Raw genomic sequence first — 72,089 nt, 5'->3', positions numbered from 1 at the left:
TGTGCACTTTTGGTTTTCTTTTCTTTTGTTAAGCAAATAGGTTAAAAAAAAAGAGAGAACTTCAGTGTATATAAACTATTCACACTCTAAAGTCAGTACTTTTGTGGCAATTAAAGCTGCAAGTTGCTTTGGATAAGTCTTTCTGAGCTTTCCACATCTTGCCACTGGGATTTTTGTGCATTCCTCAAGGCAAAACTGCTCCAGCTCCTTCAAGTTAGATGGTTTTCTCTGGTGAAGTGTGAAATCTTCAAGTCTGACCACAGATTCTCAATTGGATTAAGGTTGGACTTTGACTAGGCCACTCCAAAACCGTTACATGTTTCCCTTTAAACCACTCGAGTGTTGCTTTAGCAGTATGCTTTGAGTCATTGTCTTGTTGGAAGAAGAACCTCCATCCCAGTCTCAAATCTCTGAAAGACTGAAACAGGTTTTGCTCAGTAATATCCCTGTATTTCGTACCATCCATCTTCCCCCTTGACTCAGACCATTTTTCCTGTTGCCGAAAAACAACTCCACAGCATGATGCTGCCACCACCATATTTCACTGTGAGACGAGTGTACTTGGAGTGATGAGCTGTGTTGGTTTAGCGCCAGACATAGCATTTACCTTGGTGGCCAAAAAGTTCAATTTTGGTCTCATCTGACCACAGCACCTTCCTTCATACATTTGGGGAGTGTCTACCACATGTCTTTTGGCAAACGTAAAATGAGCCTTACAATTTTTGTAAGTAAAGGCTTTTTTTCTGACCTCTCTTCCATAAAGGCCACCTCTATGGAGTGTTCAGCTTATTGTGGTCGTATGGACAGATACTCCAGTCTCTGCTTGGGAACTCTACAGGGATACTTTTGGTTTTTGTACTACTTTGGTGGGAGGCACTCTCTTGGCAGGTTTGTTGTGGTACCATGTTCTTTCTATTTGATGATCATGGATTTGATGGTGCTCCGGTGGATCACCTGAGATTATTATTATTCTTTTTTTTACAACTTAACCCTAACTTGTATTTCTCAACAACTTTGTATCTTATTTGGAGATCTCCTTGGTCTTCTTAGTGTTGCTTAGTTAGTGGTGCCTCTTGCTCAATGGCTTGCAGCTTCTGTGGCCTTTAAAGGGACTCTGTCACCTGAATTTGGAGGGAACAATTTTCAGCCATAGAGGCGGGATTTTCGGGTGTTTGATTCACCCTTTCCTTACGCGCTGGCTGCAATATTGGATTGAAGTTCATTCTCTGTCCTCCATAGTACACGCCTGCGCAAGGCAAGATTGCCTTGTGCAGGCATGTACTACGGAGGACAGAGAATGAACTTCAATCCCATATTGCAGCCAGCATGCAGCCAGCGGGTAAGGAAAGGGTGAATCAAACACCCGAAAACCCCGCCTCTATGGCTGAAAATTGTTCCCTTCAAATTCAGGTGACAGAGTCCCTTTAAGAGAAAGTGTCTATTTACTGACAGACCACATGACCCTTGATTACACAAAGGTGGACTTCCTTTAACTAAGCATGTGACTTATGAAGCTAATTGCTTTCACCAAAAATTTTTATGGCCTTCATTGCAAGAGTGCTGAATACATATGCGCATGTCAATTTTTAGTTATGTGATCGCAAAAATTAAATTTATGCCTATATTTTTCTCACTTCACTAAATATGACAATTTAGACAGGGACCCAACAATGAAGGATACCTTGATGTTGGCTGTTAACACATATATTGGTCAATATGTGTGATCCTAAGTACCTTCTTTATTACTGTAATTTTTCACAGCAATAATTCAGCTTCATTTTTCTAATATTACATACATAATATATGTACATAATGTAGCGTTTCCCCATTTTCTATGGCAGTAATGCAGTTACAATTTTCTAAAGTTATCATTCTTATCAATTCAGGGTGCAACTTAACCTTTCCTTGTAGTTTTATAATTTTTTGGTTGGCACTTGTACACACTAGTTTGGGTGTGCTGGTCATTTTGTTTTCTATTTAGTGCTGATGCATCACAAACAACACTATCCAGCATCGCCAGCTCCTAAAGGATAGTATATATATATTAGTCAGATTAATCTAGAGCAGATTGTTCAGATTCGGTTTGCTGAGTAAAAATGCATCACAAACAAATCAGATTATAAAAATATTTAAACACTTTGTAATGTAATAAAAAAGGTAAAAAGACAAGGGGGATAATACTTTCGCATGCCTCTGCATATTTGTCAGCAGCAACTATGAGTATTGTTCTATTCACACCAATGGGGCAAAGTTGAAATACCACCAACACCAAGTGTAGAAAGGGGAATGTAAAACATGAAGTGGGCACAAGAGCATTACAGCCCCTTCAAATAGTTGATTGGTGGGGGGTAGGTGGTACCAGGAATCAGACCCCACCTATCTGAAATTAAGTCAACAACAGTCTGATCCAAGAGAAACCCTTTATTGTAATTCTGAAAAGTTGATCATTTCAGTTTTGTGTTCTATTTACCAGTATAAAGCCGGCGTCACACTAGGCGTAAGTAAATACGGTAAGTTTTTTACGGCCGCAATACGCAGTAATTGTCCCATATTCAATGCGAGGATGTGATTTTTACGCACAAATTTATCCGTGTGTCATCCGTATGGCTTCCGTACGGCGATTTTTTCTCGCAGGCTTGCAAAATGGACATATCATGGATCCATCGGCTCAAATATTCTTAAAAACATATATACAGTCTATATATATATATACATATATATAGACAGATATGTCAGTGAGACATTATACAATGCCTACAAGTAGTATTCAACCCCCTGCAGATTTAGCAGGTTTAATAAGATGCAAATAAGTTAGAGCCTTCAAACTTCAAACAAGAGCAGGATATATTAACAGATGCATAAATCTTACAAACCAAAAAGTTTTGTTGCTCAGTCAAATTTTTATAAATTTTAAACATAAAAGTGTGGGTCAATTATTATTCAACCCCTAGGTTTAATATTTTGTGGAATAACCTTTGTTTGCAATTACAGCTAATAATCGTCTTTTATAATACCTGATCAGGCCGGCACAGGTCTCTGGAGTTATCTTGGCCCACTCCTCCATGCAGATCTTCTCGAAGTTATCTAGGTTCTTTGGGTGTCTCATGTGGACTTTAATCTTGAGCTCCTTCTACAAGTTTTCAATTGGCTTAAGGTCAGGAGACTGACTAGGCCACTGCAACACCTTGATTTTTTGCCTCTTGAACCAGGCCTTGGTTTTCTTGGCTGTGTGCTTTGGGTCGTTGTCTTTCTGGAAGATGAAATCACGACCCATCTTAAGATCCTTGATGGAGGAGCGGAGGTTCTTGGCCAAAATCTCCAGGTAGGCCGTACTATCCATCTTCCCATGGATGCGGACCAGATGGCCAGGCCCCTTGGCTGAGAAACAGCCCCACAGCATGATGCTGCCACCACCATGCTTGACTGTAGGGATAGTATTCTTGGGGTCGTATGCAGTGCCATCCAGTCTCCAAACGTCTCTTGGTCTCATCAGACCAGAGAACCTTGAACCAGTCAGTCTCAGAGTCCTCCAAGTGATCATGAGCAAACTGTAGACGAGCCTTGACATGACGCTTTGAAAGTAAAGGTACCTTACGGTCTCGTCTGGAACGGAGACCATTGCGGTGGAGTACATTACTTATGGTATTGACTGAAACCAATGTCCCCACTGCCATGAGATCTTCCCGGAGCTCCTTCCTTGTTGTCCTTGGGTTAGCCTTGACTCTTCGGACAAGCCTGGCCTCGGCACGGGAGGAAACTTTCAAAGGCTGTCCAGGCCGTGGAAGGCTAACAGTAGTTAGTTCCATAAGCCTTCCACTTCCGGATGATGCTCCCAACAGTGGAGACAGGTAGGCCCAACTCCTTGGAAAGGGTTTTGTACCCCTTGCCAGCCTTGTGACCCTCCACGATCTTGTCTCTGATGGCCTTGGAATGCTCCTTTGTCTTTCCCATGTTGACCATGTATGAGTGCTGTTCACAAGTTTGGGGAGGGTCTTAAATGGTCAGAAAAGGCTGGAAAAAGAGATAATTAATCCAAACATGTGAAGCTCATTGTTCTTTGTCCCCCAGACGAAGCATTTCGGTGCGAAACGCGCGTCGGGTGTTGGTGGGTCCCCCAGGAGTGCCCCATTTGGTAATTATATCATTATTTTTGTACTATTTAATATTATATGTTAGTTATTACCTTATCATTTTTCTGTATGTTTTGTACATGGTCACTTGCACATTGATTTTTTTTGCATTAATATGATTTGGTTGTAATCTACATGATACCACTAATTTTTGAGGCTCATACCTGGGTTGCCCGCCTATTCCTGTGCTTTGGTGTATTCCCGCTGTATTTTATATGTATATTTTACTTTTGTTTGGTTAATAAAATTATCTTTGTTTTACTGACCTTGTGTGAAGGCAGGTTTTTGGTGTTATAGTTATATTCCTTCATGGTCTTTCTTTGGTGGATATATTTTTGGTGTTGTGCTCATTGTTCTTTGTGCCTGAACTACTTCTTAATACTTTACGGGAACCAAACAGAATTCTGGTGGGTTGAGGGGTTGAATAATAAATGACCCTCTGAAAACACTTTTCACAATTTAAAAAACAAACAAACATAGAAATAACATTCTTTTTTGCTGCAGTGCATTTCACACTTCCAGGCTGATCTACAGTCCAAATGTCACAATGCCAAGTTAATTCCAAATGTGTAAACCTGCTAAATCTGCAGGGGGTTGAATACTACTTGTAGGCACTGTATATATATATACTATATATTTAATTCAGCGCTAGATAGCAGAAAAGCCGGTAATTCAATTGCCGGCTTTTGCTATCTCCTTCACAAACCCGACAGGATATGAGACATGGTTTAAATACAGTAAACCATCTCATATCCCTTTTATTACATATTCCTCTTTAGTAATGTAAGAAGTGTCTTTGTGTCAAATTTGGGCACTCTATTAAATTAACCCCTTTACCCCCAAGGGTGGTTTGCACGTTAATGACCGGGCCAATTTTTACAATTCTGACCACTGTCCCTTTATGAGGTTATAACTCTGGAACGCTTCAATGGATCCTGGTGATTCTGACATTGTTTTCTCGTGACATATTGTACTTCATGACAATGGTAAAAATTATTTGATAGTACCTGCGTTTATTTGTGAAAAAAACGGAAATTTGGCGAAAATTATGAAAATTTCGCAATTTTCCAACTTTGAATTTTTATGCAATTAAATCACAGAGATATGTCACACAAAATACTTAATAAGTAACATTTCCCACATGTCTACTTTACATCAGCACAATTTTGGAACCAAAATTTTTTTTTGTTAGGGAGTTATAAGGGTTAAAAGTTGACCAGCAATTTCTCATTTCTACAACACCATTTTATTTTAGGGACCACATCTCATTTGAAGTCATTTTGAGGGGTCTATATGATAGAAAATACCCAAGTGTGACACCATTCTAAAAACTACACCCCTCAAGGTGCTCAAAACCATATTCAAGAAGTTTATTAACCCTTCTGGTGCTTCACAGGAATTTTTTGAATGTTTAAATAAAAATGAACATTTAACTTTTTTTCACAAAAAATGTAATTCAGCTCCAATTTGTTTTATTTTACCAAGGGTAACAGGAGAAAATGGACCCCAAACATTGTTGTACAATTTGTCCTGAGTATGCCAATACCCCACATGTGGGGGTAAACCACTGTTTGGGCGCATGGCAGAGCTCGGAAGCGAAGGAGTGCCATTTGACTTTTCAATGCAAAATTGACTGGAATTGAGATGGGACGCCATGTTTCGTTTGGAGAGCCCCTGATGTGGCTAAACATTGAAACCCCCCACAAGTGACACCATTTTGGAAAGTAGACCCCCTAAGGAACTTATCTAGAGGTGTGGTGAGCACTTTGACCCACCAAGTGCTTCACAGAAGTTTATAATGTAGAACCGTAAAAATAAAAAATCATATTTTTTCACAAAAATTATCTTTTTGCCCCCAATTTTTTATTTTCCCAAGGGTAAGAGAAGAAATTGGACCCCAAAAGTTGTTGTACAATTTGTCCTGAGTACGCGGATACCCCATATGTGGGGGTAAACCACTGTTTGGGTGGATGGGAGAGCTCGGAAGGGAAGGAGCGCCGTTTGACTTTTCAAAGCAAAATTGACAGGAATTGAGATGGGACGCCATGTTGCGTTTGAAGAGCCACTGATGTGCCTAAACATTGAAACCCCCCACAAATGACACCATTTTGGAAAGTAGACCCCCTAAGGAACTTATCTAGAGGTGTGGTGAGCACTTTGACCCACCAAGTGCTTCACAGAAGTTTATAATGCAGAGCCGTAAAAATAAAACAACATTTTTTCCCACAAAAATTATTTTTTTAGCCCCCAGTTTTGTATTTTCCTGAGGGTAACAGGAGAAATTGGACCCCAAAATTTGTTGCCCAATTTGTCCTGAGTGCGATGATACACCATATGTGGGGGGAACCACTGTTTGGGCACATGGGAGGGCTCAGAAGGGAAGGAGTGCCATTTGAATGCAGACTTAGATGGAATGGTCTGCAGGTGTCACATTGCGTTTGCAGAGCCCCTAATGTACCTAAACAGTAGAAACCCCCCACAAGTGGCTAAACAAAGAAGTAAGACAGGCAATTAACAGTAAAAAGAAAGCATTTGCACTACTAAAGCAGGATTGCACCATTGAAGCTCTAAAAAACTATAGGGAGAAAAATACTTTATCTAAAAAACTAATTAAAGCTGCCAAAAAGGAAACAGAGAAGCACATTGCTAAGGAGAGTAAAACTAATCCCAAACTGTTCTTCAACTATATCAATAGTAAAAGAATAAAAACTGAAAATGTAGGCCCCTTAAAAAATAGTGAGGAAAGAATGGTTGTAGATGACGAGGAAAAAGCTAACATATTAAACACCTTCTTCTCCACGGTATTCACGGTGGAAAATGAAATGCTAGGTGAAATCCCAAGAAACAATGAAAACGCTATATTAAGGGTCACCAATCTAACCCAAGAAGAGGTGCGAAACCGGCTAAATAAGATTAAAATAGATAAATCTCCGGGTCCGGATGGCATACACCCACGAGTACTAAGAGAACTAAGTAATGTAATAGATAAACCATTATTTATTTTTAGTGACTCTATAGCGACAGGGTCTGTTCCGCAGGACTGGCGCATAGCAAATGTGGTGCCAATATTCAAAAAGGGCTCTAAAAGTGAACCTGGAAATTATAGGCCAGTAAGTCTAACCTCTATTGTTGGTAAAATATTTGAAGGGTTTCTGAGGGATGTTATTCTGGATTATCTCAATGAGAATAACTGTTTAACTCCATATCAGCATGGGTTTATGAGAAATCGCTCCTGTCAAACCAATCTAATCAGGTTTTATGAAGAGGTAAGCTATAGACTGGACCACGGTGAGTCATTGGACGTGGTATATCTCGATTTTTCCAAAGCGTTTGATACCGTGCCGCACAAGAGGTTGGTACACAAAATGAGAATGCTTGGTCTGGGGGAAAATGTGTGTAAATGGGTTAGTAACTGGCTTAGTGATAGAAAGCAGAGGGTGGTTATAAATGGTATAGTCTCTAACTGGGTCGCTGTGACCAGTGGGGTACCGCAGGGGTCAGTATTGGGACCTGTTCTCTTCAACATATTCATTAATGATCTGGTAGAAGGTTTACACAGTAAAATATCGATATTTGCAGATGATACAAAACTATGTAAAGCAGTTAATACAAGAGAAGATAGTATTCTGCTACAGATGGATCTGGATAAGTTGGAAACTTGGGCTGAAAGGTGGCAGATGAGGTTTAACAATGATAAATGTAAGGTTATACACATGGGAAGAGGGAATCAATATCACCATTACACACTGAACGGGAAACCACTGGGTAAATCTGACAGGGAGAAGGACTTGGGGATCCTAGTTAATGATAAACTTACCTGGAGCAGCCAGTGCCAGGCAGCAGCTGCCAAGGCAAACAGGATCATGGGGTGCATTAAAAGAGGTCTGGATACACATGATGAGAGCATTATACTGCCTCTGTACAAATCCCTAGTTAGACCGCACATGGAGTACTGTGTCCAGTTTTGGGCACCGGTGCTCAGGAAGGATATAATGGAACTAGAGAGAGTACAAAGGAGGGCAACAAAATTAATAAAGGGGATGGGAGAACTACAATACCCAGATAGATTAGCGAAATTAGGATTATTTAGTCTAGAAAAAAGACGACTGAGGGGCGATCTAATAACCATGTATAAGTATATAAGGGGACAATACAAATATCTCGCTGAGGATCTGTTTATACCAAGGAAGGTGACGGGCACAAGGGGGCATTCTTTGCGTCTGGAGGAGAGAAGGTTTTTCCACCAACATAGAAGAGGATTCTTTACTGTTAGGGCAGTGAGAATCTGGAATTGCTTGCCTGAGGAGGTGGTGATGGCGAACTCAGTCGAGGGGTTCAAGAGAGGCCTGGATGTCTTCCTGGAGCAGAACAATATTGTATCATACAATTATTAGGTTCTGTAGAAGGACGTAGATCTGGTTATTTATTATGATGGAATATAGGCTGAACTGGATGGACAAATGTCTTTTTTCGGCCTTACTAACTATGTTACTATGTTACTAAGTGACACCATTTTGGAAAGTAGACCCCCTTAGGAACTTATCTAGATGTGTGCTGAGCGCTTTGACCCACCAAGGGCTTCACAGAAGTTTATAATGGAGAGCCATAAAAATAAAACAAAAATTTTTTCCCACAAAAATTATTTTTTAGCCCCCAGTTTTGTATTTTTCCGAGGGTAAAAGGAGAAATTCGACCCCACAATTTGTTGTCCAATTTGTCCTGAGTGCGCTGATACCCCATATGTGGGGGGGAACCACTGTTTGGGCGCATGGGAGGGCTCGGAAGGGAAGGAGCTCCATTTGGAATGAGGACTTAGATGGAATGGTCTGCAGGTGTCACATTGCATTTGCAGAGCCCCTAATGTACCTAAACAGTAGAAACCTCCCACAAGTGACACCATTTTGGAAACTAGACCCCCTAAGGAACTCATCTAGATGTGTTGTGATAGCTTTAAACCCCCAAGTGTTTCACTACAGTTTGTAACGCAGAGCCGTGAAAATTAAAAAAAAAAATCTTTCCCCCCAAAATTATTTTTTAGCCCCCAGTTTTGTATTTTCCCGAGGGTAAGAGGAGAAATTCGACCCCAAAAGTTGTTGTCCAATTTGTCCTGAGTACGCTGATACCCCGTATGTTGGGGGAAACCAACGTTTGAGCGCATGGCAGAGCTCGGAAGGGAAGGAGCGCCATTTGGAATGCAGACTTAGATGGAATGGTCTGCAGACGTCACATTGCGTTTGCAGAACCCCTAATGTACCTAAACAGTAGAAACCCCCCACAAGTGACCCCATATTGGAAACTAGACCCCCCAGGGAACTAATCTAGATGTGTTGTGAGAACTTTGAACCCCCAAGTGTTTCACTACAGTTTATAACGCAGAGCCGTGAAAATAAAAAATCTTTTTTTTCCCACAAAAAATATGTTTTAGCCCCGAGTTTTGTATTTTCCCAAGGGTAGCAGGAGAAATTGGACCCCAAAAGTTGTTGTCCTATTTGTCCTGAGTACGCTGATACCCCATATGTTGGGGTAAACCCCTGTTTGGGCACACGGGAGAGCTCGGAAGGGAAGAAGCACTGTTTTACTTTTTCAACGCAGAATTGGCTGGAATTGAGATCGGACGCCATGTCGCGTTTGGAGAGCCCCTGATGTGCCTAAACAGTGGAAACCCCCCAATTATAACTGAAACCCTAATCCAAACACATCCCTAACCCTAATCCCAACAGTAACCCTAACCACACCTCTAACCCTGACACACCCCTAACCCTAATCCCAACCCTATTCCCAACCGTAAATGTAATCTAAACCCTAACTGTAACTTTAGCCCCAACCCAAACTGTAGCCCTAGCCCTAACCCTAGCCCTAACCCTAGCCCTAACCCTAGCCCTAACCCTAGCCCTAACCCTAGCCCTAACCCTAGCCCTAACTCTAACCCTAGCCCTAATGGGAAAATGGAAATAAATACATTTTTTTAATTTTTCCCTAACTAAGGGGGTGATGAAGGGGGGTTTGATTTACTTTTATAGCGGGTTTTTTAGCGGATTTTTATGATTGGCAGCCGTCACACACTGAAAGACGCTTTTTATTGCAAAAAATATTTTTTGCGTTACCACATTTTGAGAGCTATAATTTTTCTATATTCTGGTCCACAGAGTCATGTGAGGTCTTGGTTTTTGCGGGACGAGTTGATGTTTTTATTGGTAACATTTTCGGGCACGTGACATTTTTTGATCGCTTTTTATTCCGATTTTTGTGAGGCAGAATGACCAAAAACCAGCTATTCATGAATTTCTTTTGGGGGAGGCGTTTATACCGTTCCGCGTTTGGTAAAATTGATGAAGCAGTTTTATTCTTCGGGTCAGTACGATTACAGCGACACCTCATTTATATCATTTTTTTATGTTTTGGCGCTTTTATACGATAAAAACTATTTTATAGAAAAAATAATTATTTTTGCATCGCTTTATTCTCAGGACTATAACTTTTTTATTTTTTTGCTGATGATGCTGTATGGCGGCTCGTTTTTTGCGGGACAAGATGACGTTTTCAGCGGTACCATGGTTAGTTATATCTGTCTTTTTGATCGCGTGTTATTCCACTTTTTGTTCGGCGGTATGATTATCAAGCGTTGTTTTTTGCCTCGTTTTTTTTTTTTTTTTTCTTACGGTGTTTACTGAAGGGGTTAACTAGTGGGCCAGTTTTATAGGTCGGGCCGTTACGGACGCGGCGATACTAAATATGTGTACTTTTATTGTTTTTTTTTTTTTTATTTAGCTAAAGAAATGTATTTATGGGAATAATATTTTCATTTTTTTTTTCATTATTTTGGAATATTTTTTTTAATTTTTTTTTAGACATTTGAAATTTTTTTTTTTTACTTTTTTACTTTGTCCCAGGGGGGGACATCACAGATCAGTGATCTGACAGTTTGCACAGCACTCTGTCAGATCACTGATCTGATAGGAGTGCAGGCTGCTTCACAGTGCCTGCTCTGAGCAGGCTCTGTGAAGCCACCTCCCTCCCTGCAGGACCCGGATCCGCGGCCATCTTGGATCCGGGGCTGGAGGGAGCAGGGAGGGAGGTGAGACCCTCGCAGCAACGCGATCACATCGCGTTGCTGCGGGGGGCTCAGGGAAGCCCGCAGGGAGCCCCCTCCCTGCGCGGTGCTTCCCTGTACCGCCGGCACATCGCGATCATCTTTGATCGCGGTGTGCCGGGGGTTAATGTGCCAGGGGCGGTCCGTGACCGCTCCTGGCACATAGTGCCGGATGTCAGCTGCGATAAACAGCTGACACCCGGCCGCGATCGGCGGCGCTCCCCCCGTGAGCACTGCCGATCGCATATGACGTACTATTGCGTCCTTGGGAAGTAAAGCCCACCCCACATGGACGCAATAGTACGTCTAATGGCAGAAAGGGGTTAAAGGGTTAAATCCCACAAAAAATTGGCATGGGCTCCCGCGCAATTTTCTCCACCAGACTGGGAAAGCCAGTGGCTGAGGGCAGATATTAATAGCCTAGAGAGGGACCATGTTTATTGCCCCCCCCCCCCCCCCTGGCTAAAAACGTCTGCCCCCAGTCACTCCAGAAAAGGCACATCTGTAAGATGCGCCTATTCTGGCACTTAGCCTCTCTCTTCCCACTCCCCTGTAGTGGTGGGATATGGGGTAATGAAGGGTTAATGTCACCTTGCTATTGTAAGGTGACATTAAGCCAGGTTAATAATTGAGAGGCGTCAATTATAAAACCTATCCATTATTAATCCAATAGTACAAAATGGTTAATAAAACACACACATTATTAGAAAGTATTTTAATGAAATAAAGATGCATGGTGTTTTAATATTTTATTATACTCTTAATCCACCTGAAGACCCCTGTCACCTGAAACAAAGTTAAAAAAACAAACAATATTCCATACCTTCCGTCGTTACAGTCTTGTCCCACACTGTAAATCCATCTGAAGGGGTTAAATCGTTTTACACCCAGGAGCTCTGCTAATGCAGCCGCCCCTGCCTGTAAAACCCCGGGGAATGAATGGAATGCAGGGGAATGTACTGTAGTTACCTCGAATCGCGGTGATGCGCCCTCTGCTGGATGAACTCATATGAACTCGAGCCTGGGAACTTTTCAGAATATTTTCCCACGCTTCATTACCCCATCTTCATGAAGGACCCGTAGAAGCGCTACTCACAGAGCGAAACGGCCATCGTCGATCCCTGCACACTCCCGTTATTATCGCACACCCCCGAGCCATGAAGATGTCTTCTCACATGCTTGAATAACGGACTATCTAACTCCAGGATCGGTGAGTGCTGCCGCATTTGTTCTATGATCTGCATGCCATTCAACTCTATGTTTCATGCGAGAACCTCTGATCAGCTGTCGGGCAATCAGCTGTCGGGCAATCAGCTGTTGAAGTACACATCCAGTTCTCCCTGGTTACTTGGGCTGTGCTGCTCAGCATTTTTCTATTTTTGTTCCACATATATATGTGTCTCACTGACATATATATATCTTTACTATGTGTACACATTTATTCTACCTATTCTATTCTGTGTGATTTTACTGTACACCGCGCTGAATTGCCGGCTTTTCTAAAGAACACCGCTGCGTATTTCTCGCAAGTCACACGCATGGTCCGTGTGTAATCCGTAATTTTCTCGCCCCCATAGACTTTCATTGGTGGATTTTTTGCGCAATACGCTGACAAACGCAGCATGCTGTGATTTTCTACGCCCGTAACATACCGTATAGTATGGATGCGTAATATACGGCAGATAGGAGCTGCCCCATAGAGAATCATTGGGCCGTGTGCAATGCGTATTTTCTGCGCTCATACGTCCGTAGAACTCGCTAGTGTGACGCCGGCCTAAACCAACAACACCCATTATTAATCACTTACCACTAAGCATTACATCCACAGAGAAAAAAATAAATTCTGTACACAAAACCCACAATTTTTCAAAATGTGACTTTTATTATGTATATAAATAAGACACCATAGCACCATACACATGAAAGAAAACAAAGTCACGGAGCAGAGGGAAACAAAAAAAAATTAAGGTATGTTTAACTGCAAACATAATGCTGCCTAAAAGGGGTTAAACGAAAATATATAATCATATATATTTCACAGCATGGAAATAAAAGGAAAAGTATGACATAACCAAGTTGCTTTGATCTGCTGCATCATTCATTTAGAAAACTTTTTTTTTTTTATAAAGAATTATTTTCGTAATAGAAATAAGAGATTTCCTGAAAAGACGGTCCTGGATATACGGGAACAGGAGGGTTCTGGAGGGCCTAATCCTTTGGCTACATTGGTATTTAGGACTTAAATGGTTACTCTGCTATTTAATTGCTTAAAACCATACCCATACTTTGTATTGCTTTTAGGTGATCACATGCCCTTTTCTCCATTTCTTCACATGGCTGCTTTCAGAGTTTAGCATGTTGTCGGTGCACACAGAGGCGTATCTGCACACTGTCTGATAAGCGAAACACGGGCTTACTTCTCCGTAATGATCACCCGAAACCCTACAATGCACTTGCCTCTGGTCATGTCCTGTTCCCACTATAATGTTTCAGGGCCAAAAACACATTACGCAAAAAAGTGAATGGAGATGTAATTCTGTGCGTTTCTGAATCCAGAAAGAACAGAAGCAAAAACATGTATATTTGAAAAGTAGCAAACAACCAAATTGCTGAGAAACACATGAAGATGGCTAAACAGATTGACAGAATAGTAAATAAATAATGAAACACTGGGGTCAGCCATCAGATCAGTTTTACATTTTTGGGTCTACGACCAAGTATTTCAATGCTAAAGTACATAGATAGGAACAGAGCCAGCCGAAAAGTAAAGTTAGCTTGAATGGCAAAAGGAAAAAAATCAAGGAAACAAAAGCAGTACAAGACAAGTAAAGGAAAGGTGCATGAAGTTACTCAACGTGTTGTATCTATTTTATAGAGAAAAATGAAGATTTCCTTTGATGGCGTCTTCAAAGATTTCCCAGAGGGAAGAAATTAAATTGGCTGCAGAGGTCAAGTGGAAGACTGTGCATAATCGCTGCAGAGACGTAAACAGAGACCGCTGGGAACATTTCAGCGGTGGAGATGGACCAGAAGGAAACTTATCAGTTCAACACTGGTTGGCTTGCTTTATTGTGAACCTGACAGCTGAATCAGATGTTGGCTGCATTACTGCACTCGTTTAGGTTTTAGTATGTTTTGTATTAAATATCTTTTTAAAAGATCCCCGGGCAGCATGCATCTTGGATGACTAGTCTAAGAGGCTGGTGCCTGGCAGCTTCGACCCTGTCCCCTAGACCAACAGGTCTCTTCCTATACACACACACATATATAGGAGGAGCACAGTGCACAGTGGCTAAATCAGTAATCTGTGGTTACCGCATAGGAGCAAAGAAAACCGTCTCCTACCTTCCAGTATCCACAGCTCTTCTTTTGATTAGTCAGCCTGGCGTCCTATGTCCGACCTGTAAGTTTAGTGTAGGGAGAAGCCACCGGTAACTGGTCATCTTAGAGGCATGCTCCCAACCATCTATGCTTTGCCTAAATTTCAGACTAAAACAATCGGCTGAAATAATTCAGCTGTTGTCGGCTTCATTTTGACTGTGGTACAGGCAGCGTGAATTAGCTGAAATATTCCCTTCAAACCATTTCCTCTTTTTTTTTTGCAAACTCTGAAAACTACAAGCTGCTAGATCATAAAAGGTGATAAATTATTCTGAGTTATTCCCACCTGTAAGATAAAGGATACATCTATGGAGGAAAGAAATGAACATGAGGATCCAACAGCCCTAAAAAATGGCTGGATAGGGTGGAAAGTGGGGGTCCGGTATACATTAGTGTGGATCTGTTACCAGATTTGGCAATAATAACTAAATATATTAAGAAGATAGCTTAGATCTAAAGGGGTTGGTTTATATACTTTGATATTTCCTGGTAGAATGGCAGTATAATCTAGAAATTAAAGTAAGGATTTTAGGATATCGGTGAGAGCTAGACTCATAAAATGCTCATTTTAATATCAGGCAGGAAACATTTAAAAAACATTACATACTTTTAATATCCATGTCAGAAAAGCTGTGTATAGCAGACTCATCAAATCTAAGGGTGCCTTCTGCGATCTTCGCCACGTTCAATGGTCCTGTGAGGACTTGTGTCTGAACCTCCTGCAAAACGTGATTCTGGCGTATGCGCAGATGGTGGCCATTGATTTTAATGATAAAGACGGAGTCACTGTGTGCTCTGTAATGCATCATTTTCAGTTTACTATGTCTTGGCGTATGACTCCAGTAGGCGTATACTCCCGAAAATGATGCATGACAGAGTACACAGTGACACTGTTTGCATCATTATACTCAATGGTCCAGTCGACGCATGCGCCAGAATCCAGTTTTGCGGGGGTTTGAGCGAAGGCCACATTGGGAACACTGAATGCGGCGAAGAATGCAGTGCAAAATCATCCAAAGACATACATTTATCAATATATAGCTTTTATTGTAAAATCTGGTGATAGATCCAGGTGTCAGCTGACACCACCATTCCCACAGACCCTTAGATGTCGGCTCAACTGAAGATAAAACAAGTTTTGCATTATGTTTCCATCGTCTATACACAGTACAGGCAGCCGGTCGGTCAGTATCCGCTCATTAGTGCCATCATTAATGATGTGATTAAACAATTCAGCTAAAACAAAGTTCCTGCCTTAGATGTATAAACAGTAAGGAATAAAGGGGAACCCAGATTGGGAGGGGGGAGATAAAGTGGTACCATTGTACCCAAATTTGCTCTGTGTCAAGTAGGAATGGGGAAAAAATAAATTAAAGAAGAGTTTATTAAAAGCTTGTAAGGTAATTATCCTGGTGAAACTGAAATAATGGACTTCAAAACCTGGACCCCAAAGTGTTAAAACTTTTAAGGGTCAATTTTTATTTTGGGAAATGATCAAAGAAAATTGTATACCTGCCTTCTGACCCCGTCCCACATCAGAAATTGCATAGGATATACTTGTGCAAGACAACAGCCTAACCCACATTTGGAATATTGACAATTCGCATTACTCAGAAAGTTTTTTTTTTCTACTGTGCGCACACACTTAGATGTCATCAAATTTGTGTTTTAGGTAGTCCTTCATAACCCTGGCAATGGGGAGCTCATCCAGTAGCTTGAGGTTCTGTAGTCCAATACAGTAGCGAATTTTAATACGGCATAAATCCTGCAAATATCGGGGCTGTCCTGCAAAAGAGGAAAGGTAGCAATAGGTTAGATGGTCAACTTGTCCTAATTAAAAAAAAAAAAGCATGTACTGCATCGCTGCAGCCAATCACTGAGCTCAGCGGTGATGACGATTTAAAAACTGCCAAAGACGGAGGAGCCCAGTGATTGGTTGCAGCGCTTACATGCTGTAGCGGTCATGTCATCTTCACCTCTGCAGTCTGTCTGAAGAGACTTTTGGTAGCAGCGGTCAATGAGTTTTCTTATTATAAAACTGGATATGCAAAAAACAAACAAAAAAGAATAAAAATATACATATATAATTTTGGAAAACCACTTTAGACAGATGGGAAAAGCCATGAATACAAGCAGCCCTGATGATAATCAACAGCATTCACTTCCTCTCAGAACAGCATGTAAAACCAAGTTACTAGTAAAGGAACAGCGCAACGATTCCAGGAAAAGAGTCAGTGTGCAGGGGTAACATACGGCATAAGGCCGACACCGGCAGCAGATCTACAAATAGTATAATACAAGCCATAAGGTGCCCTCGCGCTGCTACAGATGTTCCCTTCAGGGTCCATATACACAGAGTGAATGTAGGTCTCCCGATCAGAACTTGCAGCCTTATATATGCCTCCTGGGCTGTAAGATCGAGACAGAAGACGTCCAGGGCATTGTAGTGTATATGGCGGTCTCAACCCAGTCTTAAAGTCCTACTCCAGTTATTTCTTTTTTACTTGCTCGTTTGATAACTATCATGTGTGTAAGAGTCATGAGGTAGTAGCATATTCACTAGTCGCCGTCTTCTCCTGGTTTTATTGGTGTTCCGGTCCACTCCAGCACCACGTGATCGCACATGTATACTTCCAGATCACTGTGTGGAGTGGCGGTCACTCTGCCAATGTAAGTCTATGAGACTCCGAACTAATCAACACCCACGCGACCAATGCAAAAGGTGGTCCAAAAACAACGACATTACCTTTGCCAGGGAAAAAAATCTAATACTTTCATTGTGTCTTCAATCCATTCTGTACCCAAAACAGAAAACAAAAACCTGTGCAAACTGCAGCTTGGAACGGGTTACAAAATAATTTCTGTGGCTCAGAGTTTCACATGAACCACATTGAGAGACAATCTCTAAAAGAAAACTTAGAAAAGGGATAAATCTTCTCAACAGTCTGGCCTGCCAATAGTACAGACACAATGTAACAACAGATCATCCTGAAAGTCACAGGACATCCAAAGAACTTCACGTCTCTGCAGCCTCAAGGTCAGAGCTTGTAACTCCAATATGAGAAACACAGAGCAAAGACGGACTCGTGAGAGAGTAGAAACACTCAGAACTGCTATCCAGGAGTAATAGGATGCTTTTCTCATATTTGCAAAAAACATAACTAGATCCTCAGGACAGAAGTCTACAGAAAGGCCTCAACTAGCATCCTCATACAGGTCCCATCATATACAAGAAGACGACCAATCCTGTGCCGATGCGACTCTGAATCCCGCTGGTCTCTGTTCTGCCTTCTCCGATTTTCACGTTTCGTCACAACATGTGGCCTTTGTAAGTACCGTATATACTCGAGTATAAGCCGAGATTTTCAGCCCATTTTTTTGGGCTGAAAGTCCCCCTCTCGGCTTATACTCAAGTCATACGCAGGGGTCAGCAGGGGAGGGGGAGCGGGGGCTGTCTAGTTATACTTACCTACTCCCGGCGCGGTCCCTGCTTCTTCCAGCGCTGAGCGGTCACATGGTACCGCTCATTACAGTCATAAATATGCGGCTCCACCTCCCATAGAGGTGGAGCCGCATATTCATGACTAATGATCGGTAACTGTGACCGCTCAATACAGGAAGAAGATCCAGCGGTGGAAGAAGCAGGGACTGCAGGGACCGCGCCAGCAGTAGGTGAGTATACGGGGAGCGCAGCGCTGCGCAATATTTACCTGCTCCTCGTTCCGGTGCGGCCCCGTCTCGAGTCCTCTGGCTGTGACGCTCAGGTTAGAGGGCTCGGTGACGTAGTCAGTGCGCGCCCTCTGCTGAGCGTCAGTGCTGGAGACGGAGACGCACGAGGAGCAGGTAAATATTGAAAGCGCCGGTGTCCTGAGCAAGAGAGGGGAGTATGTGATTTTTTTTTTTATTGCAGCAGCAGCATTATATATGGCACAGCTTTATATGGAGCATCTATGGGGCCATAATGAACGGTGCAGAGCATTCTATATGGGGCACAGCTTTATATGGAGCGTCTATGGGGCCATAATGAACGGTGCAGAGCATTATATATGGGGCACAGCTTTATATGGAGCGTCTATGGGGCCATAATGAACGGTGCAGAGCATTATATAGGAGGCACAGCTTTATATGGAGCATCTATGGGGCCATAATGAACGGTGCAGAGCATTCTATATGGGGCACAGCTTTATATGGAGCATCTATGGGGCCATAATGAATGGTGCAGAGCATTATATGTGGGGCACAGCTTTATATGGAGTATCTATGGGGTTATAATGAACGGTGCAGAGCACGATATATGAGGCACAGCTTTATATGGAGCATCTATGGGGCCATAATGAACGGTGCAGAGCATATGTGGGGCACAGCTTTATATGGAGCATCTATGGGGCCATAATGAACGGTGCAGAGCATATCTGGGGCACAGCTTTATATGGAGCGTCTATGGGGCCATAATGAACGGTGCAGAGCATTCTATATGGGGCACAGCTTTATATGGAGCATCTATGGGGCCATAATGAACGGTGCAGAGCATTATATGTGGGGCACAGCTTTATATGGAGCATCTATGGGGCCATAATGAACGGTGCAGAGCATTATATGTGGGGCACAGCTTTATATGGAGCATCTATGGGGCAATAATGAACAGTATGGAGAATCTATTTTTATTTTTGAAATTCACCGGTAGCTGCTGCATTTCCTACCCTAGGCTTTTACTCGAGTCAATAAGTTTTCCCAGTTTTTTGTGGCAAAATTAGGGGGGTCGGCTTATACTAGAGTATATACGGTAATCATTGGCCGCAGCAATGACCACAGTGGTATCCACAGAACATGCCAGGGATTAATCACAGCGGTCACAGCTTTCTATAAAAACTTATCATACATTCGAGATGATCTTGAATCTAAGCAGAAAACTAATGTGAAAAAGTCCTGTACATCTAATACGTGGCTCAGAATTACACGAACATGGACAAGAGAACATGACACTGGTTCATGGGTAACACAAGACAACTTTTGTCAACAGGTAGCAATCCACAAATACTGCTGTAATAGAGGAAATATAGAATTACAAAGAAGCTGGACTGATGCATCCAGGCTACATAACCAATGTTAATCAAGGTGAAGCTTCACATTAAAGACTTTGAGGACTAAGAATGTAATACTATAATTTTTAGGAGCCAATTTGCTCACTTCAGACCCTTATATTTGGCAAAAGACAAGAAATATCGTCCATCAGCATAAAGATGCTAGAAGCAAATATCTAGGTGAAACGGCTACATGGCTCACGGTATAGTCCAGCCCTGCATTAAGAACCCTGTGCCCTTTGCCATAAAGTTGTAACTTTTTACCTGGTGTCAATGTTGTGGTTCTCTTGGATCTGGCACAATTTAGCTTTTGTTCCTGAGATATAACCACTTATTCCATGTATGTAACTCTAGTCTGATTAGCCAAAGGGGCGTGATTCTGAAGACGACTGAGCCCAGTTGGCTAGAAAGACTAAATTTACATACAGGTATAAGTTTAGGGAATAACACGTGGTCCTGTTCTGCGCTGCTGAATCACTGAAGTCCAGACGTATTAATAATTGTGGTTTTTATTCAACGCGTTAGAGAGTTTCACAGAACTCCTTCATCAGGAAATATCACAAGTTCTGTGAAACTCTGAAACGCATTGAATAAAAACCACAATTATGAATACATCTGGACTTCAGTGATTCAGCAGCGCAGAACAGGACCACGTTTTATTCACTACACTTATACCTAATGGCCGGTTCTTTTTGGACCCGTGGATCTGCTGCAGCGAATCTTCTCAATGCTTGATCTCAGCTACGTTTGGCGAGCGCAATCCCTTGTATTAACCATTTATCTCTCAGATAAAACCCTATTTTTTTGCGCTATTTCCTTCAACAATTTTCATGGTAAATTTACATACAGGAAAGATGGAGAAACGGAACAAAGAGGTGCAGAAACAGATGAAAAATAATGCCAGATTCAGGAAAACAGCTGCATTCATAAGGACAGGTAATTTCTAAATAACAAAAAGATAAAATGAAGGGAATATTGAACAAGAAAAAAAAATTAGAATTTTTTTTGTTTCAATAAATAAATTGCCTTTATGGAAAGTAACAGGTTCTCTTTAAGATACTTCTGGAGCAGTAAAGCAGAATTTCTCACTTTCTGCAGTAGATTCTGACCCTCGCTGTGGAGTCTGTACACGTCATCAACTACACACCAGGAAAGCTATGACTTTAGGAGGACTCATGTCGTAGTCTTCGATGATGGTTCTTAATCCAAAGATTCCTAATAATATCACCAGACTATTGCACAATCTTGCTCTGATCAGACCTTATCCCTCCCATTTTGTATTGGTAAATACTTGAGAGCATTTTCCAGGAACAAGTCACATCTCCTAGTCTCAAAGCTTTACAATACAGCCAAAAGGCAAAGTCCTGAGCAGTGAGAGGTTCCCTAGAAGCCGTGTCAGGAGCACTTAGTCATTCTTGGTTGAAGATGAATGAAAGCAAATACAAGAAAACCAGTAACAGAAGGAAAGGTCACTGGTAACTCCCAGTGGTGATGAATTGCTGTCGCTGACTCACTACGAAAAATTAAAAGAAATAGCCTGTGCTCCTTAAGAGTCAACATTTTTCACAGAACTAATAATAGAGTACATTGCAAATGGACTCACACACTTGGTCAGCAGAATCCCAGAACTTTCACAGATATATCCAAGATATTATGGATGTAAATTAGCACTCTCATTTGACGAAATACTCTTGCAAATACCATCCAGCAAAGAAGTTAATCTCTGACCCTATGACAAGCCTTGCAATATGACCAGAGAGGAATACCAGGATGGAAATGGCAAGTTTCAGGGGGGGCTTGCCCCTCATCAGTGTAGAGCAGGATCTGACCGGTTTAGTGTCACGCCCTTGAGGCACCGTAGACGAATTAGGACGCTATACTCGGCTGGAGAACCAGTACTGCCCATAGATATCATCTAGATATTATTGTTACCTGTTTATATGCACTATCATAAAAGTTTGATAAAAAAAAAAGATAAAGCAAACATAAGATACCTTTCTAAATAATAGAAAGTCCATCGTTTTCAATAGGGATTATTGTAGAGAAAAACTGTAAAATCCATAAAGACATCTCTGGAGAGGAAATTAACACCCTCACATTGAACATATGAGATTAGTTATAACTGGGGAAGTGGGAAAGTGCAAACACTTCAATCTCCATTGAAGTAGGGCTTCCTGTCACGAACAGGTAATTACAGCAGAGATCAGCTGAGAGCCAGCCACCAAGTCTACAATTTGTATACTCAGAGACCGAGAAGAACAATTCCAGAGGCAAGAGTTTCCTCTTTTCAAAGGAATTATTTCAGACATTCTAGATCCAGGGGTCCATGATGAATATTGCAGTTTGCATCAATCCAATCTTTCTGGGAAATATATTTTCAACGCATAACTCACATCACCATAAGGACTTCCAGTGGTAAAGATATCCTGAAAGTTGGGGAACTCAATTTACTAAAGACCTAGCATATCAAAAGACAAACTTCCTATAGAAGCTCACCAATCAGAGCTTGGGATTTTGTTATTTGTCAGTCGTGGAAGACACAGCTTGTTGTGGTTATGTCCATTTTCATAAAATGGAGTGCTACCCTCCGAGCCATTTCTGTAACACAGGTTTCTTACATTTCTTTTGTTAACCTTTTTATTAAATGTGATTGCATATACTGTATTGTTTGTTCCAATTTGTAACATCTTTGTATATTTTGTTTTATAAACGCTGCCTACCTTTCTGGATAAAATATGTAAAATTTAATAGCTCCGTTCCTCTTGTTCTGTAAACCATGCTTCTGAAGCCATGCGCTATCTGTAACGGGTGTCCAATCAGCCTGTATAAACAATTGATGGTGGCAGCTAGCAGTTCCTTTTGCTATTGTGAAATTGGCAGTAGTCATATTGGGATATATAGATATATATATATACACACACTAGATGGTGGCCCGATTCCAACGCATTGGGTATTCTAGAATATGCATGTCCACGTAGTATATTGCCCAGTCACGTAGTATATTGCCCAGCCACGTAGTATATTGCCCAGCCACGTAGTATATTGCCCAGTCACGTAGTATATTGCCCAGCCACGTAGTATATTGCCCAGCCACGTAGTATATTGCCCAGCCACGTAGTATATTGCCCAGTCACGTAGTATATTGCCCAGTCACGTAGTATATTGCCCAATCACGTAGTATATTGCCCAGCCACGTAGTATATTGCCCAGCCACGTAGTATATTGCCCAGCCACGTAGTATATTGCCCAGCCACGTAGTATATTGCCCAGTCTCTAATCAGTAGGCGCGCGACCAATCAGCGATATTGGCTCGGGATTTAAATCCCGCTTTGCTGATTGGTAGCGCCCAGCCGGTGCGTGCGACCAACCAGCGACATTGGCGCGGGATTTGAATCCCGCTTTACTGATTGGTAGCGCCCAGCCGGCGCACGCGTCCAATCAGCGACATTGGCGCAGGATTTGAATCCCGCTTCGCTGATTGGTCACGCCCAGCTGGCGCACGCGTCCAATCAGCGACATTGGCGCGGGATTTGAATCCCGCTTCACTGATTAGTCGCGCCGGTGCGCGTAACCAGTCAGCGACATTGGCGCGGGATTTAAATCCCGCTTCGCTGATTGGTAGCGCCCAATCAGCGAAGCGGGATTTAAGTCCCGCGCCAATGTCGCTGATTGATCGCGCTCAGCCGGCGCGACTAATCAGTGAAGCGGGATTTAAATCCCGCGCCAATGTCGCTGATTTGTCGCGTGCACCTGCTGGGCGCGACCAATCAGTGAAGCTAGATTCAAATCCCGCGCCAATGTTGCTGATTCGTTGCGCCGGCTGGGCGCGATCAATCAGTGAAGCGCGATTTAAATCCCGCGCCAATGTCGCTGATTGGTCGCGTGCGCCTGCTGGGCGCGACCAATCAGCGAAGCGGGATTCAAATCCCGCGCCAACGTCGCTGATTGGTCGCCCGCGCCAGCTGGGCGCGACCAATCAGTGAAGCGGGATTTAAATCCCGCGCCAATGTCGCTGATTGGTCGTGCGCACCTGCTGGGCGCGACCAATCAGCAAAGCGGGATTCAAATCCCATGCCAATGTCGCTAATTGGTCGCGCTCAGGCTGGGCGCTACCAATCAGCGAAGCGAGACCGCAATGCATGGACCCGTGCATCGCAAGGAGCGGGAAAGGCCTGGGCTGCATCCGGGGGCCGACAGAAGGTGAGTATATAATGATTTTTTATTACTTTTAACATTAGATCTTTTTACTATTGCTGCTACATAGGCAGCATCAATAGTAAAAAGTTGGTCACTCAGGGTTAATAGCAGCGTGGTTTAAATCCCGCTTCACTTATTAGTTGCGCGCGACCAATCAGCGACATTGTCGCGGGATTTAAATCCCGCTTCGCTGATTCGTCGCGCCGGCTGGGCGCGAGCAATCAGCGAAGCGGGATTTAAATGCCGTGCCAATGTGGCTGCTCGCGACGCTCGGGTCCATGCATTGCGGTCTCGCGAGATGATGACGTAGTGGTCTCGCGAGACCGCCACGTCATCATCTCGCGAGACCGCAATGCATGGACCCGAGCGTCGCGAGCAGCGGGATAGGCCTGCCATAGGCAGCATCAATAGTAAAAAGTTGGGGACACACAGGGTTAATAGCGGCGGTAACGGAGTGCGTTACCCGCGGCATAACGCGGTCCGTTACCACCGGCATTAACCCTGTGTTAGCGGTGGCTGGAGGGGAGTATGCAGGCGCCTGGCAGTGACTGCGGGGAGTAAGGAGCGGCCATTTTCTGTGCCGGACTGTGCCTGTCGCCGATTGGTCGTGGCTTTTTTTCCGCGACCAATCAGCGACTTGGATTTCCTTGACAGATAGAGGCCACGACCAATGAATATCCGTGACAGACAGACAGACAGACAGAAGTGACCCTTAGACAATTATATAGTAGATATATATATATATATATATATATATATATATACACACACACACACATATACATTATTATATATATGTATAGTTTTTTATTCCATGTGCTAGAACTGGAGGTGTATATACCATACACTTACTGTGAGTTCCCCAATAACCAGCCTATTAGTGGAAGCAGCTGCGGCCTAAGGCTACGTTCACATTAGCGTTATGCATGTTTGCGTCGGGCGCCCCTATATTTAACATGGGGGACGCATGCGTCTTTTTGTGATGCGTTGTGCGATGCATGCGTTTTTTTTGCCGCAAGCGTCGGGCCAAGAAAACGCAACAAGTTGCATTTTTCTTGCGTCCAAATTTCGGCAAAAAACGACGCATGCGTCGCAAAACGCAGCGTTTTTGCATGCGTTTTTGTTTGCGTTGTGCGTTGCGTCGCCGACGCAGCGGCGCACAACGCAAATGTGAACGTAGCCTAATAGATCACTCGTCAGTCAATTGTGTAAGGCTATGTGCACACGTTCAGGATTTCTTACAGAAATTTCCGGAGAAAAACCTTAAATTTTCTGCAAGAAATCTGCATGCATTTTTTGCGCGTTTTTTTTTTGCGGATTTTTCCGGACATTTCCCAATGCATTACATAGTGGGAAATCCGCAAAATTAATGAACATGCTGCGTTTTTTCGCGGAAAAAAATGCATCATGTGCTCAAAAATTGCAGAATTCATTCTAAATGATGGGATGCATAATGTATGCTGTTTTTTTGCGGTTTTATAGCGTTTTTATAGCTAAAAAACACGAAAAATCAGCAACGTGTGCACACAGCCTAATTGTCCTGATGATTGGAGGCAGAAGAGTTGCATCTCCCTGACAGGGATTGTCTGTGCTTTACCTACAGCGGTACAAGATCATATTTAGGAATATTCCAGATTGCTAATCTGGAAATCAAGTGTAATTACATCGGTTACATCAATTAGCTTTCTTTACACCTATAGGCCAGGTTTTATAAATGCCACACTTACCGTATGTTTTTTTCATTTAGCTTTTACTTGGAATGATAGCATTGGTTTAATCTACAACATGACATATGAGTAAGTATGAATAATAGTATACTAAGGGTTTTTAGTGATTTTCTTTGTAGTCTGCTGTCTGCCCGTGCCAACAACACACCAACCTAAATCAGCATACAAACAAGATTAAGGAAGCAGTGCAATCACATCCTTGGCATCTAAGAAAATAAGCAGCAGCAAGTAACTAATTTTGGGGCAAAACTTTCCCTGACAACTTGACCATGAACATTACAAGGATTTCTGAATTGTTTTCAGCAACAAGTATGAGGTCACTCGTGCAGTTTCTCAGCCTCACAAATATGCAGACTGATCAGCAGAATAGGATCGTGTATACCATAGCAGGTGCCACTGGAACACTTCCCATGGATGACTATTCCTTGGCTGGCACCAAACATTTCTGGAAAGCTGTGGCTGGGATTTCCTGCAGAGACAGAGCCCCCATGAAAATTAACAAGCAAAACATCTCCCACTTAGAGAGGCCCCAATGCTTATAATTGGGGCTATCCCATTTAGTCGCAGGCAGAATATGGCTGGACATCTGGCAGCGTTCGGGCACCATGTGGGTCCTCTCAATCCTGATCACATGGCTGCATTATGTCCGCACACAGATGTGTTCACGTGTCCTATTGTGATGGAGAATGTAATGTAATCTGCGACAGATTAACTTCAGGACTGGCATTCATGTCTCCGTACACTGCAGGAATAAAGACATCTGGGCTGGGGGTGGGATGAAGTATACAGGAGCTGCGTGTCTCTACCACTGTTCCTCAAAATCATATTTTGATATGGTCTTTTTGGCACCGGCAAACAAAGTTCTCCTCTAATGACCTTGGACTAGTAAAGCGGAATTATGTAAAGAAATTTCTTGCAAATATCTATTATCAAAATTACTATGCATATAGGAGAAAGCCGGGGAATAATTGAGCAGCTCAAGTGTGGGTCAGAGATCCATCCAGCCATGGGAAGTCCATCAGGCTCCAATGACCGTCCAAATGGCTCGTAAAGGCACTCTTCAGGGTAAGCCAAGAAAGAATGTATTGAAGTTTGACCAATTTTCTCACAATTCCCCAATGAGGTACGGTAAGTAATAGCAGAGGGACCAGAAATCTTCTCATTGCCCTCCCTTATTAGACACAAAGACTTGTCAGCAAATATGATTAAAGGGCGCATGCTTTACCTCCGCTCCTTGCAGACACAGCACCGAAAAGTCCTGTACTCAAAACTCCAAGCTTTCAACACTTTCTACATAAGATAGAGTATTGCCATGATGCAAAACACCCCAAGATTGATTATGCACATTTGATGCATGTGATGTGGGACTGTAGACAGATAGGACTATTTTGGAAAGAAGTCACCGCCTTGATAGAAAAGGATGTATGGAAACTATAAACAGACCTCCGTATATGTATATTGGGATTACTAAGGCTACTTTCACACTAGCTTCGGAATCGGCCCGTTGCAATGCGTCGGGCCGAGATTCCGACGCTAGCGGTGTATGCGCCGCACAACGGAGGCAGTGGATGCATTTTTACGGCGCATCCGCTGCCCCATTGTGAGGTGCGGGGAGGTGGGGGCGGAGTTCCGGCTGCGCATGCGCGGTTGGAAAAAGCGGTCCGTCGGCAGCAAAAAACGTTACATTTAACGTTTTTTGCTCCCGGCGGTCCGCCACAACACGGCGCAACCGTCGCACGACGGTTGTGACGTGTGGCAATGTGTCGCTAATGTTAATCTATGGGGCAAAAACGCATCCTGCCGGGGACGATAATGCAGCAAAAGGAGGCGGCGCCCGGCGCACACAGGTCCGGAGTGACGGCTGTGCTGCGTCTGATTAGGAGGGAAAGACTCGCCTCCGGGAACATTTCACAGTATGAGGGGGCACATTTTATAAGCATTTATTTCAGCGTGTGCAGGGAGCATAATTAAAAGAGCCACCTTGTCAGAATGCAACATTTGTGCTGCACAAGGTGGCTCTTTTAGTTACAAACGCCTGAGAGGGGTGACAGGTTCCCTTTAATATGTAGTGGGTGTAGCAATAATAATAAATAATAGTAATATTAATAAATATTAGCAGATACCTCCAACTGTAAATGCAGCATAGTTCTTCTGAATCGCTGTGTCACTTACCCCATGTGCAGGGCATTGCAGTACCTTAACTTTCCATGGTTATGAGCGCTCACATAGTGACAGTTAGTTGTTAGTGAAAATATCAAAAACTGACTGGAACTTACAAAAAGATAAAGACAAGTATGAACTCTATATAAATAACAAATCAAAGCTGCACCCTGAAACGCTATAATATTTAAACATTGAATAAATTAAAAAGGAACTGTATTACTACAGTAGAAAAGATGTTAAAAAATTAAAAGTAGTTAAAGCACAAATTGGCCAATTTGTGTGAGCCCAACAGCCAGCGACAAACTGTATCCCATTGTTGGGACCCTAAACTTAACATGATGCCTCTCCCGGGTGAAAAGCCTACAAAAAAGAGAGTGGATCTCTCAGCTTGCACCTGTTCACACTTGTTTTTTTCATGCCAGTCACTTTTTTGAGGTTTGGAGTACATGCCCTCTGAGCGCTCCTCCCATCAGCTTAAGGTATTTTTAAATAGAGCTTGATCCTACCTGCCCAAATAAATGTAAGCTTAAGGTACCGTCACATTTAGCGACGCTCTCCAGCAACCAACTATGTGAAGTCCCCTGGTAACCAGGGTAAACATCGGGTTACTAAGCGCAGGGCCGCGCTTAGTAACCCGATGTTTACCCTGGTTACCAGCGTAAACGTAAAAAAACCCAAACACTACATACTTACATTCCAGTGTCTGTCCTCCGGCGCTCTGCTTCTCTGCACTGTGTAAGCGCCGGCCGTAAAGCACAGCGGTGACGTCACCGCTGTGCTCTGCTTTACGGCCGGTTGGCACTAGAGCAGAGAAGCAGAGCGCCGGAGGACAGACACCGGAATGTAAGTATGTAGTGTTTGTTTTTTTGGTTACCAGTGAAGACATCGCTGAATCGGTGTCACACACGCCGATTCAGCGATGTCTGCGGGAGATGCAGCGACGAAATAAAGTTCTGGACTTTCTGCTCCGACCAACGATGTCACAGTGGGATCCAGATCGCTGCTGCGTGTCAAACATAACGATATCGCTAGCCAGGACACTGCAACGTCACGGATCGCTAGCGATATCGTTGTTAAGTTGGCCAGTGAGAAGGTACCTTTAGGTTTAGGGTCCCAACCAAGGGGTACGTCTAGTCGCTGGCTGTTGGGCTTAAGGTACCGTCACATTAAGCGACGCTGCAGCGATATAGGCAACGATGCTGATCGCTGCAGCGTCGCTGTTTCGTCGTTGTGTGGTCGCTGGAGAGCTGTCACACAGACAGCTCTCCAGCGACCAACGATGCCGAAGTCCCCGGTTAACCAGGGTAAACATCGGGTTACTAAGCGCAGGGCCGCGCTTAGTAACCCGATGTTTACCCTGGTTACCAGTGTAAATGTAAAAAAAAAAAACACTACATACTTACATTCCGGTGTCTGTCGCGTCCCCCGGAGTCCGCTTCCCTGCACTGTGTAAGCGCCGGCCGTAAAGCAGAGCGGTGACGTCACCGCTGTGCTCTGCTTTATGGCCGGCCGGCGTTGACACAGGATGCAGGAGGAGTGCAGGGAAGCGGACGCCAGGGGACACGACAGACACCAGAATGTAAGTATGTAGTGTTTGTTTTTTTTTACATTTACAATGGTAACCAGGGTAAATATCGGGTTACTAAGTGCGGCCCTGCGCTTAGTAACCAGATGTTTACCCTGGTTACCAGTGAAGACATCGCTGAATCGGCATCACACACGCCGATTCAGCGATGTCAGCGGGTGATCCAGCGACAAAATAAAGTGCTGGCCTTCTAGCTCCGACCAATGATGTCACAGCAGGATCCTGATCGCTGCTGCATGTCAAACACAACGATATCGCTAGCCAGGACGCTGCAACGTCACGGATCGCTATCGTTATCGTTCTAAAGTCGCTCAGTGTGAAGGTACCTTTACACAAATTGGCCAATTGGTGACCCAAGTGCCTTCATTTTTTAATGTTTTCGAGAGCAGTAACGTACTTCCAATTTCATATATTCAATGTTTACATACTATAGCATTTCAGAGGGCAGCTTTAATCTGTTCGTGGTCTTAACCATGGATAACTAAGCTACTACAATACCCTGCACATGGGGTAAACGACATAGCGAATCAGAAGAATCAGCTATTACGCCTACTACATATTGGGAGATGGGAATACCTCTTTAAGGTGAACATTTTCACCTGCACCCCTTTAAGCCTTCCTATGTAATAAGATTTTATTTAATGACAGAAAGCATGTCCTGCCAAACGTTAATTGAGCACAATGCTTATTTTCCTTGAATCAACATCTGAAGCCTCCTCCCTTAGTTCCATACACAAGATATTCTCATATCAAAGAGGAGTGCTTACAGAAGAATGCGCCCATGGTAATGGTGTCCTGTCCGGCTCATTCAAGGACATTCATATATAGGATTAATTTGACAAGCAAAATCGTATTTTTCCACACCATAAGGAGAAAAAACAAGCATTTAAGCAACCTTCAGACAATACAATAATGGGAACAAGGGCTTTTAGGCATGTGCGTTAACCAAATGTTGCCTTCTGTAAACACGTCGGCAATCAGCAGGGGGAAAACCAACCAAATTGCTTGTTTGTTGGGTGACTAAATCGTTCATGCTGACATTAAGGAGGTGGTCCGCTACAATGTGTAGTGGGCAGATTGTTTTAAACCTTGGAAATAAGGCTTTGCTCAAATATTCTGCGCTTACAAATGTGCCTGTGAGAGCCGCTATCTCTGTCCGCTCACCCCCATCACGTGACTCTCCCCGACACCAGCGGCCTCTGATGACCGGTAACGACATGTCAACTCCAGGAACTGGAAACGGCCTCTGCATCACCCTGGCTCCACAGTCTGCCAGGCTCTGTCCCACCCGAGTCTCGCCGTATGGCTAAGCAGTACTGTACAGCCAAATGGGGGTATCAGCAGAAATTGTGACACATTTTGGTGCCATTTTTACCCATTTCCCCATGTGAAAAATGTAAAATTTAGGGCTAAACATTTTTTTGTGGTAGAAATGTAATTATTTTTTCACTGCCCAATGGTATGAAACTATGTGACACCTGTGGTGTCAATATAATCACTGCATCCCTAGATGACTTCATTGAGAGGTGTAGTTTGTAAAATGGGGTCACTTTATGGTTCCATTGACCCTTTGGAAAATTAAAAACTTGGGGCCAAGGCAACATATTAGTGGAAACAGACCTCAATTTTCCATTTACTCAACCCAAGTTATACAATTCTGTGAATCACCTGAGGTTTAAAAATGCTCCCTACACCCCTAGATGAATTTATTGAGAGGTGTAGTTTCCCTCATTCCCTTTCGAGCCCTGCCGTGCGCCCAAACAGTAGTTTTCCACCACATATGGGGTATTGGCGTACTCAGGAGAAATTGCACCACAAATTGCATGGTCTATTTACTACCGGTAACCATTGTGAAAATGAAAATTTGGGGCTAAAGATACATTTTTGTGGGAAACAGCAACATTCATTTTTTCTTTACAAATTGCTTTAATTTCTGGGAAGCACCTGAAGGGTTAAATAAACTTATTGAATGTGATTTTCATCACTTTGAGGGGTGCAGTATTTAAAATTGTGCTACTTTTAAATATTTTCTGTCACATAGGGCCCTCAGGGCATAAAAATTAAAAGTTTTACATTTGTTAAATTTGTGCGCCAAGATTCTGATACTTTCACAAATAAAACTGGAAAAAATATCGTCCTAAATTTACTACTAACAAAGTACAATGTGTGACGAAAAAAAAACAAGTCTCAGAATCCCTGGGATACGTTGAAGTGTTCCAGGGTCATTACCACAAAGTGACACTGGTCAGAATTCTAAAATTTGGCTGTCAAGAAGGTGAAAACAGGCTGGGGAGTGAAGGGGTTAAGGAGAAGAGGAATTTCACCTTTCAGCAGGACAACAACCAAATCAACAAAAGAATGGCTTCACTAGAAGATCAAAGTTTTGGAGTGGCCCAGCCACAGTTCAGACTTGAAACCAATTGAAAATCTGTGGGTGCTGTAGGGGTTCACTCTCTCGGGTAGCCGCTTGGGACACGAAGCCACGGGGTTTTTATATAACACATGAAATAGTGTTTATTTCTACTGGTTGTACAGTACAGAAAATAAAACCATAAGCCTGACATCCCTAGCCTTGTCCAGGCACTAACTAAACAATAAGACCTTGGCTATTCAGACACGGCTGAGCTAGCCCGATTGGTAACACAAACCAGCCAGCGTCCATATCAACCAGTGGTGGTGGCAGTTTGCTGCACACGACCTGTGCAGTCTCTTCTCAGAGATATCCTGGCTGGCCTCTCTCCAACACAACCCACACTGCTCAGCTTCCCCCAGCTGACTGAGCAATGAACACACGGATTAACAACCAGAGGACAAGATAGACCCTAAAAATTTACTTTTATTAATACATTTTAAAAGGACTCAACAACAACAAATCCCTGACAAAAAAATAAAAAAACTCCACAGCATTAGGGTAGAAAGTTGCCTAAACAGCTCAATAGCATTATGCTTTGGTGTAATACCATACTAACAGAGACGACACCTCATACTCCAATACCATGATATGTAGGTGCCTATACCCCTACGTGTTGAAATAATCTAACAATAATGTGAGTAAATGGCAAAACAGTGCGTATATAAACTTGGGTTAAGATATATAGATATGTCAACCTTCAATGAACATCTTACAAGAGAATATCATTGGTAGAGTATTATATATCATAAGGGAGGTCAAAAAACAGGGGGTAAGGGGGCACTAGACTGGGTAAGTCCTGCTATCTTTCCCTGCCTTGCTGCGGAGGTTGGCACCCTAATGTAAAACGGTATGGCACCCAGCTCAGCATCGGCAATGCTAAATACCCTACAATTGGCCCAAAATCAAGAAAAGGACAATGGGGAGACTGTATGTCAGCTATAACTGTTGTTAACAGGATAAAGGAAAATGCACTATATGTTTAAAGACAAAGTCTCTTTCCCTTATATTACAGGAAATGACCAGGTAGTAATGTACAACTGTCACTGAACCATATTTATAGTCAATCTACTATGTAATTGTCTAAAGGTCTCTTCCGTCTTTGTCTGTCTGTCTGTCACGGATATTCATTGGTCGCGGCCTCTGTCTGTCATGGAATCCAAGTCGCTGATTGGTCTCGCCAGCTGCCTGTCATGGCTGCAGCGACCAATCAGCGACGGCCGCAGTCCGATTAGTCCCTCCCCTACAGTCAGCGCCCGCTCCATACTCCCCGCAGTCACCGCTCACACAGGGTTAATGCCAGCGGTAACGTACCGCGTTATGCCACGGGTAACTCACTCCATTATTGCCGCTATTAACCCTGTGTGACCAAGTTTTTACTATTGATGCTGCCTATGCAGCATCAATAGTAAAAACATCTAATGTTAAAAATAATAATAATTAAAAAAATCATTATACTCACCTTCCACCGCCTTTCCCGCTCCTCGCCACGCTCCGGTAACCGCTCCATGCAAGCGGCAGGTTCCGGTGGTATGGGAGAAGGACCTGCCATGATGTCACGGTCATGTGACCGCGACGTCATCACAGGCCCTGCGTTCTTGCCCAAGAAGGACCTGCCATGACGTCACGGTCATGTGATCGAACTACAACTGGCCCTCGGAAGGTGAGTATGTTTTTTTTTTTAACCTGTGACATACGTGGCTGGGCAATATACTACGTGACTGGCCAATATACTACGTGACTGGCCAATATACTACGTGACTGGGCAATATACTACGTAACTGAGCAATATACTATGTGGCTGGGCAATATACTACGTGGCTCTGTGCTGTATACTATGTCGCTGGGCAATATACTACGTGGCTGGGCAATATACTACGTGGCTGGGCAATATACTACGTTGCTGGGCAATGTACTACGTTGCTGGGCAATATACTACGTGACTGGGCAATATACTACGTAACTGGGCAATATACTACGTGGCTGGGCAATATACTACGTAACTGAGCAATATGCTCTGTGCTGTATACTACGTAGCTGGGCAATATACTACGTGGCTGGGCAATATACTACGTCACTGGGCAATATACTTCGTGACTGGGCAATATACTACGTCGCTGGGCAATATACTACGTGGCTGGGCAATATACTACGTGGCTGGGCAATATACTACGTGGCTGGCTGGGCAATATACTACGTCGCTGGGCAATATAGTAACAGTTTTATGATACAATCAGAAATTGCGCCTCTGGAACTGGGAATGTACCAATGGAATGCAAATGAACTCCACGGTGGCCAAAAGTCATTCGAACTATGTCAGTGGAGCACACGTACGCTCCACAAGGAGCAGGAGGAAGAATCAAACCGGATATGATGTAAATGGAGTGCATAAGCGCTCAACAGGGAGCCGAGGGAAATTGAAATATGAAAGCTAATAAAGGCTCCCTGGTTACAGATAGTACCATATGCAACCAGGCAATATAGATAATGGACAAGGAGGGGCAAATTGAATGTTACATGACTCAATACTGTTTCAGTCAAAATAAATAAATGAAAAGAGTCAACATGCATTAAATCGACCATAAAACACAATAAAGGAGGAAAAAAAGATTCCTCAAAAAGACCACCATGATAGGTGAGCTTTCCATTCGGAGAAAACTTGTTTCTTTGTTAATTAAGTTCAAGAGAAAGCTGGTTGCAAAGGGCCATGGTATTTTTGTGAAGTGGAATCAGATAAAATTAGAGAAACTCAACAGTTCATTGAGTTCTTCAGGACTAAAGGTACCTTCACACTCAGCGACGCTGCAGCGATACCGACAACGATGTCGATCGCTGCAGCGTCGCTGTTTGGTCGCTGGAGAGCTGTCACACAGACAGCTCTCCAGCGACCAACGATGCCGGTAACCAGGGTAAACATCGGGTTACTAAGCGCAGGGCCGCGCTTAGTAAGCCGATGTTTACCCTGGTTACCATCGTAAAAGTAAAAACAACAAACACTACATACTTACCTTCCGCTGTCTGTCCCCGGCGCTGTGCTTTCCTGCACTGACTGTGAGCACAGCGGCCGGAAAGCACAGCGGTGACGTCACCGCTGTGCTTTCCGGCTGGCCGGCGCTCACAGCCAGTGCAGAGAAGCACAGCGCCGGGGACAGACAGCGGAAGGTAAGTATGTAGTGTTTGGTTTTTTTAACTTTTACGCTGGTAACCAGGGTAAACATCGGGTTACTAAGCGCGGCCCTGCGCTTAGTAACCCGATGTTTACCCTGGTTACCAGTGAAGACATCGCTGAATCGGCGTCACGCACGCCGATTCAGCGATGTCAGCGGGTGATCCAGCGACGAAATAAAGTTCTGGCGTTCTAGCTCCGACCAGTGATGTCACAGCAGGATCCTGATCGCTGCTGCCTGTCAAACTGAACGATATCGCTAGCTAGGACGCTGCAACGTCACGGATCGCTAGCAATATCGTTCAGTGTGACGGTACCTTAAGAGACTGCAATCAATAAATCTACATCTCGGAGTATTTTTTTTGTCCAATAATCTGTTAACCCCCACCACATATTGATACGTAGATTCAATGATCCCATCAGGTTATCTCTTATCCTGAAATCTCCCTTCCAGGTCTCTGGACTGCGAATGGAAACCACTCAGAGAGGAGCAGTTCCTCCTCAGTCTGAGGAACTGCCCCTTGGGGATGCCCCTCTTGAGCGGTGGCGGATGATAGCTCTCCCACTTCAAAAGTCTATTAGTAGCCGATGGTTTACGAAATAGAGAAGTGTTTACGGAGCCATCATTCCCCCTTGAGATATTCAGATGCAGGAAGGAGATGTTATCTCCGCCCACCTCATATGTGAAGAACAGGCCAATATTTTTGGAATTCAGGTGACCAATGAAGGACTCGAATGATGTCCTGTCATCAGACCACAGGAGAGGATTTCGTCAATATACCTGCCCCAGAATATTATCAATGGGCACCAGACATCCACGTCCCTAAATATAAGTGTGTCCCTCCCACCAACCCAGGAGCAGGTTGGCATAGGTGGGATCAGTGACTCCTCATCGCCATGCCCCTGAGTTGGTGGTAGTACTTGCCGTTAAAAGAGAAAATGGATATGCCATAGGACACACTTCAACAGTTCCAAAAGGAACTTATTTTGTGGTCCCAGATATACCACCTACTTTTAAGGTAATAAGTCATTGCCTCCAGGCCCACGTCATGTCTAATGCTGCTATACAGCGCCTCCACGTCGATTGAGGCTAGAATTGTGTCAGAGTCAACCATGATACCTTCTAGTTTATTAAGACGGTCCATTGTATCTCTGAGATAGGAGAGACGGGCAATTAAGGTACCGTTACACTAAACGACTTACCAACGATCACGACCAGCAATACGACCTGGCTGTGATCGTTGGTAAGTCGTTGTGTGGTCGCTGGGGAGCTGTCACACAGACAGCTCTCTCCAGCGACCAACGATCAGGGGAACAACTTCGGCATCGTTGAAACTGTCTTCAACGATGCCGAAGTCCCCGGGTAACCAGGGTAAACATCGGGTTACTAAGTGCAGGGCCGCGCTTAGTGACCCGATATTTACCCTGGTTACCATTGTAAAAGTAAAAAAAAACAAAACATTACATACTTCCATTCCGATGTCTGTCACGTCCCCCACCGTCAGCTTCCCGCACTGACTGTCAGCGCCGGCCGTAAAGCAGAGCACAGTGGTGACGTCACCGCTGTGCTCTGCTTTACGGCCGGCGCTTAGTCAGTGCAGGGAAGCTGACGGCGGGGGACGTGACAGACATCGGAATGTAAGTATATAGTGTTTTTTTTTTTTTTTACTTTTACAATGGTAACCAGGGTAAATATCGGGTTACTAAGCGCGGCCCTGCGCTTAGTAACCCGATATTTACCCTGGTTACAAGTGAACAGCGGGTGATCAGCAACCAAAAAAAGGTCCTGATCATTCCCCAACGACCAACGATCTCCCAGCAGGGGCCTGATCGTTGGTCGCTGTCACACATAACGAGATCATTAGCGGGATTGTTGCTACGTCACAAAAAGCGTGACGTTGCAACGATATCGTTAACGAAATCGTTATGTGTGAAGGTACCTTTACAAAAGGTTTTAGGAGTTTGACCAGATAGACACTAAAGTTCTGGTAAAAAGCATTGACCCCCAAGACGATTGGTCTACCCTTAAGGGGGCTGATGCCTTTGTGGACTTTGGGAAGAGCATAAAATTTTGCTATCACTTGCCATTTAGGGAGAAGAACGTTATACTCATTTTTCGATAATAATGCCGTTTCTAAAGCTCCAAGAAGAATTTTGGATAGCTCCAAGGTGTAGGTTTCAACGGGATCCCTATGTAGGAGCTCATATGTAGACTGGTCCGACAGAATCTTTTGACACATGTCAACATAATTATTATCCATTATCACTGTGTTTCCGCCTTTGTCTGAAGGCTTCAGCACCATGTCTCTATTGTTACCAAGGCCCTCCAGGGCCACCTTCTCCATATGAGAATGATTGGGTCGGGTAGGTTCATACCTAAAATTAATATGGCCAACCTCTTTCGTGACCAAGCTAAGGAAAATCTTGATGCGTCCCATGCCACCAGAGGCAGGCACTCTCTCACACTTCTAGGCTTAAGATCTGCAAAGGGCCCTTCCCCCAAACCCTATTTAGCCTTCCACAGATAAATCTGTAAGTAGTCTTACATCTAGAAGGTCCGCCAATAGAGATAGCTTGAAGTGTCAGCAACTGGGTATCATTATTTACAAAGAACATCTTCCATTTGAGTTTCCTTGTAAAAAAAAGTTTAGAGTATCAAATCTAGTTGTAGGGACGAATGTTAGTCCCTTTAGCAATAACCAAACGTTCTGAGTCAGATAATGTATGTGATGATAGATTGATAATGATTACTATTGCCCACCAGGGAATCCCCTCTATGTATGACCACTTATTGCCTGTGAGTTTGTGGCCTGGTCCGATACTGTAGATCGTAAGGGACCACCCCCTGGCTTCTAAAAAAAAAAAAAAAAAAAAAAGAGGTGGATGGAGAAGGTGAACCAAAGGATGAAGATTGATTAAACTTTTTAGTTATTCGGTCCCCCATTGTCCCTAACATTTCCTGTAGTTCCCTCTCTTCCATCTTCCAGATTTTTTATACATTCTTGTACCAAGGCTCAATATCTGAGGATTCTATGTCAGACAAGCAGATTCCGAGCAACCCCATACAAAGTGTTTGTTTCCTATCCCTGATGTTCAATTGGTCTTAAGATTCTCCTCCCTATTGGAAAATAGGAGTTGCCTTGTGTTTAAGTGCATCCTCAGTTAGTTCTTTTAATCTTGTAGATGTAAAAAGTGAAAACATGGCCCAGTTCTAGTCATAACTATCCAGGTGCACCTAAACAGGAACTGTGGCGCTAGGATTTAACCCCTAGCCTACTTGGCTTTCCTAGAGTTAAGTACTGTAATCTGTGGATCATTACTGCAAGGAAGAGTGTGAAAGATTGCCAATTCTAGATGTGCCATGGTGATAGACTCGTACCCAAAAAGACTGAATGCTGTCATAAATTAAAAGGGGACTTTGACAAAGTATTAGTTTACTTATGCAACCACATTATTTTAGTTCTTTTTGTACCAGAAAATATTTCAGTTTTTCAATGGATTTGTATAGATTATGGGTGACCTTAAAAGGTGGAAACAATTCTTAAATATTTCTTCTTGGTATGATTCGTTCTAAAAACTTGATATTGTAACAGCGGGTGTGTAGTCTTTATATTCACCGTATGCCCAGGAGATGTGATATGATCAGACCATGCTCCTGTAAGGTCAGACACAGCCATTACACAGCAGGGGAACATTTATAAGATTATCTCAGCACAGGAACATTTTATTTAAAAACATCCGCTTGTGGAACTTCTTATCACTCCAAGATTTGTTGATTACAATATACTTTTGTTTGTGAGAAAGCCCCTTTAAGTATTTGCTGCAGACGTTTCTGCATGAAACCCCCCCCCCCCCAGTAATTAAAAGGGGTGAAAAATGCTGCAAAAAAGCTGAGAGTTGACATTCAGCAGATGTGAAACTGCTTCAAATCTGCAAGGAAAAAATAAGCAACATGTGCATGAGATGTGAGAAATCTTGTTGACTTAGCTGGGAAAGTAAAATGATTAGTGATGAGCAAGTGTACTCATTGCTTGGGTGACCTCCGAGTATTTATGACTGCTCGGAGATTTCGTTTTTTCATGGCTGGCAGCTGAATGATTTACAGCTAGTAGCCAGGCTGAGTACATGTGGGGGTTGCTTGGTTGCTAGGGAATCCCCACATGTAATTAAGCTGTCTAGTGGCTGTAAATAATTCAGCTGAGGCGATGAAAACTAAATCTCCGAGCAGTCATAAATACTCGGAGGTCACCCGAGCGTGCTCGGGAAAACCCGAGCAGCGAGTACACTCGCTCATCAATAAAAATGATGCATTTTTTCACCCTCGTCCCGGAGATAAGTGTGGGTCTGTCACAAGACAAGTCCTTTAATTTTCTTTTTTTTACATAAAAGGGTTTTCCCACGAACAAAAGTTAATTTTAATCAATAGATCTTGGAATAATAATAATTTCCACGATTGGATGTTAAATAAAATATTCCTGTGCTGAGATAATCTTATACACGTGCCCCTGCTGTGTACGGTGTAATGGCTGTGTCTGTCTGTACAGGAACATGGTCTGAGCATATCATACCTGCTCCTGGGCAGTGGTGAAAGCAAAATAATTTACAGACATTAACCCCTTCCTGATGTGCGCCGTATATATGCACTGTTTTGAGGAAGCTGCGTTCCCGCAAACAGCAGTATAGGTAAGGCAGCAAGATCACGCGGCCTCACACTGAGCGCCGTGGCGATCTGGTGTGGGTGTCAGCTCTGTGTGAGAGCTGACACCCCGCAGCAATGGCCACGATCGGTGCTGGCCACGATCGGTGCTAGCACCGATTGCGGGCATTTAACCCCTCTGATGCTGCTGTCAGTAGTGACAGCGCCATAGATGAGCATCGCACAGGGAAAGGGTTCCCTGCTCGCTTGCATCAGGACAACGCGATGCGATCGCAGGGGCACATTTATAAGATTATCTCAGCAGAGGGACATTTCATTTAATCACGTCCAATTGTGGAAATTATTATTATTCCAAGATCTATTGATTAAAAGGAACTTTTGATAGTGGTAAAACCCCTTTAAAGGTTGATAATTTAGAGACACAAACCTGACTGTTTCCATACAGCGGGTTTTAAGTTATAATAATGGTATCGGGGGGGGGGGAAGGAAAAAAAATTAATATTGGAACACAGGGGAGTACTTTAGTTGTATAATTCATGGCAGCATATTTTTTTAGGTTCTTCTACAGAGGAGCTCTTACAAGTCTATGATGGACTTAATAATCCAGAATCACCTTTCAGGTCTACTAAAGAGAATTTTTCTGTATATCCCAGTTATATGCTGTCCAAAGTTATGTTGTAGGAGAGGACAGAGTTAAACCATTAGTATTCACCCTATAGAAAGCAGCAGAGCTGGTGAGATCCATTAATAATGATCTTATCTTCTGTACAGTAAATTACCTCGGCCTCATTATCCTATGCTATTCCCAACGCTCTCTGATCTTATCCAAGATGTTCATCATCTCGAGGATTCTTTCTAAGTCACTTTTTTTGTTTTCTGGCCCTCTGTTCTTCAAAGAACTTTCTTTCAGGTCGGTCAGTATTCAATCCTCATTGGAGCGGTCAGAGTCTTTGGAAAGATTTATATTCTCCCATTAAATCAAACTTATGAAGATTTAATGCTAAAAAGACCCACTCCTTTGAACAGCTCTGGCATGCTGCAAGCAAAGTGACGTGCTTTATTTAATGGCTTGCACAACCAAACAACCTCACAAGTATAAGCACTTAATCCCCCTCCTCTCAGCAGTTAGCATTGCACACTTGGTCTCCTAGTAATCCTCAGATCCGTGCTTACTGCCATCTAATCACACACAGTACAGAAGAACATATCTGAATGCCGATGAGCTGGTAGTTATGGAGGAGAACACATCTCCTGTGACGGCCAGAGGAATGTTCTACAGCAACACCTCGTTACATACAGCCGGGAGTGGGCATTTCCTACACAGCACGGTGCAAAAGTTCTAAGCAAGTGTGGGGAAAAAATGCTGCAAAATAAGAATGCATTTAAAAATAGAAGTGTTAATAGTTAATTTTAATCAATTAACAAAATGCAAAGTGAATTAAGAAAAGAGAAATCTAAATCGCCTTCACCTTTAGAGCATCACCAATCCATCTAGGTACACTTGTACAGAGTTTTTGAAGGAAATCGGCATGAAAGTGACACCAAACATCTAGGAGAACTAACCACAGATCTGTAGATGTAGGTTGTCACGACTCCATCTTTCTCTTCATGTAATTCCAGAGAGAAGATATGATGCAGAGATCAGGGCTCTGTGGGGGGGCCTCATCAATTTCAGGATGCCTTGCTTTTTTCCTACTGAAGAAAGTTCTTAATGACATTGGCTTTATGTTTAGGGTTGGTGTCATGCAGCAGAAAAAAATTGGAGAAAGGCAGAAGCCTCCCTGATGGTTTTGCTTAATGGATAAGTATCAGTGTACCTCACAGTATTGAAGACATCGTTATTCTGACCAGTTAACACCACCGGTTGCCATTTTACTGCACTTAAGTTCCTCGTTTTCGTGAGTAGGCAAGTCTTGTTTCCATGTTGCAGGCATGTCCATGAAGACCACATCTGACCACTCTTCTCCAAACAGTAGATGGGTATAACTGGGTCCCACTGGTTGCTGCCAATTCGGAGATGATGGCGCTTCCGAAGTGAAGTAAGCATGTGCCTATTTTGTTGCAATAAGTTTCCTTGGCTTACCAATGTGTCTATGGTGCTCGACGTCACCCATTTCTTGGTGTCATCAATGCTGAGAAATACAGGCAGATACTTATTCACATGCAATATCATCAGAGAGACGTCTGATTTGCTACAAGTTTGTTCTGGAAGTGATGATATGGCCACCACAGAGCCCTGATTCTCAATATCAATGATACTGCGTGATTACAGAAGAGACAGAAGGATTTGCACAAGCCTACAGCCACAGATCTGTGGTTAGTTATTTGGTTAGACATTTGGAACAATCTCCATGACAAGGTCCTCCAAAAACTGTGTGCAAGTGAACCTAGAAGACCTGATGTTGTTTTGAATTCAAAAGGTGATCAACCCAAAATTTGATTTGATTCAGATTTCTATTTTGTTCATTCACTTTCAAAAAAATTTAGATTTTTAAATTATTTTTACTAGGTAGCATTTTTTCCACATCAAAACTTTTGTACAGGACTGTTTATGCTACAGTTAATACGGAACTACAAGTTCCAGCAGAGTTACATATAATGGATTACGGCTGAATTCACACATCTGTATGTCGCAGTACGAATATGATGCACAGACTTAGCCGCAGGATTAGTGACCAGAACATGACTACCTCTTACATGTGTATGAGGCTGCTATTCTGGATCTCAGGGACATGATCTGTGCCTCATGGATGCCGTAATGAAGCCTAATACTAGCCAGCATAGCCGATACGCTCACATGCCAACCCTAGGATATAGCATCCAGCGGCGTGGATAACAACTGGCGATATCTGGAGATTACAATTACACCTGCTGGACATACAATATTCTGAAAAGGAAGCACGCTCTATAGAAAATAGCCATTTCCATGTATTAAGTAGATTTTTACGAGGATCTGTCACCATTTCTGAAGGTCTGTTCTGGCAAATAATTCCCCATAGTATTGCATTTCCTCCAGTCAAAGTGGTGTGTCCTCGCGCGCAGTCAGGACTGATTGCTCAGGGACAGAGATGTAGTGTCTGGTCTGGAAACACCCAATTGTCATTGTACTCATAAAATAACAGGAGGCATAACAGGTGAGATTTACTAACCAAAAGGGCCAGAACTCTGGATAAGTTTGCCTCAAAAACTGGCATACATGTCTTCAGACATATTTAGATTTTGTTTTTTTAGGGTATTTTAGACAATTTTTGAGCCAGACTAGATAGTTTTGAAACATATATAAAAAGTAGCATTGCTAAGAGAAGTATTTCATAAATCTGGTGCAATTTATTGCATACTCAAAATTTCGGCACAAGCCAACCAAGAGGTCCCAATAAGTAACATGTAGCAAGATGAGGAAAATTTACTTTACACATATGTAAAGCTTTCAGCTATATAAATTGACCATCAATGCGCGCCTTTTTAATGACCTCAAATAAAAGAGAAAACCATCACCCAACGGCGGGAGAAAATGTAGCAGCCATCAGCTGGACATGATAGCGGACACCTGCATCAGCCACGATCGGTGCTGGCACTGAACATGGTCATTTAACCCTCTAAAAACTCCTGCCAATAGTTACAGTGACGTCTAGATGGTTAACAGAGTATGGGGGTCCCTCTTTAACCAGATCGGCAACCTCCGATCGAGTTTGTGTGCTCCTGATGGCTGCGATGGCAATCCAAGGCCAAGTAATAGCCATATAGTCTGCCGGGTATAGTGACCCGTTCAGAAGTTCGCAACATTTCAACGGTAAAAATAGAATTTTGCATTTCTGTAATTCCACGTTGCATTATAACATTCCTAAAAAGCCCCAGAAGGGTTTTTCAATGTTTGAAAATTGCCATTTTGTTTTACATGTTTGTCAAATTTCTGATATTTTTATTAAAGGGTTGTCTGGCCCAAACTGGTAAGTATCCAGTCACTCTGTATGACTGCAGACTTCCGAATCCCCCTAGAGCACATACTGGGCGCTGCAGGGACTCGCCAGTTTCTGAGCCGGGACCGGAGGTTAGGTATGCGTAATACACACCCCCAGCCAGTGGGCGTGGCCTCACTCCACACACTTGTATTGAGCCTAGGCCACGCCCAGTCTAGTGACGCGGCCGGCCAGTGGGCGCCTCCGATAGAGGGCGTGGCCTCACTCCTACAAGCGTATGGAGAGATGAATAATTAGTTGAGATTCAGAGCAAACAAACTATGCATAAATAGACAGCAATCTCCAAATGACTAAAAGGACAAAAAAAACTCCCATAAATAGAGTGGATATTATGACTTAGTTACTTACTTCGTACTTCCTGAAGGAAATCCAGACATGGCCGGCTAGTTTCCGAGATGCTTAGTGATACATCTAACGGGGTCTGGCCCTCATAGTTCCTAGTGTTCGTGTCTGCACCATAATTGTACAACATCCGGGCACAAAGGACATCATCCCGGAGTGCTGAAATGTGAAGAGGGGTCTGTCCATCCTCTAGTCGCCCTAAGTTCGTGTCAGCACCTCTTTGGAGAAACATGCGACAGTAAGAATGGTTACTTTTGAGCACGGCATAGCGTAGTAAGAACCCGTTTTGAATATCAATATTGGCGTTATGGTCCAGTAGGATCTTCACGCAGCTGGATCTTTCCCTAATGATTGCTAGCTGCAAGGGAGTTGTGCCTTTGTCACTTAAAGGGTCAACCTCAGCCTTGAACTCCAAAAGCAGTGTCACAAAGGAGTCTCTGCCATAATGTGCAGCCACATGCAGGGGCGTCCAGCCGTCATTGCTCTTGGCGTTAATGATGTCACCTCGATGCTCCGACTCCAGCAGAAGGCGTGCAATTCGAGCCCGTCCATGCATGGCAGCATAGTGCAATGCTGTGAAGCCACCAATCAGATCCTTCACTGTAGGGTCCGCTGTAACAGAAAGCAACAGTGAGGCTAATAAAGAATACAGCTGAAAAGCACAATGGTTAAGGCAATGGGCAGGAGAGGCGCTGGGCAGGAGAGGCCGTGGTCTCCTGATTTCCACAGACTCCAGCCACAGGAGGTCCAGGAAGATCAGCCATATTAGGGAGGCATATGAGTGTGTATAAGTCTTTCCTACGGCTATAGTCTCCCCATGTAATGACTTACATGATGATTTATCATGTATCTTTGAGCCGTCTAAAGTCATTACTACTGTAAAAGTGACAAGTGTTGCTGCTGCTTTATTCTGACTAAACCTCTGACCTCAGAAATCAAGCCCCCTAGCACCTATTTTCTGGGTTACATCAGATCTGGTACATTTTCCTTTACACTTTTCTCTTACAATTGATCTATTTTCATTTAAGGTAAAAACAAAACACAAACAAAAAACATAAAACCTTTTTATAGGTCTTTTTTAGTATACAATGCTAACCTGATAGGAGTGACAAAATATAGTGAGAAAAAAGACTAAAGAATATTTATTTTCTTTACTATCCGGAGTGAAAGTCTTTAGGCTGCATTAGCATTATGGCTGTGGCATTACACAAGTTGACATAAGAGGACTTCCCACCCGGCTATGTCCTCTGATGCCTCCAAATATTGTCTTCCGCGCTTCATGTCCTTGTTAAGAGAAAGCATGTGTCAGAACATCTGCCGATCAGTGGATTTCCTGTGGTCTGGCACGAGTGGTGTAAGGAATTTAGGTAACATGCTCCTCTGTGGCTTGTCGCCCGTCCAAGCAATACAACATACATTATTTAAGGGTCTTCTGGTACACTATGTTCAGTGTGCACAGACTGTGCCCCTGCAGTTTATTTAAAAGGAAGTGAAGGGACAGGAAGTGAGTAATGGAAATCTGCTTTCCCCTGACTATGGCTGGATTAATGGGCTGTCTGAGGAGACTGGACTTCTGGAACATATTCATCGGTTACCTGTTTACAAAGGCAATGTCACAAAATCAAAGCAGCAAAATAATGGGGGCATATAAGACAAAGGAGACCATAATAAGACACATGACCGCCATTCCTCCCAGAGACCGGGGAGTAACCTCTAAATTTTGTAAATCACATTTCAGCATTGTTGTAAACCATGGAAACCTAGTAAAACGCTGCAATCATATTCTACATTTTATTATAACTAGCTGGTCACCATACTTCACCATAACAAAGATACTTTGTTATCACACTAGGTACAAACACGAAGGTTTATTGCAACAAACATGACAGAAATTGGACATTTATACCCGGCTGGAAGAATGGACAACCCTCATAATTAACGGGTTAGGCTGAATACGCCTATAACCCTGTATCCAGAATGCGTCATACTAACAATTATCAATAGGGCCCAACCAAAGAATTTACCTTACAGCAGGGAGTAGGGGCGGTCACCCTTATTTTTGGGATTGGTAGGAGTACTGGCAGCTGCAGTTTCATTGACATGTCAGAAAAAAAGATGTACGGTATAGCTTAACAATTTTCTACTAGAATTGCCCCCAACATATAGCTGGTCACACAATCATCCTGTAGGGCTCCTGAGCGATCAGCTTCAAACCTATTAAGTACTGAATTCTCCTCTGTTGCAGCACAGAAACAGAAAAATACTGCCTTACATGGCGGCCAGTGGAATAATTGGGCCATTCTTGTAACGCCAGAGACCAAGTCAGTCCTGACCAGTGAGAGGCGCTCTTTACAGCCACTATTAACAGTGGGATCCTGAACAGGAGAAGCTCATGTCCCCAGTATACCTTGGACAGAACGCTACAACATATACCACTCTAAAGGCAAAAGTCGCACATTGGCTCCTGGTTCTAATAAAAAGCATAGCGCGCTGTATACTTCATAATGTGTCCGTCTGCATAAGGGAGCATTGCAGACAATGCTTTTCTATACAGTGAAACATATGCTGAAAAGGGCATCCTCCGTTATCGCAGTGGGTACGGATGTTACCATCTACTGTCCTCCAGTTTTGCGCTCAGATGGAATTTTTGACAAATATTAAATTGAAATAATTGAGAACTAAGCCATTCTGATAAGAGAACATATGTGCGAACATAAACTAACAATAATTTTGTAAACGTTTTTATATATTATAGATATTGCACATTGCTGCTTATGGGTGGGGGTCCAGAAGGGCGCAGTTCCTGCAGAGCTGCGAGCATAGAACAGTGTTCGGGCTCAATATTAAGTCTGAGGGTCTGAAAAGAGCAGTGTTTTGACTGATCAGCGGTGATCTCAGGACCTGGACTACCCCCTCCGCACCGATCAGCAGCACTACAATATATAAAATCTTTTACAAAATGATAGTTAACAGATATTTAATGATTCTTAATAAATCTTCCACACTTATGACCAGAGCCGTCAGCATGTTTCCAATTACTGGTGGAATTAAAACACATGAAGACATCACTTTCGCACTAGAAACCACAAGAAAAAAAACATCATCTCTGGCAATTAATTCAGAGAAATAAAGACATCGGCAGATTGACATCACTGCGACGCTATGCTTGCACAACATACGGATCTGCTCAGTGTAATCTTTATGCTCATGTTCAGAACAGAATATATGGAATATATTAATGATTCATATGAAAAGACATTAAAAAAAAGTTCATATAAGGCATCATCAAAGGGTACTAACATTTCACAATTACACATTGTGAGCCCCGACGGGTACAAGGAATGAAAGCTGTGCTAAATATGCCTTGTGGAATAACTCTGAACTCAGTGTTAAGTTGGCAAGAGACAAAAAGTTTCATGTGCACGCCGCCGCTTTACCAGGTCCTCGATCGGCTGTAGGATCACTCTTTTGCAAAGCATACAATTATAACAGTATGTGCCATTACTGTAAGATTAATTGTTCTCTGCAGTTCTCTAAAAACACTAGGTCTGATACCCATCTCCACCTTTTAACCTCAGTTAGAGCAACCATAAGAGCATAATTAGGCAAGTACTGGATCTACATGTACAGCTCTTGATGTGGACCAAGCAGGGTAATCCTTGTCCTGGAGGCATTATGTGGGCGTCATCGCACACATTGGTAAATTTACAGCATTGGATGGACACTATAAAAGACAGAGATATCTATATACATATGATGTGCTGCCATCTCCTGGCAATAGAGCAATATGGCATCAGACTGCTTCAAAATTGTACAGCGGTAACATTCAGAGCAGAAATTGTTCCTAAGTTTGAACGAAAATTAATGGCGGTAGTTACTGGTAATAACCAGAGAAGTATTTAATAATCATTGAGTAACAACTTTCAACTTCTTAAGGTCCCAGTGAATCTGTGCATTAAATGGGCAGGCACAAATTACAGTGGGAACCAAGCAAAAAAAAATAAAAAAAATGAAGCTAACGGCTTCCCTCAATTATCCTGTGTGGTCAGAACAATGTTGGCAGACCAGTCACATGAACAAGGGTTTTTCCCAACCAGAAAACCCTTTTGCATAAAATGTTTGGCTCCTCATAAAACAACGTGCATCTCACCTCCATGTTCCAGGAACACTCTCACACATCTTTCTTTCCCTCTGGCAGCTGAGAAGTGCAGAAGCGTCCACCCGTTGGTATCACGGCCATTGGGGGAGTAGCCCTGTTCTAGCATTGTGCGGACGGTGTGGACATCGCCTACGGCCACTGCCCCCTGGATCCGCAATTCCTCCTGCAGCTCAGGATTCCTGCGGCAGTGATGATGTAACATCCTCCACGCTCTGCTCTTCCTCCACATAGATTCAAGTGAAGTCACCTGAAGTCACAAAGATACAGGATTAGCATTTCCATCAGCAGATCACAGGGCAATGATTGCAGAGTTATGGCATTAAGGGCACCTTGGATGTAACAGGCACAAGCGATGTCATCCCACTGACATCCAGTCGCAAACATGAGATGTCGATGGATGGCCATTGCAGCAAGAGCTCAAATAAGGACCACCAGGACTGGCTTGGCTATGTGGGCCTGTATGGCTTCTTATAGCTGGCCAAGATGAATCTTATCCAATCTTATCAATTTACCGGATTTATGTACATGTATAGTGCATTAGAATACTGTTATGTTTTATCACAGGAGTCAGTGTTTCTGCCACGTCTGCAGCCCTCTGGGGTCATCATAAATTAAGTAAGTAACACAGGAGCTACAGCAGCCACCAGAACTAGATAACTTACTTGATTTTTGATGACCTCAGAGGGCTGGAAAACATGGTAGCAACACTCAATCCTGTGATAAAACAGGCAGAAGAAATGTTACCACAGACAGCAACAGCTGCGAGCCTCTGCTGTCATCTTTATATGCTCTTATCATGACTTATGCTTTATCGTTTGGCCAGGAGCTGTGGCATGTGCCAACCATGAACTGGAGAGGCTCTGCATGGTCAGACAACAAATAAGACAGTCATAGGAGGGGCACATATATAGGATCTCAGCAGAGAAACATTTTTCCTGCTTTCCAGTGCATTACATGGTAAAATTAATAGTGCTAATCAAAATACAATTTGTCCTGCAAAAACCAAGTCCTCATATGACAACTACTTCCATTCGGAGTGCAGTCCATGAAAAAAACCTGACATTGCGCGAACCAATGTTATTCAATAGGGCTGTTAATATGATCACTTAATACAGACAATGTCTGTGTGACAAAAAAAAATTGCAGCATGCACTATTCTTGCCCCTTCAAGTCTATAAGGGTGCGGAAAAGGAAAAAAAATGCATCTCGTACAGGTCACACATAAAAAATGATTTTTGATGGAAACATTGCAATTCTTTAACATAGGAAACTGTATTTGGTCTTGTAGATAAAAACTGCAAATGTCTAAATATGGATGCCATATGGATGACACATGTATGACAACACAGATGAAAATTAATCCACATTTTCTGGATGCACATCAGACGATTTATTGTACCCTTGATTGATCTTAGCCTAAGCCTCATTCAGAAGTCAGGGGCATATGATGCTGCCAAGCTCAAATCATGAGACCACGGCCAATCCATGCTTCATGGTGCCAACACAGACCGAGTAACAAAGATGTCTGAGAAAGGCTTTATAGAGAGACATCTTTCTTAAATTAGTCATTTTTAGACACCTCTAGCATGGGTCTATCTTCAAGAAGGACTTAATGTGCATTAGTCACGCTAAAATGGGAGCGTATGTGGGCTTGTGTATGGGGCTTTAGCCAATTGCCCACTTCTGGGAGAATGATGTAAAAGGGTCATAATACCAGCTCAGCCCCATTCTGTCACCTGTAAATTGCCCAATGTTTCTCTGTGTATCTCGTAGTGTAGTAAAGGTACCTTCACACATAACTATTTTGTTAACGATATCGTTGCTTTTTGTGACGTAGCAACGATATCGTTAACGAAATCGTTATGCGTGACAGCGACCAACGATCAGGCCCCTGCTGGGAGATCGTTGGTCGCTGGGGAATGATCAGGACCTTTATTTGGTCGCTGATCACCCGCTGAATCGGTGTGTGTGACGCCGAGGATGTCTTCACTTGTAACCAGGGTAAATATCGGGTTACTATGCGCAGGGCCGCGCTTAGTAACCCGATGTTTACCGTGGTTACCATTGTAAAAGTTAAAAAAAACAAACCGTACATACTTAGATTCCGGTGTCTGTCCCCCGGCCTCAGCTTCCCTGCACTGTGTCAGCGCCGGCTGTAAAGCAGAGCACAGCGGTGACATCACCGCTGTGCTCTGCGGTCTTCATTTGACCGCATATTCATTTCTGTAATGAGCGGTGCCATGTGACCGCTCAGTACAGGAAGAAGCTGCAGCGCCGGGGAAGAAGCAGGGACGTCCAGGGACCACACCGGGAGCAGGTAAGTATAATTACACAGCCCCCGCTCCCCCTCCCGTGCCGACCCCCAGGTATGACTCGAGTATAAGCCGAGAGGGGGACTTTCAGCCCAAATATAGTATATACGGTACCAACAAATTTTGCAGCATAATGTAGGGCCCAGTGTGAGAAAGCTGGGTCTCCCTCAGCGGTCATGGGTCTTCCAGTAGGACAATGACCCAAAACACACTTCAAAAAGCACTAGAAAATGGTTTGAGAGAAAGCGCTGGAGACTTCTAAGGTGGCCAGCAATGAGCCCAGACCTGAATCCCATAGAACACCTGTGGAGAGATCTAAAAATGGCAGTTTGGAGAAGGCACCCTTCAAATATCAGGGACCTGGAGCAGTTTGCCAAAGAAGAATGGTCTAAAATTCCAGCAGAGCATTGTAAGAAACTCATTGATGGTTACCGGAAGTGGTTGGTCGCAGTTATTTTGGCTAAAGGTTGTGCAACCAAGTATTAGGCTGAGGGTGCCAATACTTTTGTCTGGCCCATTTTTGGAGTTTTGTTTGAAATGATCAATGTTTTGCTTTTTGCTTCATTCTCTTGTGTTTTTTCATTTAAGACAAATTAAATGAAGATAATAATACCAAAAAATTTGTGATTGCAATAATTTTCAGGAAGAAACTTAGTATTATCTGACAGAATTGCAGGGGAGTCAATACTTTTGGCTAAAACTGTACATATTTTTTTCAAATCTCCACTTTTTCCTCCCACTAAAAATAATACAAAAACAAAATAAACATACCGTTTTTGGTGCTGCTGCATCCGTAAATGTTTGATCAAAATAAAAAGCATTACTTTCCTCATCAATCTCTCTGTTCTCCCAATCTAACACTATCACCTCTCTGCTTGTCTCTGCTTCCGACTGCAGCAATGATGTCCCACTGCAGGGAAATGTAAACACTGCAGCCAATCACTGGCTACAGCGGTGCTCCACTAAAGCCAGGCATTGAAAGCAGAAATCACATTGCTGCAACAGGGACAACGGTGATCGGTGAGGTGAGTATTGCTTTTACTTTCTTAAATTATTTCTTCATTCATTGGAAAAAATCTTGGCTTACAAAAACCCCTTATCAGACCATGTTACTACACCTGTTTATTCAAGTGTTTCACAGTTAACCCCTTCCCGACCTGTGACACAGCGTATGCGTCATGACAGTCGGTGCCAATCCGACCTGTGACGCATATGCTGTGTCACAGAAAGATCGCGTCCCTGCAGATCGGGTGAAAGGGTTAACTCCCATTTCACCCGGCCTGCAGGGACAGGGGGAGTGGTAGTTTAGCCCAGGGGGGGTGGCTTCACCCCCCCCCCCGTGGCTACGATCGCTCTGATTGGCTGTTGAAAGTGAAACTGCCAATCAGAGCGATTTGTAATATTTCACCTAAAAAACTGGTGAAATATTACAATCCAGCCATGGCCGATGCTGCAATATCATCGGCCATGGCTGGAAACACTTATGTGCACCCACCCCACCCCTCCGATCGCCCCCCCAGGGTTAGGGGTAGGGTTAGGGGTAGGGTTAGGGGTAGGGGTAGGGTTAGGGGTAGGAATGTGCACACGTATTCTGGTCCTCTGCGGATTTTGCTAAACCGCTGTGGATTTATGGCGGATTTACCGCGGTTTTTCTGCGCATTTCACTGCGGTTTTACAATTGCGATTTTCTATTGGAGCAGTTGTAAAACCGCTGCGGAATCCGCAGAAAGAAGTGACATGCTGCGGAATGTAAACCGCTGCGTTTCCGTGCAGTTTTTCCGCAGCATGTGTACAGCGATTTTTGTTTCCCATAGGTTTACATTGAACTGTAAACTCATGGGAAACTGCTGCGGATCCGCAGCGTGTGCACATACCTTTAGAATTAGGCTATGTGCACACGGTGCGGATTGGCCGCTGCGGATTCGCAGCAGTGTTCCATCAGGTTTACAGTACCATGTAAACATATGGAAAACCAAATCCGCTGTGCCCATGGTGCGGAAAATACCACGCGGAAACGCTGCGTTGTATTTTCCGCAGCATGTCAATTCTTTGTGCGGATTCCGCAGCGTTTTACACCTGTTCCTCAATAGGAATCCGCAGGTGAAATCCGCACAAAAAACACTGGCAATCCGCGGTAAATCCGCAGGTAAAACGCAGTGCCTTTTACCCGCAGATTTTTCAAAAATGGTGCTGAAAAATCTCATACGAATCCGCAACGTGGGCACATAGCCTTAGGGTTAGGGTTGGGTTGGAATTAGGGTTGTGGTTAGGGTTAGGGGTGTGTTGGGGTTAGGGTTGTGGTTAGGGGTGTGTTGGGGTTAGGGTTGTGATTAGGGTTACGGCTACAGTTGGGATAAGGGTTAGGGGTGTGTTGGAGTTAGAATTGAGGGGTTTCCACTGTTTAGGCACATCAGGGGGTCTCCAAACGCAACATGGCGCCACCATTGATTCCAGCCAATCTTGTATTCAAAAGGTCAAATGGTGCTCCCTCACTTCCGAGCCCCGACGTGTGCCCAAACAGTGGTTTACCCCCACATATGGGGTACCAGCATACTCAGGACAAACTGCGCAACAATTATTGGGGTCCAATTTCTCCTGTTACCCTTGAGAAAATAAAAAATTGCTTGCTAAAACATCATTTTTGAGGAAAGAAAAATTATTTTTTATTTTCACGGCTCTGCGTTATAAACTTCTGTGAAGCACTTGGGGGTTCAAAGTGCTCACCTCACATCTAGATAAGTTCCTTGGGGGGTCTAGTTTCCAAAATGGGGTCACTTGTGGGGGGTTTCTACTGTTTAGCCACATCAGGGGCTCTGCAAACGCAACGTGACGCCCGCAGAGCATTCCATCAAAGTCTGCATTTCAAAACGTCACTACTTCACTTCCGAGCCCCAGCATGTGCCTAAACAGTGGTTTACCCCCACATATGGGGTATCGGCGTACTCAGGAGAAACTGGACAACAAATATTGGGGTCAAATTTCTCCTGTTACCCTTGGGAAAATAAAAAATTGCGGGCTAAAAAAATCATTTTTGAGAAAAGAATTTTTTTTTTTTATTTTCATGGCTCTGCGTTATAAACTTCTGTGAAGCACTTGAGGGTTCAAAGTGCTCACCACACATCTAGATTAGTTCCTTTGGGGGTCTAGTTTCCAAAATGGGGTCATTTGTGGGGGATCTCTAATGTTTAGGCACACAGGGGCTCTCCAAACGCGACATGGTGTCCGCTAATGATTGGAGCTAATTTTCCATTTAAAAAAGCCAAATGGCGTGCCATCCCTTCTGAGCCCTGCCGTGCGCCCAAACAGTGGTTTACCCCCACATATGGGGTATCTGCGTACTCAGGACAAACTGGACAACAACATTTGTGGTCCAATTTCTCCTATTACCATTGGCAAAATAGGAAATTCCAGGCTAAAAAATCATTTTTGAGAAAAGAAAAATTATTTTTGATTTTCATGGCTCTGCATTATAAACTTCTGTGAAGCACCTGGGGGTTTAAAGTGCTCAGTATGCATCTAGATAAGTTCCTTGGGGGGTCTAGTTTCCAAAATGGGGTCACTTGTGGGGGAGCTCCAATGTTTAGGCACACAGGGGCTCTCCAAAGGCGACATGGTGTCCGCTAACAATTGGAGCTAATTTTCCATTCAAAAAGTCAAAAGGCGCGCCTTCCCTTCCGAGCCCTGCCGTGTGCCCAAACAGTGGTTTACCCCCACATATGAGGTATCGGCGTACTCGGGAGAAATTGCTCAACAAATTTTAGGATCCATTTTATCCTATTGCCCATGTGAAAATGAAAAAATTGAGGCGAAAAGAAATTTTTTGTGAAAAAAAAGTACTTTTTCACTTTTACGGATCAATTTGTGAAGCACCTGAGGGTTTAAAGTGCTCACTAGGCATCTAGATAAGTTCCTTGGGGGGTCCAGTTTCCAAAATGGGGTCACTTGTGGGGGAGCTCCAATGTTTAGGCACACAGGGTCTCTCCAAACGTGACATGGTGTCCGCTAAAGAGTGCAGCCAATTTTTCATTCAAAAAGTCAAATGGCGCTCCTTCCCTTCCAAGCCCTGCCGTGCGCCCAAACAGTGGTTTACCCCCACATATGCGGTATCAGCGTACTCAGGACAAATTGGACAACAACTTTCGTTGTTCAGTTTCTCCTTTTACCATTGGGAAAATAAAAAAATTGTTGCTGAAAAATCATTTTTGTGACTAAAAAGTTAAATGTTCATTTTTCCCTTCCATGTTGCTTCTGCTGCTGTGAAGCACCTGAAGGGTTAATAAACTTCTTGAATGTGGTTTTGTGCACCTTGAGGGGTGCAGTTTTTAGAATGGTGTCACTTTTGGGTATTTTCAGCCATATAGACCCCTCAAACTGACTTCAAATGTGAGGTGGTCCCTCAAAAAAATGGTTTTGTAAATTTCGTTGTAAAAATGAGAAATCGCTGGTCAAATTTTAACCCTTATAACTTCCTAGCAAAAAAAAATTTTGTTTCCAAAATTGTGCTGATGTAAAGTATACATGTGGGAAATGTTATTTATTAACTATTTTGTGTCACAAAACGCTCTGGTTTAACAGAATAAAAATTCAAAATGTGAAAATTGCGAAATTTTCAAAATTTTCGCCAAATTTCCGTTTTTATCACAAATAAACACAGAATTTATTGACCTAAATTTACCACTAACATGAAGCCCAATATGTCACGAAAAAACAATCTCAGAACCACTAGGATCCGTTGAAGCGTTCCTGAGTTATTACCTCATAAAGGGACACTGGTCAGAATTGCAAAAAACGGCCAGGTCTTTAAGGTCAAAATAGGCTGGGTCATGAAGGGGTTAAAGGATATTCTATTTTAGCACTTCGTTTCTAACGTGTATTTTGACATATAAAATATGAGCTGGTTAGCAGAATCACATTTGGCTACGGCTGTTGGTGGGCCAAAATTCAGCTTTTCAGTTTTTTAATTATTTTTTTAAAGGGATGCTGTCAGCAGGATTGTGCCCCCTATTTTACATACTGCATACCTTATTGTTTCGGGGAGAAAAAAAAATTACATTCATCATGCAGGAACTGCGCTGTAGCAAGATCACATCTATAATATCCATATATTCATTTTATTTAGTGATATAAATTTGAGAAAAAAAAATACGTCTTCCTCAAAATGGCGCTGGCCTTGCCAGCGCGGTACAATAATGCAGAACGCGATAGATGCAACTACGCAGGCACCACCTCCAACTTGGTGGAGACAATTTTTTTTTCCTATAGCAAAATGGTGTCGGCAGTGGCGCCTGCTCAGTAGGATCAGTCGCGTTCTGAATTATAGTACTTTTTGAGAAAAAATAAATTTTCTTAAGAAATTTATATCACTAAATAAAATGAATATGTGGATATTATAGATCCGATCATACTGCAGCGCAGGCGTCGCAACCGGCACCTGCATGATGAATGTAATTTTTTCCCCCAAACAATAAAATATAATACAGTATGTAAAATAGGGGGCAGGTCAGTGACCTGTCATAAGCCATACAGATTAATATGTAAGCAGGGCACCACATGAAGACCCCCACAGGCCGCCCCGGAGCATGGGCATATCATTAACTGAAAACTACAAATAAAGAATAAACAACAACCACAAGACGGTTTTCATCAACCCAGGTATCATTGTAATCAGTATAACGGCACCGACCTGACACTGTCTGTAGGTTACTGTGCACAATCCTGCTGACAGGTTCCTTTTAATATATTTGACTAATTTGTTTTATTTTTTACTTTTTTGTGCTTTGTCTCGTTCACCTAAAGGTCGGACAAAATCATATAGGGAAATAATTTATTAATACACCGCATATTTTACCTGCAAGAGAAACCATAATACCTGTTCCAGTTTCATGTGAAAACAGATATGCTGATGTGAGTGATGAATCGGGGCTGTTTGGGGTCTAGCTAGCTAGACTTAGAACGTGAAAAATGTTTGAAAGTGGCTAAATTTTGGACCGCCAGTCTCCTGAAACAAACACGACCGTCTCATACCTATTTACGAGGCTGTTGAGTACGGGTCAACAAACTTGCAGTCAGTCTGTTTATCCTGGTCCGTACACTGAATGTGAAAGATGGAGATGGATGTGCGCAACTTGCCTTAGAGGCTTGGACATTTCACAATTTTGCTGAAAATTAAAGAAGTTGTCCACTACTTTTACATTGATACCCTAGTCTTAGGATAGGGCATCAATATCTGATTGGCCGGGGCCTGGCAGTCAGCAACCCCAACGATCAGCTGGTATCGGTGCCGGCAGCCGGACGTACTTACTTGCAGTGCATGGCCATCTACTTGTAGTGGCCGGGGCTGTCTACTGCACATCCGCATCCTATTTAATTGAATAGTACCCCGCGGCGGCTACTACAAGTAGACGGTCAAGCTCTGCAAGTAAGAACTTCCGGCCGCCGCTGCCGACATCAGTAATGGCTGATCGGCGAGGCTGCTGAGTTCCAGACCCCGGCCGATCAGACAAAAGTAGTAGACAACCTCTTTAAATAATCACCAAGACCAAGAGATGCCCTGGTGTTCTCCATCTTGTGGATACATAGATCAAGACAGAAAACGTAAAAACCCATTGTGATGGCAATGACACTTGTATTTGTGTTTAGAAAATTTAAAAGTTTTAAAGTAAAAAAAAAATAAATAAGAAAATGTAAAAAACACATTTCTCCCTCCTCTAATTGGCTCCTGAGCACAAAACCTGTGGCTGCACAATCCTCTGTACACCCACTGCCCTTCAGCAATACACAATAATGTCTCTAAGGCTACTTTCACACTAGCGTTAACTGCAATCCGTCACAATGCGTCGTTTTGCAGAAAAAAAGCATCCTGCAAAAGTGCTTGCAGGATGCGTTTTTTCCCCATAGGCTTGTATTGACGACGCATTGCGACGGATTGCCACACGTCGCATCCGTCGTGCGACGGATGCGTCATGCTTTGGCGGACCGTCGGGAGCAAAAAACGCTACATGTAACGTTTTTTGCCCCTGACAGACCGCTTTTTCCGACCGCGCATGCGCGGCCGGAACTCCGCCCCCACCTCCCCGCACCTCACAATGGTCCAGCGGATGCGCCGGAGAAATGCATCCGCTGCCTCCGTTGTGCAGTGCGTTAAACGCTAGCGTCGGAATCTCTGCCTGACGCATTGCAACGGGGAGATTCCGACGCTAGTGTGAAAGTAGCCTTTAGCTGCCACACAAAATTAATATTTAAGGGGGTAACCATGCCACCTGACAGGCCATGATAGTGGCCATTACTGGGAATGGAAATACCTCTCAGTGCTGCGACTATTTCCTTTTCGAACAGTGGCGATGTCTCTCTTGACCTGAGGTACTGAACCACTTCATGTCCCCAGAGTGAATGTTCTCACCTAATGTAATATAGAAAAAAGAAAGACAAAAAATGGCGACTGTTGTAGGGATAATGCAGCAAAACTAATACTTTTATGCCAAGTATATTTATTGATAGCAGCAGTTCATCAACAGTATCTTCTCAAACAAGGCCTGCAGCAATCAGATGATTAGTGGGCCAGCTAACCCCATAATAACTTTTCTCTAGTAACCTTCCACGACGGCATATGGAGGTTGCCTCTTTGCCCTAATGGGGAACAGGAAATGGAGAGGTTAAAAGGCCCTCCCACCTCCCTCTCACCAGTGTCTTTCCTGTTCCCCATGGGACAGGAGAGGTTTACTTCATATGCAGTGGTGGCCGGTAACTACTGCTATGCAGGCTCTGCCTAAAAATCTATAACCGGGCAGCATGGGGTCGTTTTTCTTACCTCCCCTTCCCGATTATGCTGCTCCCGTCGCGCCGCGCTGCGGTGTCCTCGGGACCTGGTCCTAGCCTTCCCGCGCCCCCGTGAGGGCAAAGCAGGCTAGTGTTCCTATCCGGAGTCCTCCTGGAGCTCTCCGGTGTCCTCTCCTCCAGCATGCCGCTGGCAACCCGGAAGTGAGCGCGTGCGTCACTTCCGGTCTTCTCTGGGCGCCTAGAGACACTTCCGCCGGCGGCATCTCGTGCAGGACGGCGTCCTCCACCCTGGGCCATGGAGGGGAGGAGGAATTCCAATCGCTGAGGGCTGGGACATGCCTTAGAGCATAAAACCTGCCAGAAGACGTCGCAGGTAAGACTATCCTATCATGGAGAGCAGTACCTGCCCTGCACCTGCAGAGCCCAGCGCTGCCCCTGCCACAGTAAGTGTTGCAGGGACAAGGGGTCCTTAGATGGTATTTTTGGGATATTACTATTAGCATGACTCCCTCTCCCCTCTCATTGCAGGGAGAAAAGTCTACCCCCAAAACTACTACAAAAAAGAAGTGTGCCATCTGTAACGTTAAGCTGCCACCAACTTGGGAGAAAAAACTCTGCAAGACCTGTACTGACAAGATTGTCAGGGCAGAGCAACCTTCTTTATTAGAAGAAATACGCTCCTTGGTCAAACAAGAGGTGCAATCCTCCCTAGCGGCCTTTACCCCCCCACCCCCACAGCCACCCTCCCCAGCTAAAAAAAGGAAAATCCAGGAGGAGGATTCTGAATCCGAATCAGACCTCTCCTATGCCTCATCCTCGGGTAGACGGGAGGAACCTACGTCCCCTATAACCTCTGAAGTTCGGAAATACCTTTTCTCTTCAGAATGGGTTGAGGATTTAGTAGCTGCTGTACGCAGTACTATGGGGCTGGAGGAAGAGCCAGAACCACAGTCCATACAGGACCAGATGTTTGGCGGTATATCCAAGGGTAAACGGGTGGGGTTCCCGATCCACTCAAATATATCTGATATGATCGATCAGGAGTGGGAACTTCCTGAAAAACGTCTCAGTACTCCATCTGAGATGAAGCATAGATTCCCCCTAGAAGGAGATCTGACTAAATGGGATGTTCCGAAAGTTGATTCACAGGTGGCAAGAGTGGCTAAAAGAACGGCTCTTCCATTTGAAGACTCGTCTCAATTGAAAGACCCGATGGACAGAAAAATTGAAAGTCTGTTAAAAAAATCGTGGGAAACCTCCTCGGTAGCCCTCAAAGCCAACATTGCTTCAACCTGCGTGGCTAGAGCACTTTTTCGTTGGTTAGGTGAACTAGAATCTCATATATCCCAAGGTACATCTAGGGCTGAATTATTGGAATCACTACCCAGTCTTCTTAGAGCCACGGGTTTCCTAGCAGACTCTTCTATGGAAACCATCAGAATTGCTGCCAGGTCATTAGTACAGACCAATTCGGCTAGAAGGGCGCTTTGGTTAAAAATGTGGTCTGGTGACATCACCTCCAAGGCTAAATTATGCGCCATACCATTTAAAGGTAATTATGTCTTCGGACCTTCCCTGGATGACATCTTGGAGAAGGCAACCGATAAAAAGAAAGCCCTCCCAGAGCAAAAAACTCCCAAAAAGAAGTTTTTTCGTCCCTTTCAGGGCCAAACCTCTCAGAGAGGGAAAGGCAAGTCTGGGAGGTGGAGTTACCCGAAGGGAGGCGGGAGAAACATCCTTATCCCTCAGCAACAGCAGCAGCAGTCTCAACAAGAGAAGCGGTGACTTCGACCCGGTGGGGGGGAGACTCTCAGATTTTATTCCCCAGTGGCAAAAAATTACCAATTGCTCCTGGGTCCTCAAGGTCATCGAAGAGGGTCTTCTAATAGAACTCATCTCCTCTCCCCCACGGGGTCTAAAAATCACCTCCCTTCCCTCTATGAAAGACAAGTCCACTCTAGAGTCGGGTCTCAGGACCCTGAAGATGTCAAATGTGATATCACAGGTTCCGGAATCAGAGAAGGATCGGGGACACTACTCTCGTCTATTTCTGGTTCCCAAACCATCGGGCGAGTCCCGTATTATTATAAATCTGAAGGGCCTCAACCGGCATGTCAAATACCGGAAATTCAAGATGGAATCAGTGAAAAATGCGATTCCCTTGATAAGCCCGCACTCCTACATGGCCACTATCGATTTGAAAGATGCTTACTTTCACATCCCCATTCATCAGAGGCATCGCCAATATCTCAAGTTTGCAGTGCAGAAGGGACATATGATAGAACACTATCAGTTCAACGTCCTTCCATTTGGGATCTCCTCTGCTCCAAGAGTTTTTTCCAAAGTAATGGGGGAAGTAGTCTCCTTCATCCGGAGGCAAGGCGTCTGTATAGTGCCATACCTAGACGACCTTTTATTAGTGGCTCCCACCAAACAATCTCTGGAGTCTCATGTATCAAAGACCCTCGATATTCTGACATCTCTGGGATGGGTGCCGAATGTAGAGAAATCTCACCTACGACCCTCCAAATGCAGAAAATTCCTGGGAGTTCTTCTGGACTCTGCAAGACAAATGTCCTTCCTCCCTTTGGAACATCGTCTAACTCTACTTTCAAAAGTCAAGATGTTCAGAGACACCAGATCTCCTACAATCAGAGAAGGCATGTCTCTACTAGGATCGATGACAGCTTGCATCCAATCGGTACCCTGGGCCCAAGCCCATTCCAGGATTCTTCAGGCACATATCCTACAGAATTGGAATGGTCAGCCCAGTTCTTTGAACAGGAGACTATACACACCGGGCTGTGTCAAGGCCTCTCTGGCATGGTGGATGACTCCGAAAAATTTACAAAAAGGAGTCAGTTGGTCTCAGATTCCTCTGATTACGGTCACAACAGATGCCAGCAAAAGAGGCTGGGGGGCCATGATAAATCACACACCTCTCCAAGGGCTCTGGGATCAATCGACGAGCAGAAAATCATCCAACTACAGAGAGCTAAAAGCTGTAGAGGAAGCCCTCCTGATGGGGGGTCATCTTATCAAGGGACATCATGTCCGAATATATTCGGACAATGTGACCACGGTGGCTCACATCAGACATCAGGGCAGTTCAAAAAACAACAACCTGAAGAAACTATCTGCCAGAATATGTTCCTGGGCAGAAAGACATCTGTTATCCCTGACAGCAGTTCACCTGAAAGGCTCATCCAACACTCAGGCGGATTATCTAAGCCGTCAGGACATTCACCCTGGGGAATGGGGTTTGAGCAACCAAAGTTTCGAAATGCTGGTGGACAAATGGGGTCTTCCAGAAATCGACCTTTTTGCATCTCGGCAAAATGCGAAAGTCGAAGCATTCTTCTCCCTAAACCCCAGAGACGGCTCCAGAGGAGTGGATGCATTGGCCCAGGAATGGAATTTTCGACTGGCATATGCGTTTCCACCAATTCCGTTATTAGCAAAGGTCTTGCAGAAGATTCGGGAAGAACGTACACCAACTATATTGGTAGCTCCTTTGTGGCCAAAGAGGAGTTGGTACAACCTGATTGTGGAATTACAAGTGGATGGGCCATTCCAGTTTCCGATGGAAGAAAATCTTCTCTCTCAAGGACCAATACATCTCCTAGACGTCCACAAATGGAATCTGGCGGCATGGCTACTGAAGCCCAGGTGTTGAGAGCCAAAGGACTATCAGAAGCAGTGGTTTCCACACTTCAAAAATCAAGGAAACCGGTGACCATTGCTATATATAATAAAATCTGGAAGAAATTTTCATCCTTTTGTCTTCCCGAAGTACCAGATCCTCTTAATCCAAATCTGTCGCAAATTCTAGATTTTTTACAAAAAGGCCTAGAAATAGGCCTCAGGCCGAGTACCCTAAAAGTACAAGTTTCCGCACTCAGTTCAATATTTGACCAGGATCTGGCAAATCATCGCTGGATTAAGAGGTTCATGACATCAGCCTCTAGGATGAATCCTAAAAAACAAATAACAGTACCTTTATGGGACCTGAACCTGGTATTACAAGGACTTACAGGTGCACCCTTTGAACCATTATCCTCCTGCTCGCAGAAAAATCTGATTTATAAAACAATTTTTCTAGTGGCCATTACCTCAGCAAGGAGGGTAGGAGAATTACAGGCTCTCTCAATGAGAGAACCATATTTGTCTATCCGTGATGACTCTATAATACTGCGCCTTGACCCCTCTTTTCTTCCAAAGGTCGTATCAGATTTCCACCGCTCTCAGGAAATCATTTTACCTTCTTTTTGCCAGAATCCAACAAATCCAAAAGAAGAGAAATTTCATACTCTGGATGTCAGACGCATTGTATTATTTTACCTAGAGCAGACCAGCTCGTACAGAATTGATCAGAATCTGTTTGTCCATCCATCAGGACAAAATAAAGGAAAGAAAGTAGCAAAAAGCACTATTGCCAACTGGATAAAGAAAGCAATAGCAGAAACATATCTCGCTCAAGATAAAACTCCTCCAGTAGGAATCAAGGCTCATTCGACTAGATCAACCTCAGTCTCTTGGGCAGAAAGAGCAGGTGCATCAACAGAGCAAATCTGCAGGGCAGCCACGTGGTCTTCGTTGCATACTTTCACCAGACATTACAGACTAGACGTAATGTCCAACAAGGATTTAGTCTTCGGCCGGAAAGTTCTCCAGGCTGTTGTCCCTCCCTAGCGCCAATATTAGTTGGTATTCCTCCATATGCCGTCGTGGAAGGTTACTAGAGAAAATAGAATTATTTCTTACCGTTAATTCGGTTTCTAGGAACCTTCCACGACGGCGCTAGTTCCCTCCCTATATACTCCTGGATTAAAATCTGGGATTTAAGGTAAACCGGTGCTATGGTTTTCAGTTATAAGTCACTGGTGAGAGGGAGGTGGGAGGGCCTTTTAACCTCTCCATTTCCTGTTCCCCATTAGGGCAAAGAGGCAACCTCCATATGCCGTCGTGGAAGGTTCCTAGAAACCGAATTAACGGTAAGAAATAATTCTATTTTCAGAAGCCCAATGAATTATTTCCTAGCTGTGCAGTGGGCTAAAATTTAGAAAGAGGATTCTGCCCCCTAGTGGCAAACACAAATGCCTGCCAATTACCAGATATTTAGCAATCACACTTATTTAGCGACAATGCTGAATTGTACATTCATTCGTGGCACTAGCCCTGCCCAGGAGAGGATGGTGGAGGCGGGAGGATTAAATAATCACATTGGGTTTATTTTCTTCAAAACAAATGGAGGGAGGTAAATGAAGTTGTGCCAATTAGCCTGTTTTTCTTTAAAGGTTTTGTTTCATGAAGACAACCCAGGACTGTATGCCCCCTCTGCCTTAGGGCAGTCTCACACGTCCAGATAATTCCGGTACCGGAATGCGTTTCTGTGGCACATCAGTGTGGCACACGTGTGCCCACTGGGTACCACACGCACCGTGCCGGAGACAGCGCTAAAGTTTAGCGCTGTCCCCTGCATCGTGCTGAAGCCCCGTTCATATCTTCCCTGCAGCAGCGTTTGCTGTAGAGAAGATATGAATAATTGTGTGTAAAATCCAGATCCAGGTCCCCACCCCCTGTTCTGAACCACCCCCCCACCCCCCCCCCCGCTGTGATTAAAATACTCATCCAGCTCCCGGCTCCCTCGCAGCATCCTGTCCTGGCCGCACCTTGTACTGTATGAGCGGTCACGTGGGGCCGCTCATTTACAGTAATGAATATGCTGCTCCACCCCTATGGGGGGGGCGTACAGGGGGTGGGGACCTGGATCTGGATTTTACACACTATTATTCATATCTTCTCTACAGCAAACAATGCTGCAGGGAAGATATGAATGGCGGATTCAGCACCAGTGGGGGGGGACAGCGCTTAATGTAGCGCTGTCTCCTGCACGGCACAAGGACTGCACACGGACAACGTCCGTGTGCGGTACGTGTTTTACACGGACCCATTGACTTTAATGGGTCCGTGTAATCCGTGTGCTCTCACGAACACTGACATGTCTCCGTGTTTGGCACACGGAGACACAGTCCGCAAAAAAATCAATGACATCTGCACAGATGCATTGATTTTAATGTGTGTACGTGTGTCAGTGGCTCCGGTACGTGAGGAAACAGTCACCTCACGTACCGGAGCCACTGACGTGTGAAACCGGCCTTATAGTAGAGACTATAAAAGAACAGCTCATGTTCTGGTGGACTACAACTGTTTTTATATTACATAAAGGTTATTCATCTAAGTAACCGCCATGTTATACTACATTTGCCCTATATAAAAATGCCTCGCTGACTATGGTTGCATTTGGCTAAGGCTACTTTCACACTAGCGTCGGAATTCGGCCCGACGCAATGATTCTGACGCTAGCGTTGTTAGCGCCGCACAACGGGTGCAGCGGATGCATTCTCCGGCGCATCCGCTGCCCCATTGTGAGGTGCGGGGAGGTGGGGGCGGAGTTCCGGCCGCGCATGCGCGGTCGGAAAAAGCGGTCCGTCAGGAGCAAAAAACGTTACATTTAACGTTTTTTGCTCCCGGCGGTCCGCCACAACACGGCGCAACCGTCGCACGGCGTCGCTAATGTTAATCTATGGGGCAAAAACACATCCTGCAAACAACTTTGCAGGATGCGTTTTTTGCCATAAACGACGCATTGCGACGTCTGGCAAAAAACGCCAGTGTGAAAGTAGCCTAAGTCAGCTGTTTGCCAGGGATGTTGAAAGAAGCATGATATTGAAGATTGACAGTTGAAAACATTTTTAATAAACAAAGTATGAAAAGAAATTTCCATTTAAAAGTAGTCTTACCTCTGGTCCTGTCCTTTTATCTCTACAAAGTCACTAACAGCAGACCTAAAATATAATGGTGAAAATAGAGAAAAGAATGAGAGAAGATAAAGGAGTTCAATATGCATATCAAACATCGCCATTTCCAAATGTATATACGGTACATTGCTTAAGGAGAAAACTATATAATATAAATAAATATATATGTGCATGGAAATGTGTCCATTTGTGTTCACAGTTATATATGATAAGTCATATCCAATAAGGATCCTGTAACAACGATACTCCGTTTTAAAACAAACCTGACAGCAGGATTTACCCCCAGAAGGTATTGGGAGTGCATTATCAGCCCCCTAATACTACTTTTCATGATCACTGAGCATTGCTGCAGTATATCTCCAAATGATGCTTAATGCTGGGACGTGATACCAGTACTACTCCAAGTGTTGCAGGAAGCTGAGCCACAGCGGCGTGATTGACATCCCAATATGTGCGCGTGATACCAGCCGATATTGGAATGATTAACATGCTCTTCAATCAAACTTCAGCAACACTTAGTGATAATACAGAGTTCTTTAAAATCGGTAATAGACCAATAAAGGGCTCCTAATACATGGGGGGGGGGTTAAATCCTGCTAAGTTCCCTTCAAGGGAGACCCCAAACAGGAACAGGCTGACGGACTTAGTAGTCCAGCCTCAACAAATCCCAGAAGGTCGCCAATGTACAAAAAATCTTCCTCCTGGGTCTTCATTTTGGGTCTTTTTCCAATAATATATTCAAAAGTTTAGTAAAAAAAAAATTGCGTGTACTACTTAGAACAGTACTTTGTCCACCCTTGTGCAAAATCAATTTCTTTACTACCCACTAGGGTACTAGGCAGGCAGAAAGACATCTGCAATTAAAGCCCATATTTATTTTCAGAACTTTTTATATTTTTATTTCCCAAAAATGGTATTATATCCCATCAAGTAAGACAAAAACCCTGAAAAGGCTGCAGGTTTTCTTTTCTTCTTTGTGTAATGTATTCTTGTTCCCAGAATGTACTGTAGCTATAAAAGGACTGTGTCTTGGGGGCAGCATTAATCAGATACAGAACCAGACATTGTGCTGTGACGGCCAATGTCCAGATCGGCTTCCTACCCTGCACAGAATGCCATGACCTACACAAAAATTTGGTCAGGAACTCATCTTCTGAACAATGATGAAAATGATGTCTCTATATAAAAAGGGGGAATAGTTGAAACGAATCTGGCAGAACGATCCCTCCAGCTGTTTATATGGGCACGCTGCATTCTGAAAGATAAATTCATCCACAACTTTACTTTTACAATGTGTTGCCCCTGACTGAAAAATCGCTGTTTTAATTCATATGCAAATTAGGCTTAAAGAGCCCCTGTCACCAATCTGAGGAATACCTTTTTATTTAAGAAGAGGGTGAGTTTCCTAAATATCAACCATTATCAAAAGCGCTTAGGAGGATCTCCAGTGTCCCGCAAAAGGGATCAACGTTCAAGCAAAAGTCAGGCCCAAACTTCTGATATATGGGATCCTGGCATGCAAAGTGAGATCCGACAACCATCCACGGCCGCTCATAGTGAAAAGGCGCAATCTCACTTTTTGCATAACTCGGCTGCACGCATTACTAAGCCATTACTTAATGGTATAATCATGTTACTGTTTAGCAATGACTTAGCAAAGTACCGGGCAGTGCTGAAGACGAGATTATGCTCTTTCACTGACAGAACGGCAATGGACGAATGTGGGATGTCACGTTAGATGCCAGGATCCCACATGCACAAGCTCGAGACAAAAGATTGCTAGAAAGATGGTGCCCTTTTAAGGGACATTAAAGGAACCCATGAGCGGTTTTATTACTACATAATATTCAGACAAATCACCAATGTGGGGCTGCCCACGCCTTTATTAAAAAAGGCCAGCCTCAAATTTGTGATGGGTACCCTTTGAGTGTTAAAGCGCTTCCAGGCCTCTGCCTCCCTGGCTCTTTTCTCTACTCGATAGCGCACTGGCGGTGTAGTCAAAGCACTGAGCTGTCAGTCAAGCAGAGGAAGGTGGGGCTAAGCCAGAGGTGTCAAACTGCATTCCTCGAGGGCTGCAAACAGGTCATGTTTTCAGGATTTCCTTGTATTGCACAGGTGATAATTTAATCACCTGCACAGAATGATTCCAGCACCTTGTGTAATGCAAAGGAAATCTTGAAAACACGCACGGTCTGAGGCCCTCGAGGAATGCAGTTTGACACCCCTGGGCTAAACAACCTGAAAAAGTCCATGGAGGAAGCAGCCTGGGAAGCGCTTTGACACTCAAAGGGTACCGATCACAAATCTGGGGCTGGCCTTCTTTTTCAATAAAGGCGTGGGCAGCCCCATATTGGTGATTTGTCTGAATATTATGTAGTAATAAAACCGCTCATGGGTTCCTTTAATGTTCCCTGAAAGGTTGTAGAAATAAAGTACACTTTAAATCAATAGATTGTTGAATAATAATAACTTCACCAATTGGATGTGTTAAAAGTAATGTTCCTGCGCTGAGATAATCTTATACATGTGCCCCTGCTGTGTACTGTGTAATGGCTGTGCCTGACCGTACAGGAGCTGTGGTATGATCAGACCATGTCCCTGTGTAAGCAGGTGCTGAGATAATCTTATAAATGTGCCCCTGCTGTGTACTGTGTAATGGCTGTGCCTTCCCGTACAGGAGCTGTGGTATGATCAGACCATGTCCCTGTGTAAGCTGGTGCTGAGATAATCTTATAAATGTGCCCCTGCTGTGTACTATGTAATGGCTGTGCCTGACCGTACAGGAGCTGTGGTATGATCAGACCATGTCCCTGTGTAAGCAGGTGCTGAGATAATCTTATAAATGTGCCCCTGCTGTGTACTGTGTAATGGCTGTGCCTTCCCGTACAGGAGCTGTGGTATGATCAGACCATGTCCCTGTGTAAGCAGGTGCTGAGATAATCTTATAAATGTGCCCCTGCTGTGTACTGTGTAATGGCTGTGTCTGACCGTACAGGAGCTGTGGTATGATCAGACCATGTCCCTGTGTAAGCTGGTGCTGAGATAATCTTATAAATGTGCCCCTGCTGTGTACTGTGTAATGGCTGTGCCTGACCGTACAGGAGCTGTGGTATGATCAAACCATGTCCCTGTGTAAGCAGGTGCTGATAATCTTATAAATGTGCCCCTGCTGTGTACTGTGTAATGGCTGTGCCTGACCGTACAGGAGCTGTGGTATGATCAAACCATGTCCCTGTGTAAGCAGGTGCTGAGATAATCTTATAAATGTGCCCCTGCTGTGTACTGTGTAATGGCCGTGTCTGACCGTACAGGGACGTGGTCTGATCATACCACAGCTCCTGGGCGGGGAGGAAGCAAAAGAGAAGATACAGACAGGACTTCATGGAATCACAGCAGCTGCTGCTTTCTGTGAGGTAAAACATGTTTAAAACAAGCAGGGAAATGTTTTGCCATACAGAAAGAATCATCTGTTATCTTCTACTGTAATGTCTGTACACTCTTTAGCTTCCCCCCTGCCCAGGAGCTGTGATATGATCAGACCATGTCCCTGTACGGTCAGACACGGCCGTTACACAGTACACAGCAGGGGCACATTTATAAGATTATCTCAGCACAGGAACATTATTTGAAACACATTCCCCTATGGAAGTTGCATTATTCTAAGATATATTGATTAAAATGTACTTAGTGGGAAAACCCCTTTAAGCCTTATTTAAGTATGAATTATAACAGCATTTTATCCAGTCAGGGAGCAACATATTGCATGAGTAAAGGTGTGAATGAGATGATCTTTCAGAGAGTAACAAGATCATATAAACCATTTGGGGAGTGGATTGTTCTGATGGATTCCCTCTAACATTGCGCCGCTGAATACTTTGAAGTGGCCAGTATGTGCTTTTATTTTACACCAGTTGCTTTCCTAAGTATTCGGCTTTCTTTTTTTTCCTTTTTAAATCTGCCATACGGGTCCAGGTATCAAGGCCTTTTTTATTTAGAGCCATTTTTTTTTATAGTCTGTGAAAATGGAGCATTGTTAATAATGCAGATCAGCTTAAAGACCCCCTAAAAACCCTGAGAAACAGCCCCCTTGCTAAAGACCAAAAAAAATTGGCACTAAATAAAAAGACCCATAAAAATGAAACCTGAATGTTGAAAACAGAACTGCAGAAATAAAACCGTGCCGGATGTTCTTCTGGACTCTAAGGCCACGTGCACACGTTGAGCATTGGGTGAGTTTTTTACCTCAGTATTTCTAAGCTAAAGTGCAACAAACATTCCTGGTTTTGGCTACAAATACTGAGGTAAAAAAACTCACCAAATACTGAATGTGTGAGAAATGATACACACTTATCACCAGGGCCAGATTTGGGTGGAGTTGGTACAAACATACCAACTCCATCTTTAAAAAACAAACCCTAGACCAATGTTACCATTTAACTGGAATAAACGTGTTATTCCTCATTACTGGAATCAGTCAGGTGCCAAAATCAGTGATCGGCAGGGACACAAATGTTGTCAAAAATCCAAACCTAATGGATTTTTTTGCCAAAATAGGTGACAATCGGAATCTCGTGCAACTTGTTTTTTCCCCTGTATTTTCACAGCCAAATCACAACCCAATCCCAAAGTAACGCAGTGTCTGGTGATTATCTATGAGCGGAGCCTGTATATTAGCGGTTTTAGACTTCTCCACTACCAATTAAATCTGCAATGTGTGAATAAGGCCGCACACAGCACTGCGGCCTGTGACAGCTTGTGTTAACTCTTTAATGGGCAGGCATCAGTTCATAACTAGAATGCCTCCGGACACATACACGCCACGGCTGCTGCGGATAGACTGGCACCATAGGACATCATTGGGGGATTACTTCTGTGTCTGTAGGGGCAGAACAACAATGAGGCCGGAGAGGGGTACAGGGGCTCACATTAGTACACACCTCTCATACACTGGCATATGGGGCCCTTACAGGAGGGACTGGGGCCAGTAATGGTGGGAGCCCAGTATGGCAGCTCTGGCTATTGTCTGCAGCAGTACAATGCATTATCCGGAGTGACACGGCAGCATTGCAGCCACCCAGCACAGGCAGACGGCAGCAGAGGCCCAGGCAGGGCAGGTCCCGGGCACCTGGTGCTGGGTACGGGGCACACGGCTGCCCATTGTTGCAGGGCTCGGGTACTGGGTGTGAGGGCCTGTCTGGGAAGTGGTGAGTGCAGGAAGGGCGTACTGAACGGAAACACACTCACCCCCGGGACACACCACTGCCCAGCGCCTCACACCGCTCCGTACTTCCCGGGGCCTGCCCCATAACCCTCCGCGTTAACGGGAAGAAGGCACAGAAAACCCCTCCAGCACAGCCAATCAGAACACAGCACCGCAAACAGAGCTCGGGACGCTGCAAAAGTTAAGATTTGCGCATGCGCTAACAGAAAAGGAAATCCGGCGGCACGGGCCGGATAACTCGACGATTGGCTCTGGAGCTCTCCAAATCCCCGCCCCGATCCCCTCAGAGTCCCTAGTGGTTGCCAAGCAACAACGACCAGCTGCTGTAGGCGGCAGTTAGCTTGTACGCATGCGTTGTATAGCGAACTTGTCCAACGACTACAATTCCCGTCAGTCTTTGTGCATCGTTTGAAAACTCTGCCCAGTGCCTTATAGTTTAGGACTCAGAGTCAGGACTGACTTTCCCAACGGGAAGTCAGACAGACTGCAGCAGTGTGGGTCAGGGAATGTAACATTACATGGAGAAGTGTGCTGTTCACAAGATGCAGCAGAGCTGTGTGCAGGGTGGACTCCTCCGGTTTCCTGTGTTAGGCCATGTGCACACCTTCAGTATTTTACCTCAGTATGTGTAAGCCAAAACCAGGAGTGGGTTACATATACAGAAGTGGTGCATATGTTTCTGTTATACTTTTCCTCTCATTGTTCCACTCCTGGTTTTGGCTACAAATACTGAGGTAAAAAAAACAACTGCAAATACTCAATGTGTGCACATGGATCGCCATGAATGTGATGTGGCCTTCTGTCAGGAATGGCACATCACAATCCACTTCATACTTTAGATTCCAATAGAAAATCCACTTTGGCGTTCATTATTCATATGACAAGTTTTTTCCAAGGATTTGAGAATGCAGAAAAAAACTGACCGGGTGGACGGAGGCCGTGTGGAATCTGCTCCAAACATCACACTGCAATGTTACAAGGTGGCAACGTGGGAAAAACTACAAAAACCTCTTCTGAACTGCTTGGAAAGAAAAGCTTATAGTAAAATAAAATCCTCCAAAACTTGTCGGGCCCTTCTACCTACAAAGAACTGCATGAAGGCAGCCTGACCTGATTCAGACGTCCAATTCTCATGTACACGTGATATCCCTGTTTTACACTTAGGACTCGCACCTGTGATAGCCAATAGGGCTGATCACATCTCCGATTTCTTTCCTCAGACTGAGTGGTCGGTGGAAAATAGCACAGACCTTTCTGATTTTGATTCAAACATTGGATGAAAATCAGCAATGCAAGTCACTGGGTACATGAAAAAATGAAACTGCACTCGGATGACATCTAAGTGTGGTCCGGTTTTCACGGACTGTAGGAAAGGAGAAGGTGGAGACTTTTTTTATTTCTCCATATATGAGACAATCAGATGACACTCGGACCACGTTCTGATTAAAGAGGTGGTCCGGTCCTGTCCAAATTGATAAGACTGCAGTCACTCTGTGTGACGGCAAGATTTATCAATCCCCCGAGAGCTCTGTGCGCTGCGAGAATTCCCCACTTGTATGGAGCGAGGCCATGCCTGTAGTCGTCCACACCAACTGGACGGCCACATCACCAAATGGGAGACGGCCTCACTCAATACGGCCGGTTTCACACGTCAGTGGCTCCGGTACGTGAGGTGACAGTTTCCTCACGTACCGGAGACACTGACTCACGTAGAAACATTAAAATAAATGTGTCTCTGCACATGTCAGCGTGTTTTCACGGACTGTGTGTCCGTTTGAAAAACACGGAGACATGTCAGTGTTCGTGGGAGCGCACGTATCACACGGACCCATTAAAGTCAATGGGTCCGTGTAAACATGTACCGCACATGGATGCTGTCCGTGTGCCGTCCGTG

At 43.9% G+C, this 72,089-nt stretch overlaps 1 protein-coding gene across 2 annotated transcripts; it reads right to left on the bottom strand.

Annotated features, from left to right (window-relative positions):
• Positions 1 to 13,079: 13,079 nt before the first annotated feature.
• On the bottom strand, positions 13,080 to 70,366 carry ASB7 (ankyrin repeat and SOCS box containing 7). 2 transcript variants are annotated; one of them, XM_069766319.1, is made up of 6 exons: positions 69,912 to 70,366; positions 64,957 to 65,001; positions 57,679 to 57,776; positions 48,057 to 48,312; positions 43,913 to 44,518; positions 13,080 to 16,386 (listed from the first exon to the last, which is right to left on the bottom strand). In XM_069766319.1, the coding sequence occupies exons 4-6, from the start codon at positions 48,292 to 48,294 to the stop codon at positions 16,247 to 16,249; spliced, it is 984 nt and encodes a 327-aa protein (XP_069622420.1). In that variant the 5' UTR covers positions 48,295 to 48,312; positions 57,679 to 57,776; positions 64,957 to 65,001; positions 69,912 to 70,366; the 3' UTR covers positions 13,080 to 16,246. The 2 variants fall into 2 exon arrangements, with proteins under 2 accessions (XP_069622420.1, XP_069622419.1); XM_069766318.1 differs by having other exon boundaries at positions 70,219 to 70,354.
• Between the last annotated feature and the right edge of the window lie 1,723 nt (positions 70,367 to 72,089).

This window comes from Ranitomeya imitator, chromosome 4 (genome assembly GCF_032444005.1).
Source record: "Ranitomeya imitator isolate aRanImi1 chromosome 4, aRanImi1.pri, whole genome shotgun sequence".
NCBI lineage: Eukaryota > Metazoa > Chordata > Amphibia > Anura > Dendrobatidae > Ranitomeya > Ranitomeya imitator.
Note: the sequence above shows the minus strand (reverse complement) of the source record. Positions and strands in the feature narration are given on the sequence as shown.

What these genes read in the sequence shown, in the direction of transcription:
- ASB7 (XM_069766319.1), bottom strand. Translation starts at nt 48,294, where the DNA reads ATGTGGAGGAAGAGCAGAGCGTGGAGGATGTTACATCATCACTGCCGC. An exon ending in AGTGTTCCTGGAACATGGAG is followed by an intron (nt 44,519 to 48,056) that starts GTGAGATGCACG and finishes TTTCTGTTACAG; the next exon opens with CGGACCCTACAGTGAAGGAT. An exon ending in TTTCCTTCAGGAAGTACGAA is followed by an intron (nt 16,387 to 43,912) that starts GTAAGTAACTAA and finishes CCTCTTTTGCAG; the next exon opens with GACAGCCCCGATATTTGCAG.